Genomic DNA, 58,704 nt, shown 5'->3' with positions numbered 1-58,704 from the left:
TCCAAAAAACAAAATAAAACTTTGGGTATCAAAGTGTTAACTTTAGAATAATTCAAACATAATGTTTTTTTTTGCAAGAATTCAAATATAATGTTAAAAAGGGTATTTACATAGGAATAGGATATAAATTTAAAATGATGAAGATGTGAATCATGGAAGATGCGTTCTGACATGGTGATGAAAACGTTTATATATTTAGTTCTTTTTTTTTGGGTTCCTGAATTTTACTAGACTTTATTGGAAATTAGAAGTTAAAGACAGAAAAAAGTTTGAAGGGTATGTACATAACTACTTACGTCCTTCACAAAAATTATTGGTAAATTAATTCCATATAATTTTAACATATCACGTATCACATTTTTATGGACCCTGTCCTAATACAAGCATGCATTAAATGGTTTTAAAATTTCCAAAGTTTATTAGTCTATATTATTCAAATTTCAAAAACGAAAATCTTATTTGAATTTTGAATATGAGATGCTTAGCCTTATAACCTACATAATTCAAATCTCACGAGTCACGATAGTTGTAGAGTGATTATGAATGTTAATTGGACCAGCATTGCTTTTGATTACAGCCTAATGCTAAATTTACTTGATACTGGGAAGTAAGAACCGAACAATTCCTTATAACATGCACATTTGCTAGGTACACAATATAATTAATATGGAATTTTCAATTATATCAACTAGAATCAACAAAAAAAAAAAAACAAAGGATAAAATTTATATAAGGTTTTGTAGATGCAGTTTTTATTGTTACTCTCACAGATTTTTTTTTTAAAGGACATTTTTTTACACCTAAGGTTTCTTCTGCAGACCAGGATCTATTGCAGTTGAAAAATAACACAATTATGGTTATAGTCATGAAATGGTCAATGACAAAACTACTGCAACTCTTTTTGTCAGATCTAATTCAACAGACAATATAATCTTTCGTAGTTATCCGATTCGAACTCATGAACGCTCCATTGTGTGTGAGTTTCCATGTGTTGCTTACCACTCTATTCCAGTTTCCAGTGATCCAATATATTTTTGCCTACAAGTTGGTTTATGTTTGACTTTTCATTTCCAAGATTACATTTAAATGTCTATAATCGTCTGATAACTACAATTGTTGACAATAATAACACATAATCAAATAAATCAAGCGTCCAGTGATTGACATATCAACTCCTTCCTTGCTAACTATAAGTGTACAAGTTGGCTTCAGACAGAAACTTTTTAGACTAAAATTCAAAAATAAACAGAAGTTGCTTGTATTCCTTTCCTTACTATTGAAAAATCATAGTCACAGAAAATTTACAGCTCCCTTTGGCGTCTGGATTTACGCACAAGGTAAATACGCCCATAAACCCATTGTCTACCAAATCTTGAAGTTGATTGCTGCAAATGATAACATCATGTGTCATGCAAAAGAGAAAAATACTAGCAGCTCTTGATCTATACTGTATGTTTTTATACTCATAATAATATGTGAAATTAATTGGCAGCCTAATGTTATGAACTGCCTTTTGCAAGAAGTAAAACAATACTCCCTCCGTTTCAAAATGAGTGTCGCTTTAGCCAAAAAAAATTGTTTCAAAATGAATGTCACTTTCGGTTTTCAATGCAATAATAACTTTTTCTTTTCAATTGTACCCTTCAATTAATATTATGTTACACTACTTCCAAAGTATTATTTTTTCTTTAATGAACAACAAACCAATAGTTGATTAGGATAATTTGGTAAAATTGCTATGACATTTGACTACTTCATTTCATTCCTTAATCTGTGTGCAATTGGCTAAAGCGACACTCATTTTTAAACGGAGGGAGTATTAGTTATGTTATTACCTCAACTTCGGTGCGAAATTCCAATAAGCATTCACACACATGGCACTTTGCTCTATGGGGTGAGTTATTAGCCTTGTCTGTTCTTACAAATGCAAATACCTGGAAGATAAGGAATCCAACTCACTCAGACAATTTTAATGAAGTTCTTGTGCAAGTGTTTGAAAGAACTTATGAAAAAGTTAATGATATATTCATAAGTTGCTTATAACTTATTGAAGTTCCTCTAGATTGCTAACTGTCATAAATTGTTTTTAGATTATATAAAGTTCACTCTCATTCCTTTTTCAATAAAACAAACAACTGCTATATAAGCTCATAATAAGATAATTGCTTATCGAATAAGTGTTCGGTTAAGATGTGCATCCAAACAAGATCATTAGTCAAAGAAGCCAAAGAAGTTAAGGAGACTATGAAAGACTACAAAGTTTGGGGGCAATGACTAACCTCTTCTCCACAATTTGGACATGAACCCTTTAGTGCTGCCAAGTCATTCCTCCACAAGCCTTGAAGTGTTTTAACTGTCGGAAAAAAGGCACGTAATAACATATGAATATAGAAGCAGTGACATAAAAAGTTAAAATTTGTAAGGCTTAATATGAAAAGTAGCAGCAAAAGGATTTTTACCTGAGGCAGAAGCAACCGGATATCCTATGACAAAACCGAGTGCCATGAAGATAATGGTATTCACCATGAAAAGAGGACTTAGTTGTGATGCTTGGCTACCATATGATAATCCTAAATTAAATGCATTTTGATAAGCCAAGTTGATGCTGTAAAACATTGGCCCAACCATTGCTGAACTACCAAATGCAAAAAATAAGGTCCACGCACTCGCTAATGTAAAAACCATAGACAGATCTTCCTGCCCTACATCCACATCATTCAATATTAAGAAGAAGAAACCAAGAATAGAGAAAAGAGAAGGGAAAAAGGGGTAGGGGAACCTTAACACTCTAACCAGATGAATGTAATATTTATTACAAAACATGTAGAAACTAGAGACATTCAACACAAATAGAACATATCACAAAACATGAACATAATGCCTTTTCGAAAACAAAAACATACAATATTTGTTCGTGAACCTAATTCAACGCCGCAAAACCAATTTTAATAAAACTATTTTCAGGTCTAATCAATGTAGGATTTGAATTTTTCACACAAATAACTTTCTCAGCCACATGAAGATCCAACATCATTCTCCCCAATATGCATTCTTTGCATTATTAAGAGGACACGTTTAAAAAAAAAAAAACAATATTAAGAGCACCATGCAACTAAAACTTAAGTATAAGCAACTGAAATTGGTGAATTTTCATCAATAAGGGTGATAGCCAAGGCAGAGCAAAGAAGAAGTTAATCTAAACTGAAGAAAATCACCTCAGCATCAGCATAGGTTGATTGCCTTCTGATACTGCAACGAGGATACTTCACAACTGACTTGGAACCATACCACTTAAGCTTCAACTGTTACCATAATATGAATAACATAAGATTAAGATCGGTATACATATAAGAAGTTAAGAAGCATATGTGGTGAATTGGGGGAAGAATGATACCTCTACTCTATCAAACATGTCATCAACTATCAAAGGCTCTCCTTTGTAATATGCATCCCTTGCCTATTAGCAAAGATCACCATGCCATGTTTAAAATAATTCTCAATAGAGAAATAAATACATGAAAAGAAGAAAGATAAAAATACTGATTACATAACCAACTTAATTAAGCATAAGCGTTTATAATATAAGTGATTATGCATAAAATCAGAAGCAGTATTATTATCAAGTGAATTTGCGAGAAAAGCTCAATAGAAGTTACCTGAGAATAAAGAGCTTCAAGGGTTTCTTGGGTGGCAGTTTGAAGAGGACCAACATATATACAAGATGGACCATGAGGACGGTCGTCGCAGGTGGCAGAGATCCGAAGAGAGAAGGAAGATGAAACAGAACGGTTGTTTCTGATTTTGGATAGCTGTAACACCGTCCATCCACCTAAAGCGGTGCTGCTGTTGCTCGTGCTTGCCAACATGTTCATATGTGTTTGTTTTTTGTGTCTTTGTTTCTGTTAGATTATTTATTTATGTCGTAAGATGTTAAGATAAGAAATGAACCAAGACAAATGTGCTTTGTGTCAAAACTTCACATTCCTATATTTTTTTTCATGTCTATCTATCTCTTCCTTATTTTCTTGGCTAAATTCAATTTGATTACTTACAAGTTACAATTTTTTTGTGACCCAAATTAATTTTTCACAAAAATAATACTATCTAGATTTATATACAAGGATAAACTAGTCAAAGTTAGTAGATAGAGTAATTTGTTTTATATGTGAAATATGAGAGACCAATTTATGTATTATTTTGTGTGAGAGACCTAGAAGGAAATTGTGAATAATGCAAGTAATGTGAATTTTATTCTTAGGGAAAAAAAATTAATGTGTGGAGAGGTAGTCCTAGTCCTAACTATGCACCTTACTTGGTAGAGGTCCAATGCACATACATAGGATAATTGAACATGTCATAATAATAATTTTAGTCCCAAATAAATTGTCTAACGCATAACACCAATAAATAAATAAAATTGTCTAAAGCAATCGCACTATTGCATATTTAGATCAAATAGTTGATGTTTTGGCTTTGTATTTTTGAATTGTTTTGCAAAAGGAAGCACAACTCTTCTTAATTAAGATTAATTAGACGATTATGCGTGGCTAAGTGAATGGAGGATTATCTTCATTTTACTCAACTTATTACACCTCAATGTTATAAGATTAGATTTAGTATTTTGACCACATTATGAGATTTCTCAAAGAGTGTGTTGCGTACCAAGCAAGATTTGTATTTGCTTATGCAAAAACAGAGTTCACATCAATGTAGAATATACGAACATTTAATAAAATAAGAAATTGATAGCTTGTGCAATCCACGTTGCAATGTGAAGTTTGATTATAAAGATGCAATACCAATCACACATATACAAAAGAGGTACAATATCAACCACAAAAATAAATAAATAAATAAATATAGGGGAAGAACTAAAACCACAGAAATAGATATTTACCTCATTGGTCCTTACCTTTCATATACAGAATATAGACAAAGAACTAGTACTTGTCAAAAAATAAGAAAAAGACAGCGAACTGTTCCTGTAATAAATAATAATAGTAACGTAAAAAATTAATCTTCAGGTAATTTACAAAAAAGCAAAATAAATGCGTTTGCCGGGAGTCGAACCCGGGTCTATTGCTTGGAAGGCAATTATCCTAACCGTTGGACTACAAACGCTTATTTTGTTGAAGTATAGTCGTAGTTTTAATAATTAGAACATAAAAACATTTCTGAAACAAGGGAAACAAGACTCTTCAAAAAACAAAACAAAAAAACAGAATGCAATCGCTTCGTCATAAACACATACGAATCGCGCTGAACTCAACTCGCCGGAGTTAGTTATCGGCCACCGGAAACAGTGAGCAACTCGTTTCAGATTTTCCTTTTTTAATTTAATTAATGCGATTTTCTCTGATGTATGATTGATAATTCATCAAATTAAACTCACTACATTGATTTGATTTGATTTGATTTGATTTGTTCCAATTTCAGATTAAAATGGATTTGAAGCAGAATCAAAAGAAAAACAAATACAGTATAATTGTTCCTACATATAATGAACGACTCAACATTAGCCTCATTCTTTACCTTATTTTCAAACACCTTCCGTAATTTTCTTCTATCTTACCATTTTGCTATGAATCATACATGTGTTAGTGTCATGTCATGTCATGTGTGTTGGACACGCCTTCAATCAGAATTATTTGACATTTTGTTCTAAATAGTGTATTATATAGTAACAATTTGTTCAAATTCCGCTGCACTAGAGCCCTTTAGAGCTGCTATTTAATAACATTGACAATTACTAATACTCTTTTGTATTGCTCAATTTTAGGAATGTTGATTTTGAAGTTATTGTTGTGGATGATGGGAGTCCTGATGGTACTCAAGATGTTGTAAAACAACTGCAACAGGTTTATGGAGAAGATCGGATTGTAAGTAGTCACATTTATATAAATAAGTAATGATTCATTAATAGCCATTTTAGTCATCCAAATTGAAAAATGCCAATCAATTTAGTCATTTTCTCAAATTATGCACCACAGTATTGAAGGTCATATTTTTGTTTTGAAGCAGCAAAATACTACTATGTATGTATGTCTTTTATTAGTTTTGATAAATGTTTGCTAAAGAAATATTTTGATGGAGAAACTAAATTGATTGATATTTTTCAATTTAAGGGACTAACTTGCTATTTTGCAAATTTGAAAGACTAAATTGACTGACCCTTGCAAATTCAGTGACTAAAATGCCTATTTACTCAATCCGTGACCTATTCTATTTTTTGGGATCTATCTAACCCCCTTCGTATTATTTAGAATAACCATGTTTATTCTTGTGGTTACAGTTGTTAAGAGCAAGACCTAGGAAGATGGGTTTAGGTGTGTACTGTCCTGATACTTTTACTAATTAATCTTTGATAAAACTGGCATTTGATGTGGTCAATTTGTAGGTACGGCCTATATTCATGGCATGAAGCATGCGTCCGGAAATTTTGTTGTCATTATGGATGCTGATCTATCGCACCATGTAAGTTATTCTGTTCATTTGTAGACAATAGATTGAAGTCATGAAGAGTGATTAAATTTGAAAAGCAATAGAAAGTTAACAAACAGGACTTGAATAGTTGGATGAACTTTGTTTTAGATTTTTAGTTCAGAGAAGTTTTAGTTGCAGCATTGTATTTTGATTTTCCTGATATGTTTTTGTTGTTCTGCAGCCAAAATATTTGCCAGGCTTCATTAGGTAAGGAAAGCTTTCAAGAATGTCGTTCTTGTTTTATTGTTATTTGCCACAACTTAACTCTTGCCTTTTCTTTTTCAGAAAGCAGTTGGAAACTGGTGCTGATATAGTTACAGGGACTCGGTATGTTAAAGGCGGTGGTGTACATGGATGGAATCTAATGCGCAAACTAACAAGTAGGGGAGCAAATGTTCTTGCACAAACACTTTTATGGCCCGGTGTCTCAGATTTGACAGGGTCTTTTAGGTATAGAGCTTGATAACGGATATTAAACAGTTTGGTGAGTTTTGTTGCTCCCCTGTTGACTGGTTTGAGATTGATGTATTGTCGTTCTTTGTAGACTTTATAGGAAAACAGTGCTTGAAGATATCATTAGTTGCTGTGTTAGTAAAGGATATGTCTTTCAAATGGAGATGATAGTACGAGCATCCAGAAAAGGGTACCATATCAAAGAGGTGCGGTTTCTTAATTCGTGAGGGTTATTATCTTTTACATTAACCTGGTTGTTATGTTGACATCATAGCTCATGAGTTAGATGTGTAGTTAGGATTGATCATCACTATATGTGTTTACCATTTATACATATCTTGTTATATCTAGCATAATTTTCTTTTGTTGATATATAATTTGCACCTTTTATTCATAAAACTTGTAAATTGGATCATGAAACTTGATATGTATGTGCTCTGTCTGTTCAGGCAATCATCATGTATTATTCATGCAGCCATTGCATTCTTTTGAATCGATTCTATGCCATATGTTGAATCTAAGCTGTAGTTATGACATTTCTATCTCACCATTTTTTTCAAATTACCCACTTGGATAGGCTGTTGCATGTTGGTCTTTTGTAGTTCGCTGATGAATTGAGTTTCGTATGACATAATTAATCTGAAAGATGCATTTGATATTAATATTGCCAATTTGAATGACAGTCGTACTCATATTGTCCTGTGCTTTGCAAACTGTCTGAAATATAATTTTCTAAACATGAAAATACTTGTAGAGTAGATGGCTTAAGGATTTGAATGCTTGTTGGTTTAGCTTTTCTTTTTATTGTGTTTGCTACATCTGGCATTTCCTTCTCAAATACTTGTAGAGTAGATGGCTTAAAGTTCTTAATGTAACTACCCTGTTCAAGCTTATCACTCTGTTCATTATTCAGTTCCTAGCTTACCTTAGTTTCATATGTCTACAGGTTCCAATCACATTTGTCGATAGAGTATATGGAAGTTCAAAGCTTGGGGGGTCAGAGATTGTTGAATACCTGAAAGGCCTGGTATATCTTCTGATGACTACATAAAAAGATAAATGATAACAACTCATGTATGCATTCCAGTTTTGCAAAAACTCAAAGGATGTTGCAGTTCAGTAACCTGATTATTGAGGACACAAGTTTGCCTGATAGAATCTGCATAGTTTGTCTTTTAATTTTTGTAGGAAGCACCTACGTTTTTTTTTTTTTTTTTTTTTTTGTGGTGGACACACCTACGTTAAAACTGTTAGCAAATTTTGATGATTAATTGATTTTGGTTTAGCTGAAGTTGTGACTTATGTTGATCCATTTTCTGGTTTTCTGTTTTTGTCACCAACCAACCATTAATATGCGACTCTTCCTAAATGGAAATGCAACTGCTCAGTCTAGGAGATTTCTTGGACAAGATAAATTTTAAACCATAGGTCATTGAGAAGTTGGATTTTGTAAGTACTGAGAAGGTTATTTGAATTGTGACACACACCCAAGAACAAAGCTGCAATAGTTAGGAAAGACCAACAAAGGCATCACCTGTCATGAAAGTGCTAATGTGGCTGTTACAATTATAATCCTACCCTTATTTGTTCCCTTGTTTTCACTTTATATAACGATTAGTATTGTACTTAGCACTTGTTTGGATCCGTGGTGCATCTTTAGAATCTCAGGTCCCGAGGCCCGGTTGTGTGGAAGCTACACTTTCTAGCTTTTGAAAGATGTGATGCACGGTGGTGGTGGCAACCAAACCCTGCTCCCAAGCATGCTCTTGATTTCTTTGACGAGAGCTTGACCATGCGTAAAATCTAAAAAATTGTTTATTTGCACAACATAGTAGTAAAAATATTAGCTGATTGAATGAATGTTCTGTTTTTTTTATTTGATGAGAATGAACGTTTTATAATGTAGAAAATGCCATGAAAGAAAACAGACAAGTGATTTCTTTTTTATTGTTGAGGAAGTAGGATAATTCAAATTGACTCAATTATTTTTGAATCTTTGTTTCCTTTCTCCGAAGCCAAAACATAATACAGCTGGAGAAAGAAAACCGTAGTACTATAAAGAGTGCAAGCCTGCAACTGCAAGGCAACAGCCAACTGCAGAACAATTTAACTTACGTAATACTTATTAATTCAATTAAAAGAGTTTTATGTGATGTTTGCTGCTCTATTATAAACAAATAAAATTGATTTTTTTTTTATTGTTGTCATGTCCTCAGCATGCAACTACATAAGTTAATTTCTTTAACCAGATATGCAATGGACCACAGACTTTCTTTTAATATAAGTCGAGTAATAGATGATAAAATTAGATTTAACATCATTGTATTTTTAGAGTTGGATTCGAATTCAGAACATTTAATTAAGGGAAAAGACATCCCTTAGCAACTTGTTGTTGGGTCATAAATGATTTTTTTATGAAATAATTTTTTTTGACAATTATTAAATGATATTTTTGCTATAAAAAAAATTAGAATATTGGCGTGGTAAGTTAATTAGGTGGCGTAGGAAGGTAAAGAATTCCTCTCAAAACCAAACAGACCCTACAACACAACAATCCTCGTCAACAAACAACGTTAAACACGAGACAAAGACATGCAAATACAAACACAAACAACAAATTCCTAACTTTGTCAGGGTCTTGTTGGATTCTGGCTGGTCAGAAAAAACAATTCTCCACAGACAAAGGAAAAAAAAATTCCTAACTGATTCAAACCCATTTCAAAATCATCTATAATCACGGAGGAAAATTAATTTCAATCATTAATTATCTCAATGTGTTAAAAATCTGAAATCTTTGTTCAAAAGGGTACCAAAAAAAAAAAATCATAATCATGAGTGGAGGGAGGAACCCACATGGTGGCACCACCGTTGAGGTTAAGGTTCATCCTCGCCGTGGGTCTCCGTCTTCGTCGTCGTCGAATCCTCCCGTCACTCGTGATCGTGATTTCAGGCTCTTTAAGCAATGGGTTCCATGGCTTGTTCCAACTTTTGTGTTTGCCAACGTTATTATTTTCATTGTTACAATGTATGTTAATGATTGTCCTGAGAATGCATTTCATGGTACTTGTGTTGCTCCTTTTCTTGGAAGATTCTCCTTTCAACCACTTAAAGAAAACCCTCTCTTTGGTCCTTCTTCCTTTACGTGAGTTTTCTTTTTCTCTTTATCTTTTCATCTTATCATACAATACAATTACAATGTTTTATTTTTTTTTATTTTATTTTAATTACAATTTTACATTAATCAAGTTATGATTGGTTGGTTCTTATGATGCATGTAGTTACATTCAATTATTCTATTTTCTCAAATTATTACATGTGTTGATGTTGTTAAGAGTCTCGCATTAGATGAGATGTAGCTTGAGAATGAGTTTATTAGTGTGGATAGTCGTCATTTTGCAAGCCAGTTTTGTGAATGAGTTAGGCATAATTGAATTTTAAGATGTATCAGAGTTTTTCCAAGATCCATTGAACCGCCTGCTATCTGGCCACCATTACCAGGCCACACGAGTCACACTTTAGATGTCTAAGATTGGGGGTAAGGGTGTGTTAAGAGTCTCACATTGAATGAGATAGACATGAACATGTGTTTATAAATGGGGGGTTGGGTAGTTAAATTGATTCGAGCTAAGGGATAAGAAGTTGGAGGTTCTAAGTTCAAACCCGGACGAAGGAGTAAATATTAATATAACAACTAATTGCTAACACTTGTCATTCAGAAACAAAAACGTGTGTTTGTAAGGATGCATAGGTTCAATATAAAAAACCTAATAGATGTGTGAGGGTTGTGTTTATCTTGTGTCTGTGTCTCTACCGGTGATTCATAGATTACATTCTCTATGGCTATGAAATTTCAGAAATGACTAAAATTTGAGAGTTTTCAACTCAAATTCAGTCCAAATTATGTATTTGCAATAGCTAATGGACAGTACCAATCTTAATTTTAGGCAGATATATCTCTTGGAGATGTTTTTTATGTGCTGACGAAAACTATTTATTACTCGCATTTTCAGATTACAGGAGATGGGTGCTCTAGAAGTAGATAAAGTGGTTCATGAACACGAAGGTTGGCGCCTTGTCTCTTGTATATGGTTGCATGGTGGGGCTATCCATGTACTTGCCAACATGTTGAGTCTTCTTTTTATTGGAATTCGGCTTGAACAAGAATTTGGATTTGGTATGGTTCTGGTAATTATCCTTGCATTGTTCAAGTATATCGTTATATTTCTTCCGACCAACAGTATTCCATTATCTGTATTTATATCATTGTTTTTACATAAATGTTCTGGAAGAAAAGAAACTCAGCTGAGTTTATTTAGCAATGAAATCAATAAAAAAGCTTTGTTGTCGATTGTAATTTCTACCTTTCTTGTCCTTTCGCAGTTAGAATTGGATTTCTCTATGTGATATCTGGTTTTGGAGGGAGTTTGCTGTCTGCGTTATTCATACAAACGGGCATCTCAGTTGGTGCATCTGGTGCATTGTTTGGCTTACTCGGAGGGATGCTCTCAGAGCTCTTCATTAATTGGACGATATATGCCAATAAGGTGAATGAACTAAAAAAATTGTTCAATTCAACAGTGCTTCCTGATAAATAATTTATTGTCTTTGCGGTCTGCGCCTAAACCATTCTATTTCTTTCCATTTTGTCTCATGATGTTTTGCAGATGGCTGCATTGTTGACTCTTATAGTCATTGTTGTAATAAATTTAGCTGTTGGAGTCCTTCCACATGTTGACAATTTCGCTCATCTAGGAGGATTTGGTTCTGGCTTTCTGCTTGGATTTGTCCTTTTGATTCGTCCTCAGTTTAAATGGATAAGCCAACAACAGTCTAAATCTGGATCTCATGCATTTTCTGTTAAACACAATAAGTACTTACCTTATCAATATGTGTTGTGGGTTTTGTCTTTCCTATTACTCATTGCAGGGTAAGTTTGTTTTAGTTTTCTTTTCTTTTTTGTATATTACCTTTAATATTCTTAGGACTTGGATAATCTTTTCACAAATATTTTGTTTGTAGAGATTGAATTTATGTTATTGCTTGTAAAGTAGTATTTAATCTAAAGTTGGATAATTTTGACAGATTCATTACTGGGATGGTTCTACTCTTTCGAGGTGTTAACTTGAATGAACGTTGCTCGTGGTGTCATTATTTAAGTTGTGTTCCTACCTCAAAATGGAGTTGTCAGGAACAAAGCATTTATTGTGAGGTGAGTGCTCATTTCTTGTGTATCTTCCATCAATTCTATTTTCTAGTTCATTGTTTCTGATTCAAACATTTTAGAAGATTGTTACACAATGTTTTTTCTTTTATCTAAATTGGTATTGATACAATATTCTATGCAGACAACGGAATTCGGAAATCAACTTAACATCACATGCATGAGCAATGGTAGAAGTGACATTTATCCTCTGTCGAATACTAGCTCTTCTGATAGACAACAACTTTGTTCGCAACTTTGCCATGGATAGATAGATACACATGCAAAATTTCTTGAAGGGATGTTATTCAACAACTTGTGTATATGATTCATTCTTGGTAGTGCAGAGAAATTCGTTGTTCTCAGTCGGCAATGATGGATGATTGTTATGCCAGCCATCATAAGTTTATTACTATTATTATTATTATATTATATTATTATCAATGCTATTTCTATCTTAGCATGAAATATTTTGCTATTATCAAAAGAGAGCAAAGGAATGGAATGGAAGATATATTTGGTTAAAGAAGCAAAATAATTCTCAAAAAATGTAAATGCTGTCGAATATTATTAGGGATATGTTAAGGTGAATTGCTTCCAAACTTTAAGGCAGTGAAGGTGTAATGAGGGGAAAGTTATTCTCCCCCTACACTTATAAAAAACCACATATTTTTTAGAATGGCAAAAATTGTGCTTGCCTTAGGCTAGGGGTGGAAAAAGAAGTTGATGTAAGTAGAGGTGTATAACTTATCTGCTTGGTGTTGGATGTAGCTTGGCCCCAAATGAAAGGGGAAAAACTATTTGGAAAACCCAACTCATATGTGGCATTGCACGTTCTTTTGAGCAATATTAGCCTCTCGTGTATTTTCCATTTTGATTTGGTAACCCCCTTCTCAATTTCTTCTAAATAAGCCAAATCACTTAAATTGTCCAATTAAGCCTAATCACTTAAATCTTATATAAAAAAGAGAACATTTAGAATTCCAATTACAATTTTTATAGATATAATTTAGTGTCTGTTTGAATGAATGGTGAATCAATGGTGTATCTTTTGCCAATGATTCGCTGTGATTCTCTCAATCTCACGATGATTATACCTCATCCCTCGACCACAATTTATTGATATATCACACATTAAATATTAAAAGGATAAGAACTTAACAAGTTCATATATTTTAGGCAAAATATTACTTTTGGTCCTTTTAGTTTGACATAATTCTCAAGTTAGTCCTTTAAGTTTCAAAAGTTTCAATTAGGTCTTTTTAATTTGACAGAATTCCCAAGTTAGTCCTTTAAGTTTCAAAAGTTTCAAATAGGTCATTTTAGTTTGACAAAATTCCCAAGTTAGTCCTTTAAAGGACTAACTTGGGACCCAAATAGGTCCTTTTAGTTTGAAACTTAAATGACTAACTTGAGAATTTTGTCAAACTAAAAGGACTTATTTGAAACTTAAAGGACTAACTTGTGAATTCTGTCAAACTAAAAGGACCAAATTGAAACTTTCGAAACTTAAAGGACTAATTTGGAAATTCTGTAAAACTAAAAGGACCAAAAGTAGTATTTAACCAATATTTTAACCCTCTCAAAAAAAAATCATATATTTTAATCTTCTCAACAAAAAAAAAAAGTTCATATATTTTAATACTATCCAATATTCTCTTATCATATCAACTCGTATCTTATTCTTTTTCCTACCAAATAAGCCCTAAAATAACTTTAACAACGATTTTCTTGAATTTTATGTTTTTAATTAATTAATTATGCATGTGATTGTGTGAACACCATATACATGAAATAATTATTATGTGAGCTCAACATGAAGACAGGAGCACAGATATACTGGTGTAGGTTAGATGATTAAATAGAGAAAATCTTGTGTGGACCAAGACCAAGAATTTTGGTTTGGTCACACACAAAGAGAGAAGAGAGAGAAGAGAGAAGAGAGAAGAGAGAGAACATGTAGAAGAGAGAAGAGAAGAGAGAGAAGGAGAAAAACTTGTGTGTGTGACCAAACCAAAATTATTGGTCATGGTCTACACAAGTGTTTCTCGATTAAATATGCTACCAGCCCCTACCACAAATACTAGTACTCATCCACCCTTTTATTGGAGTCCAGATTGTGTGGCCCCATTTTATTATCAATTATCAAAAGCACTTAAATATGATGCTGTGGTCGTTGGTACTTCATGTATACTCGAGTATGGTAGTTAGTTAGGAATAAGAAAAAAGACAATAGGTTGCTTGCTCCATAATCTTAGGAACCCAAAAAAGTGAAAAAATAAATAAAGAAAAGGTAAAAACAACATTACATGGTGCGACATCAAAGATTTGTTTAGTTGATAAGAAACTGACTCACCCGTAAAGTTGTAGATTTGACTCTTGTTACCAATATGATCACCTTTTTGATAGATGATATATAAGTATCTCTATAAATATTCAATAAACGTTAGACTTGTCCTAACCCTGTTAAACCGCAAGAACTGAATTCACATAAACTTTTTCTAAGTAAAAAATATATATTACATGATGCCTCCTAAGGCACGAGAACAAGAAAACGGGTGGCAAATGTATATGATTGCAAACTGCTTGCTTAAGAAAACTCATCTTTTCAACGATATTATAGTTATTGTCTGTTGATTTGTGGGCATGCCGAATCCCGGTTCATTGATACAGTAAAATGGTCCAACGTTGAATTATAGGCTACGATAGGATTAATTATGTAGTGTGCAGCATGCATACCCATCTCACTATACATTATCTACTGCATCATATCATTGTGATCATAGCAGCAACAAGTCAACATGTGGTCAGGATGGTAAGAGACTTAGACATCTTAAATGGTTGGGAGTTTGATATCTGAATTTTGCTTATGAATAAAGCTTGATTGTGAAGAGATAATTACATTACCTTGCTTATGAATAATGATCATAGCGCATTTTCAGCATTTCTTGATTAATTTTAAACATAATTACAAATTTACTGTCCATGATATTTTTTTTCTTCAAATCGCATTTTAACAAATATAAGAATATAGTTAACGCAATTTGAATTTATGGTTAATAACTACTATATCAATATGTTGAAATTCATTGACTATAACTTAATTAGCCAAATATTTGCAAGTCATTAACGAAGCACATAATTCAAGATGTAATAATAGATGATTATATCAAAAAAAGTAATAGGAGTAATAGATGATTAATTTGTCCATATGACTGACAATGTTTGTCCCCTCTTTAGTGAAACTGATATTCTGAACTTCTGATCCGTATATGTATGTGTTGTCTACCTCCTGAACCAAAAGAGGTACATTCATTCTCAAGTGCAAGCAAGAATTGGTTTCAGAAGAACATTTTTCTCAGGTAGGGTAAGGTATTGTAACCCAAAGCCAAAACAAGCCCATGATATCGTGTTCTATTCATCTACATATTGTATTTTCCACCCAGACCCTTCCCTTATCTTTTTATTTTACTACGTAATATTTTATATTTATTTTATTTTCATTGGGGGAAAGTGGAAAAGTTCACTCAACTAAAAGCTAAAATTTGGTTTGGATATGGCATTAATTGACGCCAACGGCCAATCTATCCTCTATCTTTCCTTGTTAGAATGAAACAGATATTATCCTTGAGTCACCACACCCTGGCCTCAAATATTGACAAATAATAACAATAGAGTAAATGGTTATTTCAGTCTTTGATTTTGCACCTTGCTCTCACAAAGGTCTTTGACTTTGGATTAAATACAAAGTAGTCATTGAATGTGCACTTCCGTAAATAGTTTAATCTCTGATGTTAAAAACTTCTGTTAATTGATAAGGTGGCGTGCATGAAGTAAAATGAAAGTAAAAAATAGTCACTTTAGTCCCTGAACCAAAAATCAGTATCCCCAAATTAAATCTCAAATTGATAAATCCCGAATTTAATCCGCAAATTCCTAAACCCCTAAATCTCTTATAGTCGGGATTCAAACATTTATTCACATGTTCCGCTCGTTTAAATCTTCTGTTAGACTCAATCTCCGTTGTTAATGACCTTATTTTATTAATTATATATAGAATAATAAAATAAAACGTTGAACATCATTGACAAAGATGGAAATGGATAAAGTTAGAAACCCCATCTTCTCACATGGAAGTGGATAGTAGTTGTGTGTCTAATATCTCTCATCTTACCAGATACCACATGCATTCTTTAGACTATTGGCCTTATAAGCCAAAGTCATTTATATCTGCCTCATCACAAAATGCATGTGCAAATGAAATTGCAATCCGAAACGCATCCACACCACACTACAAGGCAAAAGATCGATAGAGAGGGAATATAATTACAAGAAATGCTTAATCAATCCTGGTCTTAGATTGATTTTTTGTAATCTAATATGGGTCTCTTTGATAACGTCTGTTTTTTTAGTTTATAGCTTATAATTTATATCTTAGAAGCTCATTTAACAAAAAAATATAGGTTTGGTGACGATCACTTTCTTACGAGTTTATATCTTATTTTTACGAGCTATTAGCGGTTTGTGATAAGGTAATTCAAGTAGTTTATAGCTTTTCCTCAACAAAAAAAAAAAGTAGTTTATAGCTTATAATTTTTTATCTCATTTTTATTCCTGCAACCCTAATTGGGAAAAAAAAACATGGGTTTTGCTAACCAATGCCCTTAGGGCAATGGTTTATTCCTGCAACCCTAATTGGGAAAAAAAAACATGGGTTTTGCTAACCAATGCCCTTAGGGCAATGGTTAAGGAATCAAAAAAGGAAATAATTGTGAAATTTCATGTAGAAAAAGTTGTTTTTTACTATTTCAATAAGTTGAATGCACAATTTTCAAGATAAAGTTACTACTTTAAGTTTCTTATCAAGTGCCCTTAGAGCATCTCCAATGGGGGGTCCTTACTTAACAAGGACCACTCCCCGTTAAGGACCCTCCATTGGAGGAAGAAAAATTGAGTCCCCGTTAAGGAACGGACAACTATATAAGGACTCTCTCTCTCCTGAGTAACTAACGGGTCCCACGTTTAAAAAAGTAATAAAATGTGTACTACTTGGTCCCACTTGCATAAAGAAGTAATAAAATGTGTACTACTTGGTCCCACTTGCATAAAAAAGTAATAAAATGTGTACTACTTGGTTCCACTTGTAAAAATGAGTAATAGATAAATTATTTTTGTTTAATATGTAAAGATAGTGAGACATATTTAAATACTTTTCATTGGAGTCCTTATTAGTGTATTGCCATTGGAGTCATTGAGTCCTTAATAGGTACTTTTATTAAAAAATTATAAATAAGTGATGTGTCACGTGGGGTCCATTTAAGAAGTCCTTGTTAGGGAACTACCATTGTGGATGCTCTTAGGGCACTTTTTAGCATTTCCCAAAAAACATTAATTAAATATACATTTTTTTTATGTTGTTTCATATTTATAAGTTACTTCAACCATTAATTTTATCAAACACTACAAATTGAATCAGTTAACTTATCGATTATCAGTTATAAACCAGCTTATAAGCTCATCCAGTATAAACTAGTATTTTATAAGCTAGTATAGTATATGTTAATGTTTACCAAAGAGAACCTATATCTTCATCTATACTCCTTAATGACAAAGAACAAGATGCTTACCTGGAGTCGAGAGTTCTTTGTTGACTAGCTTTTTTCAACGCACATTCAAAAGTCGTAATTTATTTTAGTTAAAGAGAATGCAAATAATTAGAGCCAATTAGATCTTCTCTTTGATTTAAAAGGGGAGACAAGTTGAGTAATGGCATTTGGTCATCAATGAGAATCACCCATTAAATCAAAATTCATGTTTACTCCTCCAACAATCAAGCCTAAATAGGTGGGAGTGGGAACCAAATGCTTCCATTCTCACTCTCAAGTCTTTATTCCGTATTGTACCGTGTGACTTTGTGAGAATTATGTTTTTTTATGCAAAAATTATGGTGGTTGTCTAAAGCAAAAAAATATGTCACCAAAGCTTAAAGTGAATTAATGTAAAGTCAGGAAATGGTTGGTGTGCTTATGCACTCATCTCATTTCCTACCTAATAAGTTGATTAAGTATATTGTTAAAAATTGTGGTTTTGTCTAATGCGCGCAAATTTATTTTTTATCATAGGATCAATAAATCAAATTTGATTCAACTATAAAACGTATTAATCAAATATGTAAAAAAAAAAAAAACTTATACATCATGCAAGATTTATCTCATCTGTGTACCATATAAATTATAATTGACCAAAGATTGTGTTGGTACTACTAATAGAAGTTTAGGCTTTAATCAAAGGGCAGAGCATTTGGGAAGTTGGACTTTGATTTGGGACAGATCAATGAATCAAAATCACAACAGCGGGGGTAGCAGGGTATAGTGATGACTGATGGTCAAACGTCACTATCTGTTTGGTTCTGCATTGGACATTTTTTGGTAACTATAACTTCATGCCTAATGGTATGTATAAATAGTTAGAGTGATGTCATTATTAAATTACTACTATGTACTCCTATAAATGTTTAATGCTTAAAGAGCCATTGCTTAAAACATTGTTCTGTTAATTAATGCAACGGAGGGAGTAAAAATAAAGTTAGAGGCTTGAGGTTCCGTGATTATGTTTCCTTAATTGGGGTCTTAAGAAAATGTTTACTTATGATGTCGTGCATGGTTTATGGAAAATGTAACACTCCTTTTAAGGCATGGTTCACATTATTGTAATTGTTAAAAGAAAGTGTTTCCAATCTGTTTATAAATAATTATTAAACATATAGTTACTACTTACTGCATCTTAGTTATATGTTGAAATAAAGCTACACATGTAATGCATGTGTTTTTATGATTGGGCATGGAATGCAATTTGCCACCAACTCAAACTGAACTTGAATCTTTTCAACTTAGCGTGAGCTTTACTTCAATTTGCTGAGTGTCCCAAATTTCCCTCCTTTTAATGTGATACTATATGTTTACATATTTTGATTTTGGTAAAATGAGAATGTTCTAAAGGGAGGAATCAAACGATGAACAACTAACGAAATATGGAACATAAACAGAAGCTGGTCGTTATCAATCATCTTTTGATACAGTTGGGGCATCCAATGCTACTTACTTCAAAATTTATTTAGTCAATTGCAAAAATACTTATATTTAATTTTGTTTAAATGTAGCTTGCCACTTAAATGAAAAATAATTAGTCTTAAATACACTTTTAGTTCACTTATTTTGATTCATTCACACTTTTAATTTAAATCTTAAAAATTAAATTTCAATTCTACATTATTGTGAAGAACAATAATGTTATATATTTGGAAGGAATTATTATTGTTTGAAGAACAATAATGTTATATATTTTTAAGGAATTATTATTGTGTGGATTATACTACAAATTTATTTTTAGTTAAACTCAAAAGCTTCATCAAATGATGAAAATAATGCTAAAGAAAATATTAAACAACGTTTCTGTCTAGTGATAATAATTTTATTCTGTGGATAAGATATAAAGTTTTTAACCAAACATGGTTAAATATTTCATCAAAGATTCAACCAAAAGAGCAAAAACAAGAGAAAGGGAGAATTGTTTGGTTGTGGAGTATAATGTGTGGCCCCACTTACAAGTTACACTTACAACACCATTGAGATTGGAGCGATAATTAAGGGCATGTGAGAGGACTCGCCACCCACGCTGGATTTTCAATTCCCTCCCTTTTGAGTCGTTACTTTCTTCTTCTAATCTTGTTTTAGGGCTCCTAGTCAATCATTAACTTAACTAGAAATCAAAATTGCATATTACTTCTCATAAAAGGTTGACAAAAGGGCCAACTTTGGCCATTCCATTCAGCTATGTCATGGATCCGACTCCTTTAAAATGAATAAATCATTTACAAATTAAAAATATATATTGTGGATATATCATAATAAATTATGAATTTGTTAAAATAAATCCACAAAATATATTTTTTCGTGGGGTGTGGGGAGGTTTTGTTGGTTGTCTCAAGTGTTCTGCATATATACGTTATCTATTGTATGCTTTCTATTTTGCTTTTTCCGCAAATGTTTTTTTGTACATCTTGCACTCATTCATCGTGAATAATATTTGTTGATTAAAAAAAAAATTTAGCAAGATCAATTTTACAAAATCAATTCATTAAATTTTTTTCTTACCGCATAACCAACCATGCACTATGACTCAAGAGCACTTGGATGATGTTCCTAAAAAATCTCTTTCGACTTATTAGTGGTCATACATTTAAAACAAGCTTTGAAAATTTTGCAGTATTAAATCTTTTAAGAAAGAGTCTTGTCAGACTCGACAAAATAATATTTTTAATTTATCTAAAGATGATATCTGATTTAAGAGATATTCTTCCATAATCTTAAATAGCTACAAGAATTAGGAATGATAGTACTAGAATTACAAAAAACAGATAAAGCTAAACTAGCTTGCACTTTATTAGCAGAAACAGATGAGGCATGGAACTTGTATAATCCATCCTGCTGACTAGCCAAACCAATCATCTTCAGGGATTTGGAGTCCTGTATGATGCATTGGTCAGGTGAGAATTTAAAGAAACAAGACAATGATTCACACACTTTGGCTACAGACATGAGATTGAATCTAAATGAAGAAGAATATAAAACATTAGCAAGATAAAATTGAGGACTGAATTGAATATTGCTAGAGTGAGTGACAGTGGCAACAGATCCATTAGGCAAAGTGACATTTGCAGGAGGAATAGCATGATATGAGCTAAACAAATTCAAATTACAACATATGTACTCATTAGCACCAGAGTCAATTAACCAATATGAGTCAGATAAAAAAAGGAGAAGTGGTATTGATTATACCTGCAGAAGTACTTGAAGAGGGAACAACATAGCTGGAGGAAACTTGGGGAGAGGCACTGATATTGTTGACAGTGCTAGAAGTGGAAGTTGAAGCTGAGGGAAGCAAGTTTGCCTGTTGCAATAAAGCTACAAGTTGATCCACCTTCTCTTGAGACAAACCAGATACACCAGTAGAAGTATTGACTTCAGATACATCACCAGAAGAGGCATTGACCTGTGAATTCTGCTTATTCACATTGGGAAATCCATGCTTCTGATAGCAATAATCAACAGTGTGATTGGTTTTATTGCAGAAAGTACAATGTCTAGGAGGCTTATTGTAACCACCTTTACCACGCCCCTGAGACTTTCTGGCATCAAAAACATTAATAGAGACACTGTTATCATCAAGAGTCACCATAGCAGGAACAGAAGCATGATTGCTCTCTTCTTGAATAACCAATGAAAACTCCTTGTTCAGTGTAGGAAGAGGATCAAGTAAAAGAATTTGAGTCTTAACCACTGAGAATTGTTCATTGAGACCAATGAGAAATTGAATAATCTGGTCTTCAACTCTATAGGTCTTAGGTAACTTCACAGCATCACACTTGCAAGCAAAAGGACAATGACATGTAGGAAGAGGCCTATGTGAGTGCAATTCTTCCCACAAAGCCTTCATCTCTGTGAAATAATCCAATACAAATTTGTTACCTTGCTTCAATGTGTGAAGTGAAGATCTCAATTGAGCAATGCAAATTCTATCAACTTTGGAGAAACGTTCTTTCAAATCTTCTCAAACCTCAAAAGCATTGTCATGAAAGACAAGTGTTTGTGCAATTGAATCTGAAACCGAATTAATAAGCCATGAATGAACGAGATGATTACAACGTTCCCACGCATTACAGTTCAGATCATCAGGATCTAGTTCAGGTAAGGTTCCATTGATGAAAGGAAGCTTGTTTTTAGCTCCTAAAGCGCGTTGCATAGAACGACTCCATGAAAGATAGTTTGATCCATTGAACTTTGGAGAAACAACTACAGAATTTGGTCCTTTGCTTGGATGAATGAAATAGGCTGATTCAGAATCAGAATGTTGCTGTTGATTGTTGTTGCGCACCATAACGAAAACAGAGTATAAGCAATTGAAGGAAGGAGGAAGAAGGTGCAGAAAGGCGAAGATCAAAACGATAACAGAGAAATCAAATTGAGTAAAAATCAACTCAATAACGAAGAAGAACACAAATATTCTTCACAAAAACAGTGAGAAATCAACAAGAATCGCTGCAAATGAAGCAACGAAAATGGCAGAAAACGAAGGAAGAAGATGAAGATTCAACAAACTTCATCCACAAGGCACAACGGAAAACGGTTACAAGGACCGTAACAAACTTTCCCTTGAGGGAAAATCTGATACCATATTAGAGATACATAGTTTAGTTACAAGGAGTACTAGTCATGTTAGTATATATAGGTGTAACCTCCCCATAAGTGGGTTAACTTTCTCACATTGTAATTTTCATTTTCCATCAATAGAAAGAATTTCATAAGCTTTTCTCTCTTTCATCAATGGATGTCATGTTTCATAACATGGTATCAAAGCAAATTTGGTATCCTCCTTGAAGGATTTTCCGCTGCATTTTTCTCGAGAAAATTATTTTCTCAGCTTTGTTCCATTTTCCTTTTCCGTTCTTCCTTTCTTATTCCTTTTTTCTTTTCCTTTCTTTTCTAAATCAGTTTCCTCTGCGTACTGTTCTTGCTTTTTCGTTTTTTTTCCTGCTATTCAGTCCTTCATCCTTCAATCTTCAAATTCGGTTACGATTTCTTGATCGAAATCCTGTTCTCATTCAATTTCATAATTGATCTGTGTTCGTTTTCGTCATTTTCCCCCCAAATCCTAGGGTTTCGAAATTTCTTGATCAATTTCAACTTCGATTTCATGTGCGATTCGTATGTCTTGTTCGAATTCTCCATCGATTGCAATTTCCTGTTTCTGAATATCGCGATTTCGCAATTTGATTTCTCATGTTCTTGCGATCGCGACTCTGTTTACATCGCATTCCATTACAGTTTGTGGTTTTGCTTCAGTTTGCAATTTGGTCTTGATTTTCGATCTGATTGTCCTTGATTCGATTTGAATCTGCTTTCGCACGTGTATGTATGTTGTTTGAAGGATTGCTTTGAATCTGGATTTGCTTCATGCTTCTGTTATTTCTTGCACAAGCTGTTCAGAAGCTGTTTTTTGTGTTCAGAAGCTGTTTGGTTCAGCAGCTGTTTGGTTCAGAAGCTGTTTGGTTCAGAATCTGTTTGGTTCAGAATCTGTTTGGTTCAGAAGTTGCTTTGGTTACCTAGTAAGAATCAATTGCACTTTTCATTGTTTTTCAAACTCAAATTGGTAAACTTTCCCACTTTGAGGGGGACTATTAGTACTCATTCATCATCTTTGGATATTGACTTTGAGACTTTCGATATTGTTTTTTGAGATGGTTCTGAGGCTCACTTTTCAAATTCATTGTTTGAGGGCATTAGAGATTCATAAAACAAGATATTCTGATTCTATACAATTCTTGAGCACATTGTTGAATGCTGCTCTTAGTTGTTGTTTGTTGATTGAATATGATTTAGATGCTTGCTTCTGGCTTTCTTCATCAGTAGTTTTGTGGATGCACAATTGTGCTAGTTTTTGGCAGATTGTCTTTACCACTCGGCTCCCTTCCTTTATGAGCTCTACATGGCACTTTAATGCCATTGGTTTTGTATTTGGTGAGGTTTATGATTTTGGCTCAGTTTTGGATTGTTGGAAGATTATTGGATTGATTACTTTTCCTCGGTTTCTTTGTCCTGGATCGTTATTTGGAGTGCTTCATTATTGGAAGCATTGGTTTGGCCTATGGTTTGAATGCATCAACATGGTTTTGTTTTCTATGATTTGAAGACACATCACATGGCTATGCATCTCTATTGGCTTGCTTTTGGTTTTTCTTGTCTCGGCTTGGCATAGGAGGGCATCACTTTTATCTTTGGAAGCTTGGTCTTGCTGCTTCATGGTACTTTTGGTGTGAAATTTGTTCAACATATGACCTCCTTCCATTGTTGACTATGGCTCTTCCTTGAATTTGGTTTTTCTTGTCTCAGCTCGGCATTGGAAGGGCATCACTTTTATCTTTGGAACCTTGGTCTTGTATATGACCTCCTTCCATTGTAGACTATGACTCTTCCTTGCACTTCTTTTTGGATATCATCATTGTTTTTTGGATATCCTTGTATTTCTTGTCTTGTGCTTCTATCTTGAGTGATTAAACACTCTTGATGGTTAAGCGTTGTGCCTTAATTGGCTTTGTTGATATTGGCTTCTACCGGATGGTGGTTAAGCGTTGCTTTGATGCTCATTCCTTCAATTGGTTCAACCTTGAGTTGTGGTTGCTTCTTGTTGGATGAGCACTTGTTTGATATTTTTCTTAGCCGGTGTATTTTCGACATCTTTCCTTGTATTTTCTCATTTCAAGTTGGATGTGTTTTTGAACACCTTCCAACTTGAGGGGGACTATTAGAGATACATAGTTTAGTTACAAGGAGTACTAGTCCTATTAGTATATATAGGTGTAACCTCCCCATAAGTGGGTTAACTTTTTCACATTGTAATTTTCATTTTCCATCAATAGAAAGAATTTCATAAGCTTTTCTCTCTTTCATCAATGGATGCCATGTTTCATAACACATCTTGCACTCATTCATCGTGAATAATATTTGTTGATTAAAAAAAAAATTCAGCAAGATCAATTTTACAAAATCAATTCATTAAATTTTTTTCGTACGCATAACCAACCATGCACTATGACTCAAGAGCACTAGGATGATGTTCCTAAAAAATATCTTTCGACTTATTAGTGGTCATACTTTTAAAACAAGCTTTGAAAATTTTGCAGTATTAAATCTTTTAAGAAAGAGTCTTGTCGGACTCGACAAAATAATATTTTTAATTTATCTAAAGATGATATCTGATTTAAGAGATATTCTTCCATAATCATAAATATGAATGAATAATATTTAGTCACACACATAAAAAAGCTATTTCTAAAAATACTAAATCATATTATTGTCAATTTCTTTTTCATTATTAGAAAAAATCTTTTAATGTTTGTATGCCCAAACATTATTCTTTTGTATTTGTGACTATAAAAGAACACTACTACAATGATTTAGTGACATAAGATCCGTACAATGTACATACATATTTATATTGTCCCTCTAATAAAAAATACATATTTATATTGTCATTTTTCCTTGTCGTTGACGATTAACTGTCGCACCACTTTATATCATGAATTATTATTTGTTAATTCACCTACTCTAATCACACCCGCATATCACGCCATTTGAAGAAATTCGTATTTTTTATTCACCTACTCAGAATTGTTTAGACAAGTACTCTTAAATATAAAATCTTTCTTTCAAATAAAAAAAGTATTAAATAAAAAAAAATTAAGGAGAAATGTGTTCTAGTTGTTCGAAGTCCATTCTAAAAATAAATAAAGTTCAACAAAAAAAAAGTTTAACAAAAAATTGGGCTCTGATTTTTCTGAAAGTCGCAGAGGTAGCTCATTAACCACACCTAAGCTCAATGGTTACTGATAATACTTCTCTTCCACTAACCACATTTCAAGAGAGTGCAAGGCAAAGCAAAAATTAAACCATGATAATGTAAGAGCCTAGAGTGAATTCACACCATGTGAATGCAATTGGAAAGTGTTAGACACGGGGCTCAACAATGCAGTGCTTTAAATAATTGTATTTTACAATCACACTTATAGCAGCATTTAATATACAAGATAAATAGTTGATTCTCTTGTCAATTCATAATGTTGATCTTAAATATTTTTAATAAATATTAAAAAAAATTATAAAAATTTGATATTTTAAGGGACTAATTTGCATTTGCAGAAAAAATGTTAAAGATTAATTTGAATTTTTTTTTTTTCATAAGGGACTAAATTTGATAACAAAAGAATTGTGTGAAATTCCAAATGTACCCCTTTGTACTGGTACCACTGTAACTAGAGCAAACATTCTCCATAAGTAGCCCCCAACCATTCCCCACTCACTCACTCACTCACCACTCGTTCCACCCATATCTCTTTCTCTCTGTTCCATACCTCTGCTTTTTCTCTATTTTCTTGTCCTCAACTGTCCAATTTTTTTAAACTAAATCTAAGAAGAAGAAAAAAAAAACAGAAATGGGTATGGGGAGTATGGTTTACATTGTGACTCTTATTATGTCACTAACAATGTGGATGGTAAATGCTAGAATCCCAGGTGTTTACAATGGTGGTGCATGGCAAACAGCTCATGCCACTTTTTACGGAGGTTCCGATGCTTCCGGCACCATGGGTACGTCTAGTACTAAAATAAATAACGTTATAACACATTAATATAACATGCTTTTGTTATTAGATTCAGTTTTTGTCGCTTTGATTCGTAAATATAAAAAAAATGAACGATGTTGTGACTGTTCGTCTTTTTTGTGTGTTTAGGAGGAGCATGTGGATATGGAAACTTGTATAGTCAAGGTTATGGAGTTAACACAGCAGCATTAAGCACAGCACTATTCAACAATGGACTAAGTTGTGGTTCTTGTTTTGAATTGAAGTGTGCAAATGACAAGCAGTGGTGTCATTCTGGTAGCCCTTCCATTTTCATCACAGCTACTAACTTTTGTCCTCCTAATTTTGCTCAACCTAGTGACAATGGTGGTTGGTGTAACCCTCCTCGTCCTCACTTTGATCTTGCCATGCCTATGTTCCTTAAAATCGCTGAATATCGCGCCGGAATCGTCCCTGTCGCCTTTCGCCGGTTTGTACCCTACATTTTTGCTTATTTGCTCTATTAAAATTGATTTTGGCATAATAACCGATGACATCAAGTGTTTGTTTGATTTTGTGGTGATAAAAGAATGATTTTGAATGAATTAATTTTACAGAACTTATTTTAGCTTAAATGACTTGAATGTTAAATGGTTTTTGTGATAGATCTCAATGATAAGGAAAAAAAAAAAAAAGTAGAATAAGAAGTATATAGATAATGGGAGAATAAATTGGAAGACCATGTTGGAATAAATAACTAATTTGCAGCTTCACATTTATCATCATAAGTGCTTATACATAAACCCTAATAAAAGTGCTTATATATAATCTATTTTTATAATAAGTGAGAATTAAGTTAAGCTATTTTCCTATAAGTCATAAGATGTTTTCATCAACCACTTCAAAGAAGTTAAGAAAATAAACTTAAAATAGTTTATGAAGGATGTCATAAGCTTTTGTAAATAAATAAATAAATACAATGTCATAACTTATTTGCATAAGTTCTCCTATACACTTCCAAACAAAAATTATGTCAATCCAAACATGCCTTAGATAAGGCTTATTTACTTAGCTAAAGAACACTAGTATAACTAATTCATTTTTATCTCTAGTTTATATCTATTTGTATTTTATTAATTTTGTTATGTTGATTATGCAGGGTGCCATGTAGGAAGCGTGGTGGGATTAGGTTCACAATAAACGGATTCCGTTACTTTAACTTAGTCCTAATCAGCAACGTTGCAGGTGCAGGGGATATAGTGAGGACCTATGTTAAGGGCACTAAAACAGGGTGGATGCCAATGAGCAGAAACTGGGGGCAAAATTGGCAATCAAATTCAGTTTTGGTGGGTCAAGCTTTGTCCTTCAGAGTTACCGGTAGTGACCGTCGCACTTCCACTTCTTGGAACATTGCTCCACATAATTGGCAATTTGGTCAAACTTTCACTGGAAAGAATTTTCGTGTTTGATTGATCAATGGTTACTTGCCACGTAGGTCACTGGTCAAAGTTCACATTGTTTATTTCAATTTTTTAATATATAATGTGACAACAAAAAGTACAATGTTGTTTTGTTTTTTGTTTTCCACCAATTGTGTTTTTGGCGCGCAATTTTACCATAGATTGGTGTTCTTTTTGACTAGGTTGTTTTGAAGACTGTGACATTATAGAAATGTGTGTCAAAGTGGATAATTAAAGGAGTGGAACTTTTGTGAGTTTTGTTTGTTGTGCTTTTTAGATTTGTATGAAAAATGGAAAAGATTAGGGTAGAGGAGTTATTTGGAAAGGATGAAAAAAAGTGTAGGAAATGTTGAAGTGGCTAGGCAAAAAAAGTAGCCCGCAGCTAATTAGTTATACAATTTATATGCAGCTGTTAAATCTGCATTGCTCTATGTATCCATTGAGGTGTGTTGGTTGTTAACCCTATGAAAGTTCAAATTGGAAATTTGTTCTCTTTTTCTTTTATATTCTTCAATTTTACCCTTTGAGTGGGGATGTAGTACAAGCAGTATCATAATGTTTGTTGGAAGAAATGCAAGGTCTTGCTCTAACCAAAGTAATAATCCAACCACTATAACTACAAATAGTAAATGACAAAAAAATTAAAGTTGAAACATCGAGGCACAAATTAACTGGACTCATAAAATGAACCTACCATGTTGAAAGTTAGTTTGGGGTCTTTTTATGTATGATGACTTTTTCATGTGCTCCAACTACGACTACCCACAATTTTATGAATGCAATTCAACAAATAACTATGATTACCTACTTCTATTTTTTTGGAAAATTAAATCAGAAATACTTACAGTCTCACTCGGTGTATTGTACGTAGGGTGCTTGATTATTTTATTTCTACGACTATTTGTAAACTGAGGTATTTCTTTTTTCAAGAATAAGAGTACTTTTTAGGTAATGCATTGTGAATACAGATACTCTTTTTTAAACATATAACCGAACGTTGTTGCGGAGTATGACTTGTTTTCCAAATACTTTTTGACGCAACCATAAATTATTAACTTGAGAAGAGTGGAAATGGATTAGGTCAACCAACCAACAAGAACTTGCGGCCAAGTCTACTTCCAGTCGCGTAAGTCTCTGCCAGATATTTGCATCACTCCCTAACCCACCCATATGGTTCTTTCTTGGTACTATCTGTCAAAGATTTGGACCCCAAAACAAGCCTATGACAGATAACGTGTCAAAGTTGGGCCTTAATTTTTTGATCAAACAAAGTCTAATTTGACATAGCTTATTTCCACCCCTACTAGAGATCACAATAGTGTTCAAGGATTAACTTTACATCGACCGGACAAGAGGCTTGGTTAAAGGGATACATCGTAGGTACTCATAAATCTATAGTAACGCAACATACGAACATCAATTGCAATATTTGAGAAACTATTGGGAAAATGTACAAAAGAAATACTAAATGTCTTAAATCATGGGGAAATGTACATTAGAAATACTAGATGACTAAAATCATGCAAATAAGCAAAATTTAAGATAATTACTGCCACAGAAATTTAGAGAAATAAATCTCTGAAGAACTTTAGAGGATTGAACTGGTATATAGAGCATCAATATATAAATATATAGAACTTCTAGCTAATAGTTATTCTAGGCAACATCAAGCTAATTGTTAAAAAACAGTTCAAACTAACTAAAGACTATATATGCTTTTTTATTGTATGGAAAATGCTTTATTTTTAGGCTCAGGTACGATTTCAAATGAATATAACTTAAATGTTTCAAGACGAAAATTTAAACCAGACTACAACAGGAGACAATTGATACCACCTACTTGTCTCGATTACTTTTCAACATATATTTCAGTAATCAGCAATTTCAAAAAACTTCAACTCGTTTCAAAGTTTTAAACTGAAAGTCATGAGCATTATCTGCTAAAAAAGTGCTCCTACATGATAAGTAATGATATATAACAACCATACAAAGTATATGCCAAAGACTTGCGCCATAAACAAGCTCAGACCTTAAATTTTTTGATCAAACAAGACTTAGATCTTGCCAAGTCTAATTTCGCATAGCTTATTTTCACCCGTACTAGAGATCACACAATAGTGTTCAAGGATTAACTTTACGCCAACTGGACAAGAGGCTTGGCTTAAGGTATACACTGTAGGTACTCATAAATCTAAAGTAACACGAAATATGGACATCAATTGTAATATTTGAGAAATTATTGGGAAATTTATAGAAATATTAGATGTCTAAAATCATGCAAATAAGGAAAACTTAAGATAATGACTGTCACAAAAAATCTCTGAAGTACTTTAGAGGATTGAACTGGTACATAGAGCATCAAGATATAAATATATAAAACTTCCAGCTAATTGTTTTTAAGGCAACATATTGCTAATTGTTATAAAAACAGTTCAAACTAAATCAAGAATATAATGCTTTAGTTTGATGTTACTGCCAAGGAAACTGATGTTTCTAGCCTTGTCAATGCTGTTAATCATGTTGTGATTAACTTGGAAGATCAAGAATTAGATTCAGAATAAATTTCTAAGTAGTTGAGCAGAAGGGTGTCTTAGGAACTGTTGATGCCTCTGATAAAGGGAAGGGCCGAGCCCTTGAACTTCAGAACTTGCAGTGTGCAGGAAACAATGTTGCAGAGGAATCTGTGGTTCTTACTATATCAATAGCTGATCAAAGTATCCGAGGCAAGGAGAATTTATTTGTGGATAGTGCGGAAAACAGATGCAAATCAAATGTTGAGAATTTGATTCAACATAATCTTGTGACTATAGCCAATGAACCAACCACTTCCAATCTATATGGTCATGCTCTGTCTGTAGCGGCTTCTAGCCCTCTGATATCTAAGGAGGGGCTGAATTCTCATAATTTGGTTCCTATAGTTGAGGGTACAGCTCTAGACAAGGTTATGACTCTTGTTGCAATCTCTACGGATGCTGAACACATTGCTGATATTGAAAGAAACAAGGATAGGCCAGATTCTCAGAGAATTGATAATAACACAGCTTTTGAAAACTGTTCAGGAGTCCATTTGGTCTCCACATGCCCAGCTGAGAAAATTACTCTCACCATGGTCCCTAATTCTCAACCAAGCTCCAAAGATGCAAACAGAGCTATCACTGATGCAATGCAGAGAGTAAATATATTAAAAACTGTGTGGGGAGACTTTATTGATGAAGAGCCTGATATGAGTGATGATGAGCAAGAGCAGAACCTCGAAGGAGAATATCATGAGGGAAGTATATTCACTCCTTTTATGTCAAGAAGGCAGAAAAAATATAATCAGAAGAAACATGCTAATAAGCTCGGTGATAAAGGCGTTCAAAACTAGTGAGCATATACAAACACGTCCTAAAAAGGGTGTGATCAAAAGCAATCCCAAATATATGTGACTGTCTTGTTGAAAGTTCCATATCCCAAATATATTTTTAGGTTCAGGTACGATTTCAAATGAATTTAACTTCAAGACAAAAATTTAAACCAGACTAAAAAAGGGAGACAATGGATACCACCTACTCGTCATGATTAATTTTCAACATAAATTTCAATAATCAACAATTTCAAAAAACTTCAACTCGTTTCAAAGTTTTAACCCAAAAGTCATACACATTGAGGACTCCTACATGATAAGTAACTGTATATAACAACCATACGAAGTATCACAAGGCACCAACCATCGGCAATACGATTGAGTTGTACCAAAAGCCTGATAGAGCTAGAATTTCAACTAAATTTCCTGCATATATATCAGTCTAATTCTAAGCTCCTACCGCCCAAATGAAGCCTCAATAAGCTTTCTTTCCCTTGTTTAACTTCCATTGTTTAATTAAATGGGAAACACCTTCCTTCAAGGAAGCCTTCCTTCCTTCTCTAAAATTCCAGAGTTCTGGTATTGGGTACCTACCACTAGGGTTGTACTCATTTAACTCCTTCAGAGCTGTAGCTACTGCATCATGCACCTCATCCCCGAACTCATCCTTCAAACTTTTCAGCTTTTTATCTTCTCCGTCTAAAATTTCCTGTGTGATATATCTAACATATATTAGATCATGGTCCATACAGCTCATAGCAGGGAAACAAACATGCCAAATAAGTGCTAACACCAGCAAATTTCCAGTAAATAGATCACTACCCAATACCAATTACCATGCTTTCTAATTATTAAGAAATGGTGCATTATATGTTTTAGGGGATAAATATATCCAAAGGTGTGTCATAACATAACAGCTGAGAAAAAATATTAATTTTAAGGAACAAACATAATTCGTGAAGTCATTGTACCTTGGAGTTCCCTTCTTTGTCCGTTACAACTTTGAACGGATGCCAGCTTGGATCCTTAACATAGTCATCCCACTTTGAGCACCACTCGATTGCTTTCATTTGCACTTTCTCTGAAAATTCTCTCTTAGTTACTGCTTTCTCATTCATTTCATCAGAAAATTTTCTCTTAGCTGCTTCCACGAATGGCTTGATATCAAGTTCGCCCATCCTTTTCACAGAAATTATGACTCGAGCAGTGTTCTTTGGGCAGCCAATCCACTGTGTACAAGTAAATGTAATTACTTGGACAAAATAAACAATGAAATTATGGCAACAAAGCAACAGGAACAAACTACTTGAACTTATTTTGCTTCAAGTTTAGGTATCAGATACCTTATGATTGAACCAGTATGAAACAATATGACAAATTAACTGAAAATGTAAAAAGAAAATCTGCTCTTTTCATAAACCTGACCCGATTCTACCAATTTCACCTAAAATGTAAAATTTTATGAATTACAATCATCATCTTTGGACACAAACAACTGGATAGCAAATAGACAGTTTAGATAAGCAAGCAAGTTATTCACGTGATAAGATGATAAAGTGAAATTCCTTAAATATAGAAACTGAATTGAAAACACCGAAAATTTGGATTGGCCGTTGTAAATACATGTGAACAAGACACGTCTTCCAAGCAACTTAAATAAGATTTCAACTACATGATTTGAATGTTTGCAAACAGGACACTTTTCTTTTAGTAGTAGTATTATATAAACAGCTGTATGTCAATTAAAAAATATAAATGATCCTACATTTCTGCTTAAGTTTTACAAGGCAATTTATACAAATAAAACAATATATCCTGACTTTGTAAAAGATTAGTTACAGAAGACATTTTAAAGTTGATTTTCAGACCATTAGACATTAAAATTAACATTTATATGCTGAGGAAGATACATACAGCTATTAACTTTTTGCGGGCATCTTGCAATTCGTCATTAGTTTTGCGCTCCTGAACAACCAGAGTTTGTTGAAGATCTTCCACACCCTCTAATTCCTCTTCCTTTTCCTGCAGCTCCATTTTGATTTCCTCCAATTTTTTCTTCTCATCTATATCAGTCTCTCCAATGTGATTCATTACCTGGAAAGCTCCTTTCAGCCTTTCTATCTCCAATTCCAATGCCTGTTTAGCATCAAGTCCTCTCTCCAGGTCATGAATTTTCTTGTGAAGTTTCTCCTTTTCTTTCTGCAACATCCAACCAAGAGTTCTCAAAACATAATTATATACATGCAGCTGAACTAAAAACTGTAGGTAATAGGAAAATGAAAAGTGTGCCTTATGTTCTTCTGCCAAGTACATCATTTTTTCATCAGCCTTTTGTTGCTCTTCTAATGCCATCTCATTCTGTAAACAACAAGATGAAGAACAGATTTAATATGTCATAAGTTATTGAAAAATAAGAGGGATTGGTATACATAATTTGACACAGAAGACCAAATGGTCCATAGAGTAAGGAATGCTAACAACACTTTTTGTGATTGGTCCATTTTTAAAAGAAGCAAATTTAGTTCTCCTGTAAATTGATCACTTTCAAATAAATGTGTTAAAATTTTTAGAAATTGACCTATCACAAAAGTGTGTTCATGAGAAGGTTAAAAGGAGAGAATAATTCATTTAGCATTGCTATCATAAATTAAAAGACCCGAAATATATTACATGTTTCTTCTCAAAATATAGCTTGGCTTTCTCATTGTGATTATCTGCTTCACGCTTCTGCAGATCCTTCTCACGGGAAATAAGTTCGTTCCTCCGAGCTTCCAGTTCCAGCCTGGCTTTTTCATGATCCTTAGATACTTTCTCCTGGTACTCGCGTTCAACCTGCCGCATCTTGCTGATCTCTAATGAAACAATATAAAACAGACTAAGCTACCATGAAATATTAAAAAATCAAATCAACTACAAATCATTCCAAAATGTAACAGACTGTAAGCTACACCAAAATGATAGATATAGTAGTAAAAACCAGAATGTTTCTCCTCTAAATCAAAGAAACAGAACACCAATATCAATTAAAACAATTCAGTTTAACTATCAACATACCCTTATTGAAATGTTCAAGCATCTTTTCCTTTTGATCCATCGCTTTCCTTAGGGACACATTCACCTCATCATACTTGCTTGCTGTCTGTTCCAATTCCTCAGTCTTCAGCTTTAAGGTATTGGCCAAACCAGAGAGAAGCTTCCTCGCTTTCCTATTGTCCTCAGCTTCTTTCCCAGAAACAGTTTTCAAGTCCCCATTTCCCTGAAGGTGTTTGCCAACTATATCTTTGAAATTATAGTCATCACGACGTGCCATCCACCCAAAGAGTCTATCTCCCCGCTCCTGCTCCCGTAAAGCCAAGTAATCCCTCTTACCACAGTGCTCTGCTTGAAAGCTCCTCTCTAACTTCATAGCATTGTGGAAACCATCCCACTCTCTTCCAAACTGAACAACTGCAAAGGGTGTTTGTCCTCTAAAGTTCCAAAGGGCAGTTACTTTCAATGGGTGAAACCCGTTCATGATCAGCTCCTCCTTAATTTTTTTATGATTTTTCCCAACATACTTTCCACTTTTTGGGTCAATATGAGTAACAATATTTTTCAAAATCACCATCCATGGCCATACAAACAACTCATCATCATCATCATTCACATTACCCAAATGACCCTCAGCATCATTCATAATAAGTGACTTCTCATTAGCGATACTCAAATTAACCGACTTATCATTAACAATACTAACACAAGGGGTCTTATCATTATCAATAGTAACAGCAATTAACTTATCACCATAGCTTTCAATATACATTTCCAGAGCTGAATGCTTAGCAACATCTTTAACTGCCTCACCTGAGTCACCCACAATTCTGGATGCATGTCTCAATAGCTCACTCAAAGAGTAGTAATCCTTGTTGTAGCAAAACGGACAGCGATACGTGGAATCAGAGATTTTGAGCGTTTCCTTGTAGTAATCATCCTTCAGGTCTTCATAATATCTACGCTTGTAGTACTCCAAATCAGACTCACGAGCTTGTTCTGATTTTCGGTACATCTGAAAATGAAAATGATAAAATCAATTCAAAATAAGTTGCTAAACAAATAGCTGCTACATACATACAGTGACTAAAATAGAAACTAGATGATACTATTATCATGAATGAGTTTATGAATTAAAGTTATAACATAATGATTATCCTTATGCTTTTTATTCAGTTGCTCAAAGTTATACTAAAATGGAATAAAGAGATTATGAAGCAAATCAGAATATAAATAATCAGTAGAAATTATAAACAAGTATGAGAAACTAACAAAAACTGTAAAAAGAGAATCAGTTGTTTTCATAGATTAAGCCTTTTTGAACAAAAATGTGAAAAATTATGAATGAATTGAAATCATAGAAAGAGTAAGAAAAAATAAGGTGAACTGAAAGTAAAAAGAAGATGATTATTATTAAGGTGAATGTTGTTATACTAGTGATTGTGAAGCAGAGTAGAAATGATTAAGCTGAAGTGGAAAAAAGTGATTATGGTTTTACCTCGTGAGTGTGAGAGAGGAAACCCTAAGAAATGTGTAGAAGAGAGTGTGAAATGAGAATGAAAGTTTTTTCTTGTGTGATTGGTTTGATACTACTTATAGAGAGAGAGAGAGTCGAAATAAGAAAACGGCATCGTTTGGAATGAGAAAAAAGAATGAGAGAGTTTGTTGAAATAGTTTTTTTGTCATTTAGTGTAGTGTAGTAGTACGAATCATGGTGGTGGTGTAATTGCTCTGCGTTTTGTGTGCGCGCGCAGCATCAGCAAAGCAAAGCAGAGAAACGTGATGACCAAGCACTGTTTCTTCGTTTCAAATTCTGTACTATACACTATCTAAACTAACTAACTATTCTACGCTGTTGTTATGGTACTGTGCGTGCAATTCTTCAATCAAAATAGGACATGTGGAAATTATTAATACATTCAAATTAATCATCTCTTTTTATTCTCATTCGACAACTGTATCATTCAACAGAATCACAATGGAATGGAAATGTATCCTTTTTGGATAATTTCTGTGGTACATCTCAAATTTAATAAATCATGTTGTTTTTTTTTTTTTTGTATACCTTTTAATTAAATTTAGGGGCTAACAACAATCAAATAAACCAAAATGTAAAAATTATAACAAGTAAAATGTAGAGGGAGATATATTCTTCAACATTGAATGCGTTTTTGTTTACAAGGCATCATCATCATTTTGGTTTCTATTGATCAGTTTCTAGTAGCTCATGCCATGATTTAGTTCACCTTCAAATTGTTCACGTAATCAATCTCTATCAACCTAATTAAAACCTGAAATTTTACTTTAACTATTAAATTAATTAAGTTGTTCAAATTTGTTTTAAATAAAAGTGTTTATTTTATTTCGTTAAATTTAAAGTCTCAGTTCTCTTAAGTATAGAATATAAAATTTGCATCGTATATATTTCGTCTACGAGTGTGCTTACATATTCATGTTTGTTATAATATTTAAATATTTTGAGTTTTTAAATGATTCAACAACTCTTCCGACATCATCTGTAATGTTCGGGTGAAATACTCGTACACGAGTTTATATCGTGATGATGTCACAAGGTTACATATAATATTATACAATCACATAAAATTTCACACATATTGTTCATATAGAGTCAAGTAATTGAATATGTTTGAACTTAAGCATCAAAATTTCTTTTAAAAAAATTGAATATGTTGAAAAACACAAGAAATGAGAGGTTAAACTGCGTTGACAGTTTTAAAAATCTTTTTCCCATAGGCATATATTTAGTTAAAGTATAGTCTTCTTTAAAATTCATATTCACAAACAACATAGTTTTTTTTTTTTTATCAAATCATTTAACTTCATTTGAAACACTTTAGATAAAAGGTAAACTTAAATAAATAAAAAACCTATAGCAATTAAAGTGAAGAGAGAAATGGTTGAGTAATGACACAATATGTTTATACTGATTAACCAAACGATAGCTAGCCCAATCCACCCCTAACACGATGATTTGTCTTCTTCACGAGAAGGACTTAATACAGTATGTTTAACGATTACCATGATTGTGGTATCTCTTATCCCATGAACTATACTCATATATCAACCTTAAAGATCTTACTCGGCCAAGTCCTTTACTACTCAATCTGATTTGACTTAACTAGTCCACATTTTGACATTACAAGGGATGAGTTTGTATCAAAGTGATACAAAATCAAAGCTTAAGATCGCACTCTCTTCTATAGGATATTATAATACAATCATATATCAAGTCTAGTGCTTCGTGACAACTTGGTTGATTTATAATATGATGATCTAATGACACTCTTTTCACTGGATTTACAATTAATCTCGAGATTAATGTTTATGCCTTTTTCAAATTTTGATTTGAATAAACTTGCCTCTTTCTTGCAACCACCAAACTTAAAAACTAAGAAAACAAGACACAGTTGAGAAACTCCCGACAAAATTAATATTTATAAAAAATTAGACAAAATGTAAATTTTTATAATAAATTGATTTTTAAGACACAACGATTTTGAAAATTTTCATTCATGGGATGAGCTACATGGTAAAGTATGAAATGTGATTTAAACTAGCAGCACTAAGCTTCCAAAATAATAAGAGAATAAGGGAAGGTATTTCTTTGTTGTTTGATGGTTGTGTGGAGACAAATCTCTTTTTTGAGAGGAAAAATTGAAGTGGCTGTAACCAACATATCGCAGTGTTAAAAGGCTCCATCAAATAATAAGATATTATTCAAAGGTTCTTGCTAATGAGTGCTTTAAGGGCACTCTTAAAACAGAGGTGACCCCGAGCATGGTGGGAGGGCCGGCCGTCCAGGGTATAATTTTTTAAGAACAAATCTACTAAACTTGAAACAAACAACCCTTACCATTTTAAACTCTTAAATAATGTCACTAGGACACTCATCATCAGCATTTCCCTTATCTAAATGGCATAGTCAATGAAACTAAAATTCTATCATTTTGCTGGGACAAATAGAAATGTTATTTCTTGTACTTCTATTCCTGATGAAGTTAAATAGATGTTTAAGAATATGATAGATGAAAAGGGAAAGCTATAGAGGAAAATAATGAAGAAGGGGCTGCACAAATAGAGAAAGCTAAAGGAACCAAGTTAGCAAAGCAGAAGACAATGAATGAGGTGTTGAAATTGAGATGCAGTGATTCAAGATATATGCCAATACATCTATGGCAATGCTTTAGCATTCAATTTAGCAAGAAGTCCTTTGTTTATTCAAATTCTTAAATATGATGGTGAATATGGTAAGGGTCTAAAATCTCCTAGCTATCATGAATTTAAAGTATCTTCTTTACAAAAAGCAGTTAATGATGTCAAATCAAGCCTAGAAAAATATAAGGTTCAATGGGGAAAAAGGGGTTGTACTCTGATGTGTGATGGTTGGACTGATGCCAAAGGTAGGTCACTCACTAATTTTTGCTAAATAATCCAAGTGGGACTGTTTTTCTAAAATTAGTTGATACTAGTGATGTGATTAAGGATGCTAAACAAATGTTTGAATTATTGGATTCTGTGGTAAAAGAAATTGGAGATGATAATGTGGTTCAAGTTGTGACTGATGTTAGCGGCTAATCTTGTATCTTAATAGAGGGTGTGATTCATGAGAGTGAAATTGAAGAGATAGTTGGAGATGGAGATGAAGTGGGAGAGAATGAGATACTTGGAAGTTGAGGATGAACTAAGTGATGTTGATCTTGGAGAGGATGAACCAGAAAGTAGTTCGGATTTATGAGTTATGACTTATGTCTTTATTTAAGATTGAAAACATTTGTTTTTTAGGCTATGACTTGAGTTTTGAAGTATTTTAGAATTTGGAGTTATGCTTGATTTTTATTGAATTAAGGATGCTTTATCTTGCGATACACGATTCAAAAAAGTGGTCAAACGATACGCAATATGTATCCCGTTTTGACTAAGAAACACACATAAGCATGCATGCAGAGAGCAAAAGACAACCACATGTACAATAGCCGAAACAAAATACACATAGAAGAACAAAAACGGCAAGGCAAACTGAAACTACAGGAGTCTAAGTGGAAGAGACAAAGACAGTATAAAAAGGTATGAGAAGGAGATGTCAACTTAGAAACTTATACCAATTTAAAAGAAAGGATTCCAATAATTAACTTTTCATTACTTCTCAACAGGTTTCATTACATAAGATTACAACTTCAAGAACTAGAACTAGCATAAGTTGACTTAAAGTCTTCTTAATGCTTCTCTGAAGAGTCCAGTAAGTAAATCAACCCCGTTGTAGACTTCGTTCACACGAAAGTTGAGTTCAACTACTGAATTTTTTTTAAGTAGTTCAATACGAATATACGAATTTCTCCTATAAGTGATGAAGGTCTGGTGAGGGAACAGTTTCCTTCTCAAAGAGAATGGTAGTCGCCACACTAATGTCTAAAGATCTTTCTTGAAGCTAATTGTTAAAAATACAGTTCAAACTAATGATTTCTTATTGTTTGGAAATAATATAATGATGGATAATATAATGATTTATTTCTGGGCCAAGTACGATTTCAAATGAATTTAACTTAAATGTTTCAAGACAAAAATTTAAACCAAACTACAAAGAGAGACAATTGATACCACATGCCTTTGATAATTTTTCAACGTATGTGTAACCAATAGACAATTTCAAATTTCCACTCGTTTCTAAGTTTGAACCCAAAAGTACTCCTACATGATATTAGTAATTATTCAGAACAACAATTCGAAGTATTAACACCAACCATTGGCATTGTGATTGGATTGTACCAAAGTCAGTTACAGCTAGAATTAAAATTAAAATTCCTGCATTTAAGTCTAATTCTATGTTCTTACCACCCAAATGAAGCCTCAATAAGTTTTCTTTCCCTTATTTGATTTCCATTGCCTAATTAAATGGGAAACACCCTCCTTCAACGAGGCTTTCCTTCCTTCCCTAAAATTCCAGAGTTCCGGTACTGGGTACCTACCACTAGGGTTGTACTCGTTTAACTCCTTCAGAGCTGTAGCTACTGCATCATGCACCTCATCCCCGAACTCATCCTTCAAACTTTTTAGCTTTTCATCTTCTCCGTCTAAAATTTCCTGCGTGATATATGTAACATATATTAGATCACGGTCCATGCAGTTCATATCAGGGAAACAAACATGCCAAATAAGTGCTAGCAGCGACAAGTTTCAGGCAAATAGATCACTACACAATACCAATAGCATCCCATGCTTTGTAATTATTATGAAATATGTTTACGAGTGTCTTAATAGAACTGTTGAAAAAAAATATTAACTTTAACAATATTAATTCTGGAGTTATTGTACCATGGATTTCCCGTCTTTATCAGTCACAACTTTGAACGGATGCCAGCTGGGATCTTTAAGACAGTCATCCCACTTTGAGCACCACTCGATTGCTTTCAATTGCCATTTTTCGCGAAGTTGTGCTTTAGTTGCTTTTTTCTCATTCACTTCATCAGAAAACTTTCTCTTGGCTGCTTCCAAAAATGGCTTAATCTCAAGTTCACCCATCCTTTTCACAGAAATTATGGCTCGAGGAGCCTTCTTTGGGCATCCAATCCACTGCGAACAAGGAAAAGAATTACTGGAACAAACCAAACAATGAAATCATGGCCGCAAGGCAACAGCAACAAACTACCTGAACTTATTTTGCTTGAAGTTTGGGTATCAAATACACTATGATTGAACCAGTATGAAGCAATATGACAAATTAATTAATAATGCAAAAAGAAAATCTTTTGTTGTCATAGACCTGACTCTACCAAATTTTCAACTAAAATGTGAAACATTATGAATTAAAATCATCACTTTTGGACACAAACAACTGGATAGCAAACAGACAGTTGAAAACATAATGAATTAAAACCATCACCTTTGGACACAGACAACGGGATAGCAAACAGACAGTTGAAACAAGCAACCACATGATTCACATAATAGGATGATAGGTTGAAAAATTGTAATTCCTTGGATATAGAAACTAAGGTTAAAACACCGTATATTTTGAATTGGCCGTTGTAAATTCACGTGAACAAAAACAAAACACCGTCTTCCAAGCAAGATAAATAAGATTTCAACAACATGATTTGAATGTTTGCAAAACAGGACACATTTCTATTAGTATTATATAAACAGATGTATGTCAATTAAAAAATATAAATTAACTTACATTTCTGCTTAAGTTTTACAAGGTACACACATTTAACAACCTATCCTGACTTTGTAAAAGATTAGTTATGGAAGACATTTTAAAGTTCATTTTCAGACCATTAGATGAGTTGATAGCCAAAAGACATTAATATTAACATCAGAACATTGACATTTGTATGCTGAGAAAGATACATACACTTATCAATTTTTTGCGGGCATCTTGCAACTCGTCATTAGTTTTTCGCTCTTGAACAACCAGTGTCTGTTGAAGATCTTCCACGCCTTCCAACTCCTCTTCTTTTTCCTGCAGCTCCATTTTGATTTCCTCCAGTTTTTTCTTCTCTTCTAGATCAGTCTCTCCAATGTGATTCATTACCTGGAAAGCTCCTTTCAGCCGTTCTATCTCCAATTCCAATGCTTGTTTTGCATCAAGTCCTCTCTCCAGGTCATGAATTTTCTTGTGAAGTTTCTCCTTTTCTTTCTGCAACATTCAACCGAAAAAGTTCTCAAAACTGAAGTATATACATGTTACTGAATTAAAAACTGTAGATAAAAGGAAAATGAAATACATGCCTTATGTTCTTCAGCCAAAGACATCATTTTTTCATCAGCCTTTTGTTGCTCTTCTATTGCCATCTCATTCTGTAAACAACAAGATGAAGAACAGATTTAATCCGTCATAAGTTATTAAAAAATAAGATGGATTGGTTTACGTAATTTGACACAAAAGACCAAATGGTCCATAGAGTAAGGAATGCTAACAACACTTTTTGTGATTGGTCCATTTTTAAAGAAGCAAATTTAGTTCTCTGTAAATTGATCACTTTCAAAGAAATGTGTTAAATTTTTAAGAAATAGACCTATCAGAAAAAGTGTGTTCAAGAGAGGGTTAAAAGGAGAGAATTATTCATTTAGCATTGCTACCATAAATTCACAGAGCCAAAATACATTACATTTTTCTTCTCAAGATATAGCTTGTTTCTCTCATTGAGATTATCTGCTTGACGCTTCTGCAGATCCTTTTCACGGGACTTGAGTTCATTCCTCCGAGCTTCCAGTTCCCGCCTAGCTATTTCATGATCCTTCGATACTTTCTCCTGATACTCGCGTTCAACCTGCCGCATCTTGCTGATTTCTAATGGAACAATGTGAAACAGACTCAGCTACCATGAAATATCAAAAATTAAAAAATCACATCGACTACAACAACTCATTCCAAAATGCAACAGAATGATAAGCTATACCGAGAAGATAGATATATTAATAAAAACCAGAATGTTTCGGCTCTAAATCCATGAAACAGAATACCAATATTAATTAGAACAGTTCACTTTAACTATCAACATACCCTCGTTAAAAGCTTCAAGCATCTTCTCTTTTTGATCCATCACTTTCCTTAGGAATGCATTAGCCTCATCATATTTGCTTGCTGTCTGTTCCAATTCATCAGTCTTCTGCTTTAAGGTATTGGCCAAACCAAAGACAAGCGTCTTCGCTTTCCTTGTGTCCTCAGCTTCTTTTCCAGAAACTGTTTTCAAATCCACATTTTCCTTCAGGTGTTTGCCAACTATATCCTTTAAATTATAGTCATCATGACGTGCCATCCAGCCAAATAGTCTATCTCCTCGCTCCTGCTCCCTTAAACCTAAGTAATCCCTCTTACCACAGTGCTCTGCCTGAAAGCTCCTCTCTAACTTCATAGCATTGTCGAAACCATCCCACTCTTTTCCAAATTCAACAATGGCAAAGGGTGTTTGTCCTCTAGGGTTCCACAGCGTTGTAACTCTAATCGGCTGAAACCCTTTCATGTTCAGCTCCTCCTTAATTTTCTTATGATTCTTCCCAACATACTTTCCGCTTTTCGGGTCAAAATTAGTAACATTGTTAGCCAATATGACCATCCATGGCCAGACAAACAACTCATCATCAACGATGTTCTTGTTAGCTAACTGACCCTTATCGACATTCATAATACGTGACTTCTCATTAGCGATACTCAAATTAACAGTCTTATCACTAGCATTACTAACACCAGGTACCTTATCACTAGCAATTCTATCACCAGATAACCTAATTCTATCAACTTTAACATCTAGATACCTTTCAATATACATTTTCAAAGCAGAGTGTTTAGCAATTTCTTTATCCGTCTCACGCGAGTCACCCAAAATTCTGGAAGCATGTCTCAATAACTCGCTCAAAGAGTAGTAATCCTTGTTGTAGCAAAACGGACAGCGATACCTGGAATCAGAGATTTTGAGCTTGTCCTTGTAGTAATCATCCTTCAAGTCTTCGTAATATCTACTCTCGTAGTATTCATAATCCGAATCATGAGTATGTTTTGATCTTTTGGACATCTGAAAATGAGAATCATACAATCAACTCCAAAGAAAGAGCTACACAAACAAAGAGATACAAACAGTAACTGAAAATAAACCATGGAAAATACAGTAAAAACTCTATGATTATTAAGCTTGAAGTTATACTAAGAAATAAGCGATTATGAAACAGATAAAAGAGCATAAATACACAATAAACAGTAGAGTAGAAATTATTAAACAAAGAGCTACATTCAGTGATTAAATCGAGGCAATGAAAAAGTATAGAAAAAACTAGATGATTCGATTATTAAGCTCAGCGTGAACATTTTGATTGAATAGAAGTTATGGTAAAAAGGGGAAAAAGCGATTATGAAGAAATAAGAATACAAAAGCGATTAACCAGTAGAAATTATGGTGTTACCTTGTGCGGGAAGATTACTCAATGAAACGAAGATGAAGAGATTTGAACGCGGAATCAACGGCGAATACCAGAGGAGAAAAAACGAGAGAATGTGTGAGAAGATGAAGAATACGAAACCCTAAGGAAATTTTCTGGAAATGGAAATGAAAATGAAAATGAATGTGTGAAAAGAAAATTTTCTGGTTTTGGTAATAAATAAAAACTCTGACACTAGAAAATGATGAAACGGTGTCGTTTGCGTGATGAATTAGAAAAGAGAGAGATAATAGGGTTTTTGAATTTGGTGAAGGATTTGTTTTTTTTTTTGAAGAATTGGTGAAGGATTTGTTGTTGAGTTTTCAGGTAAACGAGAAATTCTGCGCAACGCAGAGAAAATAAACGTGACCTGGGTGGGTACTTCTTCACTAAGGATACACAAATATTCATTCATATTCTATATGCAGTTCTTATCGTATTTGTACATACTATTCACTAATTATCATATGACACGTGGAAATTCAACATTGAAACTAATTATCTCTCTTCATTTCTCTTATTCTAATTGGACAACTGTAAAAGTTGAAAAGTGTTAATTAAGAATCCAATATATCCTCTTTTATCTAAAGTTTTCTTTTTCCTTATTTTGGGAAAAATCCTAGAGATAGATTTTTGTGTGTAAAGCACGCAATATGTAATTTAAATCTATTTTTTACTATATAGATTCTTCTTTTTATTGATAAAATGTTCACTATATATAGCTTAGATTAATTACGTTACAAAAAAAAAAAAAAAACTTAGATTAGTTAATTAATTGACAATTGGATCATATTATTCATATGTTGCTTTCGTATTTGAGGTGGTATAGGAGATAGAATTATTTTGGGGGTGACAATGGGTCAATGGATATGATCTGAAAAAGGTACTATGGCGTATGTCCCATGACTGACCTTTATATCAAGATTTTTTTTTTTAATAATGGTCTTTATATCAAGATATAATACTCTGATTATTACAAATTGATACAATGCAACTATAATTCATTTTTAATCCAAAAAAAAAAGTACAATTCAATTTTACATTGACTTAAGAATTAAACAATTGCTCTTTAGCCACCTAATAAAAGTTAAACTATAGTTAATTATCATTCGATACTTAAGAATTTTACAATTGCTCTTTAGACAACAGCAAAATTGAACCTAAAATAATTTCATTATTATAACACTTTAATAGAATGGATAATTTATATATTTTGTATCAATATCATAGTAACAAAAAAAATAATAAATCACCTTAGTTTTTTGAGAGGGTAATTAAACATTAATTTTTTGAGAAGGATCATTCACAATTATAACACTTTAGTATGCAATTTCAATGTAAAGTTATTTTACATATTCCCTCATTTCCAAAATGCAAGCAAAAAAAATTCACTTTCTTTGTTCTAAAATGTAAGCAAAAAAGACAAACTTTTATTCTAGTTAATCTTGTTTTTTAAAAAAATCATATTTTCTAAGAAAAACTTTTGATTATTCTCATGACATTAAATACAAATTACATTCAATTTTCTCTCTCTTCCATTTTCTCCATAACCAATAGTCAATGAAAATTATTTTTACATCTTCCCATTAAACTTATTCCAAAGAAAACACAAAAAACTATACTCCAAATTCTTATGTTTTAGTTTTCTTAATAAGTGTGATTTGGGTTTTTTTTTTACAAATTGAGACAAAGGAGCCAACAATGTTTTAAAATATATTGTTATAATTTAATAAAATAAACAAAATTGTTAATTCAATATTAAGTTTAAGATGGTCATAGTATAAAACATGATTATCTTCAAAGAGTTACAAATCATAAATATTGCATATCCCTCAAAGTAGTATGCAAACAAAAATGTACAAAATATTACACATTATGCTCACAAAAAGCTTAGCAAAATATCATCATTAATAGCTTAAAAATTTGCTTCATATCTCCACATGTAAATAAAAAAAAAGAATCAAGTCATTATAATAAATATTTAGATGAATAAACATTTGTGTGGGTACGAATATTACTGAAAGAACCATTATGGTAAGCCCTTGTGTTTTTGGGGCAGATTGAGAAATTATCATAAAGAATAAGTAAACAAATATTTATACCAGATAACAAAAAAAATATATACATAAAAGATAAAACCTTGTAATCCCCCGTGCTCTTGAGGAATAGAAAACTTTAGATTCAATTATAGCAACCATTCATTCAATGACATTAACAAAATTGATACATGTATGATATCTGTTGTTCGTGTTTAATACTCTAGTCCTTTTGTAATATAATTGAACAAAAATATATTAAACCTACTTTTGAAAGGTTGTGCTTTTGTAGGAAAAAAAATCAGAGAGTAGAAAAATATAGGCTTAATTGCATGTTTGGTCCCTTATGTTTGTTTTAGTTTTCAAGTTGGTCCCTTACGTTTTGAAAGTTTCAAGTTAGTCCCATACGTTTATTTTAGTTTTCAAGTTGGTCCCTTACGTTTTGAAAGTTTCAAGTTAGTCCCATACGTTTATTTTAGTTTTCAAGTTGGTCCCTTACGTTTTGAAAGTTTCAAGTTAGTCCCTATGTTTATTTTAGTTTTCAAGTTGGTCTCTTATGTTTATTTTAGTTTTCAAGTTGGTCCCTTATGTTTATTTTAGTTTTCAAGTTGGTCCCTTATGTTTTGGACCGACTTGAAAACTAAAATAAACATAAGGGACCAACTTGAAAACTAAAATAAACATAAGGGACCAACTTGAAACTTTCAAAACGTAAGGGACCAACTTGAAAACTTTTAAAACGTAAGGGACCAACTTGAAACTTTCAAAACGTAAGGGACCAACTTGAAAACTAAAATAAACATAAGGGACCAAACATGCAATTAAGCCAAAAATATATTAAACTTACTTGATGCTCATTTTCTTTTTGTTGGAAACAATACTATGGAGAGTTCTTTGAAAGAAATCCAACAGTCACGTGAACTTCCATAGTCAATATGCTTTGTAAATTGTAAGGTATGAACGGAAGAATATCAAATGGCTTGCGAGTTACCAAAGCATGCAAAGTAGTACCATTTTTGCCTCATTAATTGTAGTCACTTCTTCTACACGACTACATCGGTATTTTTAATCAATCACACTCATTCATATAGATTAAAAGAAATAATTTTCATAAAATACCTAAAATTGGATCCCACATGACACTCAGGAATTGAGCTAGTAATAATAATTTAAAGAACAATATTGATTTACAAAAATTATAAGTCATCCATCAAATATATACCAATAAAAAAATGCAACCTTGTCTTGTGCTGAGTGTAACTAAAAATTAAAACCATGACAATGGATCGGAAAAACAAAAATTCCTTCAAGTTGCACATCATCAGTTCGAGCTAATTGCACAGCTCCATTACCACCAACTTTTGCACACTACAGGAAAACATTTATAGTTTAGCTTGCAATTTATTTGTCATAGGTTCGATAACGTATATATTTTTTTGCCCCAAATCAGCTATTGAAAAATGCAGGTGATAATGAATTCAAAAACACCGAAACCATGTCATTCATATATTCTAGATCGAGCAGCCCGACCACCCGAATAGACTTGATAGCTGCACATAAACATAAATACTACTTATGAACTAAAAGATAATATGAATGAGAAGGAGATAAAAACTAGAAAAGAATATTTCACATGAGCATTACATTTCATACTGCATTGGAGGCTCATAAACTAATGTGAAATAATAAACAATCAACACCAAAACTTAATTGGTATAGTTATATGGGAAGCAAAATAAATGATTAGTTTTGCACATATAAAAAGCCAAGAGGTTATAACTAAATAAAGACAACTATGATAAGGAAAAGACCTCAATATTACAAACTTTGACGTGCTGCCTTGACATCTAGTAAAATAAGTCAACAAACATGTGTCCAGTGAGTAAAATGAAATATGGTCATGAATGCACCAATCAGTGAACCCTCCATGAAGTACTTTTTTTGACATTCTTTAAAATATTTTCATTTATAGAATGTAGAAGTTAAATCATCTCAATCATTGACAAATTGAAAGAGTTGACAACATGACATTCTTGTTCAATGTTTCCAGTTGATATAACCATATTATACTGCATAACTCAAGCAACATTTTAAAAGAAAACAATATTGCAAGATTGAAAAAACAAAGCTAAAAAACTTATTCCAAAGAAAATTATTCTCATGAATTAGATGCAAATTACATTCAATTTTCTCTCTCTTCCATTTTCTCCATAACCAATAGTCAATGAAAATTATTTTTACATCTTCCCATGAAACTTATTCCAAAGAAAACACAAAAAACTATACTCTAAATTCTTATGTTTTAGTTTTCTTAATAAGTGTGATTTGAGTTTTTTTGTTTAGAAATTGAGACAGAGGAAGTATGTATCAAATGATATGTTGACACATCAATTAATGAATATCAACCCATGTTTTTAAATAGGTTTTAATACACGTGTAAGATAATTTTATACTCACAATGCATATTAATTAATTAAACTCTCTTCAAAATATATTGAACCCTTATGTAACATATGAAACCTATCAATTCCGTCTTAAGCCATGTTCATCTTTGTAAATTGAAACCTTTTTGATAGAAAATTCGTTTATGTGTCTTAAGCCATGTAAAATTTTGTTATACCGGGTTGAGTCAATTTGGGAGCAGAAGTATTGTTTTCTAGACAGCTACTATTACAATGTAGTTTACAGTAAAATAACTTCTCTATTTTTGTTTTTGACATTGTAGGTTCTATTATATCTGAAATGCTTATTTCGACTCTAGATTCTTGTTTTGATACATTTATGCCTCAAGTGTTTGAAAGAACTGTCATGTGTATGAAAAGTTACTAGTATACATAAAGTTATAAGGACAACAATGAACATTGGCCATTGCTGCAAAACAATTTTATCATGTTTTTCACCTCAATTAGTATGTCTAATTGTCTATCTAATTGCCTGTTTCTATTAACTATTGTTCAAAAAAATAACTATTGAGTTTAAAGATCTTTCCATGCCATATTTGTCTTAGAAATTAGTTAATTTGTTCTTTAACTAATTTCTAAGACAAATATGGCGAATATGTCCAAACCATGATACTTTGTGCTTTAGAACTTCAGATATTGAGAATGAATGACTTTCTGTTTTAGAGGCTTAGAAATTAGTTAATTTGTTCTTTAACTAATTTCTAAGACAAATATGGCGAATATGTCCAAACCATGATACTTTGTGCTTTAGAACTTCAGATATTGAGAATGAATGACTTTCTGTTTTAGAGGTTTAGATATTGAGAATGTGTTTGCGTTTGCAATAATCAATTAATTATGATGTCTTTGTAATGTCTTTGTAAATATTGCAAGATTCAAGCGCGTGCAAGTTTAGTGGCAAGAGCTCAACGTTGTAGAATTATCTTTTTTTTTTGTTTTGGTGGTGGTCAGAATTCGAACCCCGGACCTTGCATATATTATGCATTGTCCATACCAACTGAGCTAAGCTCATTAGGACGTAGAATTATCTAGATAGGGGTGTTCAAATCCAAACCGATCCAAAATAAAACCGCAAACCGATCCAAAAAAACCGAAAACCGCAAAAAACCGAATATATTTGGATGCGTTTGGATGTTGTTTTGTAAAAACCGCTAAGATCGGATCGGATTTCGGATAACTTTTTCAAAACCGAACCAAACCGAACCGAACCGCAAAAATAAATATTAATACTTATTTATTCTTTTATTAGTATTATAGATTGCATTATTATGTTGTTTGTTAAATTTTAATCTTATACATTGCACTAATTTAATCTATATTATTATGACTTCATATGTTTCAAAAATAATCGATAATTTTCATACTATAATTTTATTTTTTTAATATATTTTGCATCAAACCTATTATTTTACCGTGTTTGTGTAATATTAATATTAATAAAAAAATTATATTCTTCAAAAAAGAGTAAATAAAAAAATATATTTTGCATTTTGGACATCCAAAAACCGATCCAAATTAAACCGCATATATTTGGATCGGTTCGGTTCGGATTTTTTTAGAATACTCATCCAAACCGAACCGAACCGCATGTGATTTTTATTTTGGATCGGTTGACATTTTGCCTCAAAACCGATCCAAACCGCACCGCGAACACCCCTATATCTAGACATGATGTATATAATGCATTCTCTCCAATAATAGTTCGGATCATGATTAAACTATTTGATCCACACGTTTTTCCTCTGAAACTGATAAATATTCTTTTTGTATCCTGTTACTCTGCCATTATTTTTAAGTTAATGCTGATAAAGAATTGTTTTTCTTTATGGCAGAGATACCTGCTTTCTTGATATTTATTTTTCTTGAGGTTGAGATAATTGAATTGCTTTCATGTTTAAGAACTTTGGTCACATTGTCGTTTGGCACACCTGGAACCTTAGATGAACACATTTCAACTGTTCAATTCTTGGATGCTGCTAATGTAGACTGGGCAATCGTAGTTACCACTCCGCAACAAGTTTCTCTCATTGATGTGAAAAAATAAGTGAATTTTTGCGAGAAAGTTGGAGTGAAAATTCTTAGGGTGCGTTTGGATTGAGGGTTTAGGAGGGGAAGGGAGGGGGTCGTTTTTAAATTACGGACTATATAACATTTTATGTGTCCGTAATTTAAAAATGAAAAGTAAACCCTCCCCTCTCTTCCCCTCCTAAACCCTCCATCCAATATGAGCGGCCTGTCTAAGCCCTTCACAGATCTCAAGTTTATGAAGGTTATAGTGAGATGAAAGATGTTACAGAGTGGATAGCGGAATACATGAAAGAAAAAGAGCCTGAAATGCTGAATTTAATTGCTTGCAGTGAAGTGTTTGATAGTCGAAAGCTACAAAATTGTATGCATTCATATTTACTGTCAAATAAATTACACAGAAGAACAAAAACTGTACAAGAGTCTAGGTGGAAGAGACGAAGACAGAAGATAAAAAGGCATGAGAAGGAGATTTCAACTTAGAAAACTGATACCAATCTAAAAGAAAGGATTTCAGAAATGAACTTTTCATTACTTCTCAACAGGTTTCATTACATGAGAAGAGATTACTTAAGATTACAACTTCAAGAACTAGAACTACCATAAGTTGACTTAGTCTTCTTAATGCTTCTGTGAAGAGTCCAGTAAGTAAATCAACTGCTGATTTTTTTTATCTTAAGTAGTTCACTACCAATTTCTTCTATAATGTGACGAAGGTCTAGTGAGGGAACAATTCTTTTCTCAAAGAGAATGGAAGTCATACGCATTATATGCTAGTAATTATATATAACAATAGTATCACCACCAGCCATTGGCAATATGATTGAGTTGTACCAAAGTCTGTTGGAGCTAGAATTTAAATTAAATTTCCTTCATATATATAGATAAGCCTGATTCTATGTTCTTACCGCCCAAATGAAGCCTCAATAAACTTTCTATCCCTTTCTTGCTTTCCATTTATTAATTAAATGCAAAACACCTTCCTTCAACAAAGCCTTCCTTCCTTCCTGAAAATTCCAGAGTTCCGGTATTGGATACCTACCACTAGGATTGTACTCATTTAACTCCTTCAGAGCCGTAGCTACTGCATCATGCGCCTCTTCCCCGACCTCATCCTTCAAACTTTTCAGCTTTTCATCTTCTCCGTCTAAAATTTCCTGCGTGATATATGTAACATATATTAGATCACGGTCCATGCAGTTCATATCAGGGAAACAAAGATGCCAAGTAAGTGCTAGCAGTGGCAAGTTTCAGGCAAATAGATCACTACACAATACCAATAGCATCCCATGCTTTGTAATTATTATGAAATATGTTTACGAGTGTCTTAATAGAACTGTTGAAAAAAGATATTAACTTTAACAATATTAATTCTGGAGTCATTGTACCATGGATTTCCCGTCTTTATCAGTCACAACTTTGAACGGATGCCAGCTGGGATCTTTAAGACAGTCATCCCACTTTGAGCGCCGCTCGATTGCTTTCAATTGCCATTTTTCGCGAAGTTGTGCCTTAGTTGCTTTTTTCTCATTCACTTCATCAGAAAACTTTCTCTTGGCTGCTTCCAAAAATGGCTTAATCTCAAGTTCGCCCATCCTTTTCACAGAAATTATGGCTCGAGGAGCCTTCTTTGGGCATCCAATCCACTGCGAACAAGGAAAAGAATTACTGAACAACCCAAACAATGAAATCAAGGCCGCAAGGCAACAGCAACAAACTACATGAGATAGATACATACACTGATTAATTTTTTGCGGGCATCTTGCAACTCATCATTAGTTTTGCGCTCTTGAACAATCAGTGTTTGTTGAAGATCTTCCACGACCTCCAATTCCTCTTCCTTTTCCTGCAGCTCCATTCTGATTGCTTCCAATTTTTTCTTATCATCTAGATCAGTCTCTCCAATGTGATTCATTACCTGGAAAGCTCCTCTTATCCGTTCAATTTCCAACTCCAATGCTTGTTTTGCATCAAGTCCTCTCTCCAGGTCATGAATTTTTTTGTGAAGTTTCTCCTTTTCTTTCTGCAACATACAACCAAAATAGTCCTCAAAACTTGAGTGGACACATGTAACTGAATTAAAAACTCTAGATAAAAGGAAAACAAAATGTGTGCCTTATGCTCTTCAGCCAAATGCATCATTTTTTCATCGGCTCGTTGTTGCTCTGCTATTGCCATCATTCTGTAAACAACAGGATGAAGAACAGAAAGAACAGATTTAATCCTTCCAAAGTTATTAAAATAAGAGGGATTGGTGTGCGTAATTTGACACAAAAGCCTGAATGGTCTATAGATTAGGGAATGCTAACAATGTTAAATGGACTTGGATCTCATCTCAAAAGTTAGCTAAAAGAATGAGGGTGTCCAAGCAGATTTATACACACAACATCCCGAGAACCTGAGCAATGTGGGACTCCTAAGAAACTCCAAACAACACTTTTTGTGATTGGTCCACTTTTAAAGAAGCCGATTTAGTTCTGTAAATTGATGACTTTCAAAAATGTGTTACGATTTTAAGAAATAGACCTATCAGAAAAAGTGTTAAAAAGAGATAATTACTCATTTAGCATTGCTACCATAAATCCAAAGAGCTAAAAGAAATTACATGGCTCGTCTGAAAATATTGCTTATTTCTCTCGATGTAATTATCTTCTTGACCCTTCTGCAGATCCTTTTCACGTGACATAAGTTGCTTCCTCCGAGCTTCTAGTTGAAGCATGGCTTTTTCATAATTCTTCGACATGCTCTCCAGATAATCGCGTTCAACCTGTTGCATCTTGCTGATTTCTAAGGGAACAATGTGAAACAGACTTAGCTACCATGAAATATAAAAAAGTAAGAAATCACATAAACTACAAAAAAAAACATTAAAAAATGCAACAAAATGTAATCTACACCGAAAGAATATATGTAATAATAAAAACCAGAATGTTTCGCCTCTAAATCAATGAAAAGGAATACCAATATCAATTATATATATAACAATTCACTTTAAGTATCAACATACCCTTAATAAACTGTTCAAGCATCTCCTCTTTTTGATCCATCACTTTCTTTAGAAACACATTAGCCTCGTTATATTTGCTTATTGTATGTTCCAATTCCATGGTCTTCAGCTTTAAGGTATGAGCAAAACTAAAGAAATCAAAAATAAATATCATAAAATCAACTCAAAAGAAATTGCTACACGAATAGCTAGCTACATACAAGGACTAAAATGAAGCCATGAAAGATGATGTGATTATTATGAATGTACTAAGCTCAATCGAAGTTATGATAGAACTGATTAAGAAGCGTGAAGCAGAGGTTTACCTTGTGCTAGAAGATTGGCTTTCACAGCGAAGTTGATGGGGTTTTGACACAGTTCAATTCCAGAGGTGAGAATGGATTGAATGTGGAAGATGAAGAGAAGAAGAAACGCTTTCAAAACAAAGCCTGTCCTTTATTCTTCCTTTTCAATGCGAATGTAATACAAAAATTATCTGCAGTTGTTGTAGTAATGTATGTGCAATTCACTAATTAGAATAAGACACGTATACAAATATGTATTTTAATTAGTGAATAAGAAGGTATCTTTCTATATTCCCCCATTAATAAAACCATGGAAATATGTATTTGACTGACTTTTTTTAGAATGTATTTGTATGATTGTTGCAAATTTATTAAATTTTATTTTTGTGCATAAAATTTGGGTCATGCTAACTAGCTAAGGGGTTAAGATCCTCTCCATTTGCGATTTGTTCCATTTGTTGCAATTTTGAGAGGGATAGACAAAAAAAAATTAGAGAAATGATATTTTGACTACCACTTTTTGACAACTTTTGGATAACTTTCTCTCTCATACTCACATGATGTTGTTATCCCTCTTTTCCTTTTTCTCTCTCCATTGTTTTTGACCAATAAGAAGTGAGAAAAACAAGGTTGTCAACAAAGTTGTCATCAAATGGATGTCAAAATATCATTACTCAAAAAATTAATGATGGTGGGATCCATTTAGTGATAGGACCCATCACTTACTTTTTTGTGTCTATCTCTCTCCAAATTGCAACAAATGGAACAAATTACAAATGGAGAGGATCATTACCCCTAGTTAAGGAAGTTAAAAGATAAAGTTTTAAATTCAAAATAATATTTTTTTATACTTTTGAGACATTGATCGACAATTTTTAATGTAATACTAGCATATTTGGCTTCTTTAATCAGTGTCTCAGGGCGTTAGTTAGCATTTCCTTAAAAATTGGGAAAGAAAAACATTCTAAAATAATATGGTTTTAGTGGGTATAATTCAGTTGGTTTGGACAATGCATTATTATATGTAGCGGCCAAAGGTATTTGAATAAGAAATTTTGCGTATAAAGCTAGTCACAAACTTACCATGGTGATCATGAATCTAACCACCACAAGTTGAGCTTACATTACTGGTAAAATGCGTTCCATCTACATTGAGTTTGAATGGCCTAAGAAGAGGATGGACCCAATTATGCTTCTGATGTGCATGATTAATTCCTTTGTATGTCTTAGGCAGTAGCAATTCAGTTATAATATCATGAACGTGATTGTTAATCGAATTCCACGGTCTATCCTCCATATATGATCGATGGGAAAATATGAATATGTTCCGGTCCTTCCAAAGAGGCCACGTTATAACTCCAAATAATATAGACCAATCCCAAGATATATTATCAATCTCCTTACACGTCAAGTTCCATTCAATAAAAAAAAAAAAAAAGGTCGAGCCTGACGAACTTACTCCAATGTTCTTCTTCTATGACCCTGGACCAAAGCTCCTTTATATCTTCACAATCTCTGAGAATATGTAAAATTGATTAAGGGGTTTCCATACATATGTGGTATAAGATTATTCCTACACGTCATATAACTATGTACACGTGAGTATATATAGGATCGTTTCCACAGGGAGTTACGTTTAATCATAAGCATTTACACAATCGTTCACATTAAGGGTTTGGATATAATTTGTTTGTTTGTAACACTATATCCATATTTGACACTAAAGTAAAAACGAGAGGGGATCGAACTATTTCGCTTGCGGTATAAGATAACGAGCAAGCATAACAGCAGCAATCTCTCGATCGATTAACAGACTCTAGCTTTATAACCAATATTATCACAATCATTTCTACAATATCCTTCGTGTCCAAAGCGACATCGTTATTTCCAAGTTAGCGTTTAAACATTCGTGTCCAAATTCCTTAAACGATAACAAAGTCGATCGGATAACTTAATCGACCGTGTCCAGCCTGATTAAGTATCCGAAAGCATTAAAATCTTGATTAAAAGTAATTATCAAAGGTTTACAAACTTGTCAAGAGTGATATAACATAAGATAGATTGTTATTCTAGTTCTAGATTCAAGAGTTTGTGTCCAAATCATCTTGAATCTCTTTGAAAGCATTAAAAGCAAGAATAACAACAATATTGAATCATATAGCTAGAACCATATATATTAAAAGATCAAAAGATTACATAATAGCTTGATTGTTACCTCAATACTACAAAGAAGGTTAGTTACATATAGACATGTAAACTAATGCAAGGAATGAAGGAAAGATGAAGATTCCATGCCAAGATCCTTGATGTCTCAATGAATCTAGGGTTGAATCTACTCCTTAATCACTTGCTTTGTGTTTCTCTCTATGAAATAGCTCTAACCTCTCTCTAGAATTGTGTAAAATGTTTTAATGGAATAGTGAATAGTCCTAGAGAGAGGGAAAACTTGTATTTAAATGGGCTGAAAACGTGCAATCTCGCTTAAGCGAGCTGCATCTCGCGCAAGCGAGATGCCTAAATATCTAACAATAACCAATGAAGTCTTGCCACGTAGCCCTGCTCCTTGATGAAGTTGTATCTCGCGTAAGCGAGTTAGACCTCGCGCAAGCGAAGTTGCTTCAAACATAAACCGCCTTAGAATCCTGCTTGAGCGACATGGAAGCGAGATGGAAAGCGAGATGCTCATCAGTTCCCTGGAGAAATCTCGCGTAAGCGAGATGATCTCGCGTAAGCGAGATGATCTCGCGTAAGCGAGATGCCAAAATCCACAAGCGACCCTGGAAGCGAGATGCAAGCGAAGGTTGAGCTTCTCCCTGGAGGAATCTCGCTTAAGCGAGATGACCTCGCGTAAGCGAGATTTGCTTGGTTCACACAACTTGAGTTTTGGTCCTTGCTTGTCATTTCCTGCATAAATTGGGTAGAATTAGGCATATAAAGCATAAATGGTATAATTACAACAATTGATTGCTTTTCCGTAGATAACTTGCATAACAAGTCACTAAAAATGCCTCTTTTAACACATGAAATATATTACTTTTGAGCACTTATCAAACTCTCCCCAACTTAGCTTTTTGTTTGTCCTCAAACAAAAGAATCAAAAGGAAACTCACAAGGCTTTGGACAAGCTTTCTAGCACAATACCAAACAATTCAAATCAAATAAAAATTTTCAAGTGGTGATTCAAATGTGAAAGCGCCGGCAAGCATGAAGTTCTCCATTATTCCTAGCACAGCTATAAATGTGAAACAAGTCCTAAGCACAAAATACACATCATAAACTTCAAAGTATAAACATATCTATCTATGAACCACACCTAACACACTTCTTTGAAAGTATATGCAATATAATGATAACAATGAATGAGGTAATGAACACACATCCAACAATCATGCTAACATCCTATTTAAGTTAGGTGTCCATCCAAATATCGTCTCAAAAAGCATAAAAGCATGGATCAAAAGGTCTTGCAAGGGTTATAACTTGGCCGGGCTACAAAAGAAATGTCATATGTGGGGCAATTGATCAGAAAGCCTATCAAAGAGGAACATTTTTTTGTATCACAAATTGAAATCCAATACTTCCCTACCAAGAATTAAAACCTTTGGTGATTAACAATCAAACTTATAACCTTGACAACTTATTCTATTTTTGATTTTTCTCTTTCTTTTTCTTTTCTTTTCTTTTCTTTTTCAAATGTACAATTTTTTTCTTTGATTCAATGTTGTCAGGTTATTTTACAACTTCACCATAACTTAACATATAATGCCTCCTTTTTTCTCCCCAACTTGAATACAACAAAACTCTAATTGAATGTTCCCCTATCCTAAGGCAAGGGACAAAGTACAAAAAGGTTAAGGGTTCAACAAAGTAAAATTATCAAAGTCCTATAAGATTCAACCATGAACTGGATTTTTGAAAAATTTCAGGCAAATTCAACAAGCATTGTGCTTATGAATATTGACAGTTCATGTTTGAGGACTTGATTCATTTGGCTCAGATTGGGGTATCAGATACTCGCTCTTCTCACAGGTAGGCTTTATGTGGTCAAGTAGGTTACTCTCAATTCAAAAAGTGCCTTGATCCTTTCCATGCTTTCAAACAATTCAAAATAGTTATCAGATTTAACATAACTAAAACAAGTTAGACGATGATTATCGGTCTCCAGCATATATACAACAGATTGAAGCTACCTCACATTTAGGTTAAGTACTAAGTGGTTCAAAGATATTCATGTTTATGAAAAGACTTAAATGATCTATATTTTGTGCACAGTACAAATTTCAAATTCATAGCAACACCTAGAATAACAGGAAACCAATACCTTGGCAATGCGCTTTCTCACAATTCATATCATTATCACTCACCTGCTTTTGCTCAATAATTGGCTCCATAGAGCACTTTAAACTTTGATGTTCATGAGCATTATTTTTCTTTTGACTAAACACAAGCAAGATTAATCAAAAATTTCATCCAAAGCAATAAGTTAAAAACCAAACAACAAGCTAAGCTATTTAACCCAAAACGAAATTAAAATTAAACCAAAGTATTGAACACCCAAAACCGTGCTCAAAAAGTATAAGTTCAAAAGCGATAAAATTGTTCCAGCATAAAAATAAAAACATAAACTAAAAAAAATCAAAGCAGAAGTCAAAGTAAACTAAGCATCAAAGAATGCGGTCAGTGTGCCGCATCATCATCCATATCATCCTGCTGAGATAAATGGACACTGGCTGTCCTCTCTGGATCATCATCGACACCATGCACACTAGCTGTCCCATGCACACTAGCTGTCCCATGTACACTAGCTGTCCT

At 33.2% G+C, this 58,704-nt stretch overlaps 8 protein-coding genes across 9 annotated transcripts; 3 read left to right on the top strand and 5 right to left on the bottom strand.

The window, feature by feature from the left end:
• Positions 1–1,031: 1,031 nt before the first annotated feature.
• LOC146950962 (PGR5-like A protein) lies at positions 1,032–3,880 on the bottom strand. Its single transcript, XM_085746918.1, has 7 exons — positions 3,657–3,880; positions 3,395–3,457; positions 3,216–3,302; positions 2,460–2,697; positions 2,280–2,353; positions 1,836–1,934; positions 1,032–1,385 (listed from the first exon to the last, which is right to left on the bottom strand). Exons 1-7 carry the CDS (start codon positions 3,870–3,872, stop codon positions 1,302–1,304), a joined length of 861 nt encoding a protein of 286 aa, XP_085603044.1. The 5' UTR covers positions 3,873–3,880; the 3' UTR covers positions 1,032–1,301.
• Positions 3,881–5,048: 1,168 nt separating this feature from the next.
• On the top strand, positions 5,049–8,227 carry LOC146950961 (dolichol-phosphate mannosyltransferase subunit 1-like). Of its 2 annotated transcripts, none has more exons than XM_085746917.1 (9): positions 5,049–5,131; positions 5,442–5,552; positions 5,780–5,879; positions 6,293–6,326; positions 6,398–6,474; positions 6,665–6,690; positions 6,769–6,933; positions 7,028–7,142; positions 7,883–8,227. In XM_085746917.1, exons 1-9 carry the CDS (start codon positions 5,049–5,051, stop codon positions 7,985–7,987), a joined length of 816 nt encoding a protein of 271 aa, XP_085603043.1. In that variant the 3' UTR covers positions 7,988–8,227. The 2 variants fall into 2 exon arrangements, with proteins under 2 accessions (XP_085603043.1, XP_085603042.1); XM_085746916.1 differs by lacking the exon at positions 5,049–5,131 and adding an exon at positions 5,147–5,302 and having other exon boundaries at positions 5,437–5,552.
• A 152-nt stretch (positions 8,228–8,379) lies between these two features.
• LOC146950960 (RHOMBOID-like protein 1) lies at positions 8,380–12,983 on the top strand. The gene is made up of 6 exons (XM_085746915.1): positions 8,380–10,078; positions 10,947–11,110; positions 11,317–11,480; positions 11,601–11,863; positions 12,019–12,145; positions 12,282–12,983. The coding sequence occupies exons 1-6, from the start codon at positions 9,768–9,770 to the stop codon at positions 12,405–12,407; spliced, it is 1,155 nt and encodes a 384-aa protein (XP_085603041.1). The 5' UTR covers positions 8,380–9,767; the 3' UTR covers positions 12,408–12,983.
• Positions 12,984–20,478: 7,495 nt separating this feature from the next.
• On the bottom strand, positions 20,479–22,072 carry LOC146950959 (uncharacterized). The gene is made up of 3 exons (XM_085748693.1): positions 21,856–22,072; positions 20,974–21,741; positions 20,479–20,723 (listed from the first exon to the last, which is right to left on the bottom strand). The coding sequence occupies exons 1-3, from the start codon at positions 22,070–22,072 to the stop codon at positions 20,479–20,481; spliced, it is 1,230 nt and encodes a 409-aa protein (XP_085604819.1).
• A 3,985-nt stretch (positions 22,073–26,057) lies between these two features.
• LOC146950958 (expansin-A6) lies at positions 26,058–28,273 on the top strand. The gene is made up of 3 exons (XM_085746914.1): positions 26,058–26,337; positions 26,481–26,799; positions 27,469–28,273. The coding sequence occupies exons 1-3, from the start codon at positions 26,184–26,186 to the stop codon at positions 27,776–27,778; spliced, it is 783 nt and encodes a 260-aa protein (XP_085603040.1). The 5' UTR covers positions 26,058–26,183; the 3' UTR covers positions 27,779–28,273.
• Positions 28,274–31,334: 3,061 nt separating this feature from the next.
• LOC146950957 (factor of DNA methylation 4-like) lies at positions 31,335–35,947 on the bottom strand. The gene is made up of 7 exons (XM_085746913.1): positions 35,644–35,947; positions 34,170–35,160; positions 33,786–33,967; positions 33,405–33,473; positions 33,030–33,314; positions 32,087–32,344; positions 31,335–31,824 (listed from the first exon to the last, which is right to left on the bottom strand). The coding sequence occupies exons 2-7, from the start codon at positions 35,158–35,160 to the stop codon at positions 31,591–31,593; spliced, it is 2,019 nt and encodes a 672-aa protein (XP_085603039.1). The 5' UTR covers positions 35,644–35,947; the 3' UTR covers positions 31,335–31,590.
• A 3,807-nt stretch (positions 35,948–39,754) lies between these two features.
• On the bottom strand, positions 39,755–44,469 carry LOC146950956 (factor of DNA methylation 4-like). Its single transcript, XM_085746912.1, has 7 exons — positions 44,064–44,469; positions 42,670–43,678; positions 42,275–42,456; positions 41,895–41,963; positions 41,518–41,802; positions 40,476–40,733; positions 39,755–40,244 (listed from the first exon to the last, which is right to left on the bottom strand). Exons 2-7 carry the CDS (start codon positions 43,676–43,678, stop codon positions 40,011–40,013), a joined length of 2,037 nt encoding a protein of 678 aa, XP_085603038.1. The 5' UTR covers positions 44,064–44,469; the 3' UTR covers positions 39,755–40,010.
• Positions 44,470–51,394: 6,925 nt separating this feature from the next.
• On the bottom strand, positions 51,395–54,091 carry LOC146950955 (factor of DNA methylation 4-like). Its single transcript, XM_085748692.1, has 7 exons — positions 53,914–54,091; positions 53,609–53,736; positions 53,178–53,388; positions 52,717–52,825; positions 52,340–52,624; positions 51,990–52,247; positions 51,395–51,758 (listed from the first exon to the last, which is right to left on the bottom strand). Exons 2-7 carry the CDS (start codon positions 53,706–53,708, stop codon positions 51,537–51,539), a joined length of 1,185 nt encoding a protein of 394 aa, XP_085604818.1. The 5' UTR covers positions 53,709–53,736; positions 53,914–54,091; the 3' UTR covers positions 51,395–51,536.
• Between the last annotated feature and the right edge of the window lie 4,613 nt (positions 54,092–58,704).

Source organism: Medicago sativa, chromosome 2 (genome assembly GCF_051527215.1).
Source record: "Medicago sativa cultivar Bolivia chromosome 2, Bolivia_mono, whole genome shotgun sequence".
Taxonomy (NCBI): domain Eukaryota; kingdom Viridiplantae; phylum Streptophyta; class Magnoliopsida; order Fabales; family Fabaceae; genus Medicago; species Medicago sativa.
Note: the sequence above shows the minus strand (reverse complement) of the source record. Positions and strands in the feature narration are given on the sequence as shown.

What these genes read in the sequence shown, in the direction of transcription:
- LOC146950962 (XM_085746918.1), bottom strand. Translation starts at nt 3,872, where the DNA reads ATGAACATGTTGGCAAGCACGAGCAACAGCAGCACCGCTTTAGGTGGA. An exon ending in CAACCTATGCTGATGCTGAG is followed by an intron (nt 2,698 to 3,215) that starts GTGATTTTCTTC and finishes GATGTAGGGCAG; the next exon opens with GAAGATCTGTCTATGGTTTT. An exon ending in TCCGGTTGCTTCTGCCTCAG is followed by an intron (nt 2,354 to 2,459) that starts GTAAAAATCCTT and finishes TTTTTCCGACAG; the next exon opens with TTAAAACACTTCAAGGCTTG.
- LOC146950961 (XM_085746917.1), top strand. Translation starts at nt 5,049, where the DNA reads ATGCGTTTGCCGGGAGTCGAACCCGGGTCTATTGCTTGGAAGGCAATT. An exon ending in TTTATGGAGAAGATCGGATT is followed by an intron (nt 5,880 to 6,292) that starts GTAAGTAGTCAC and finishes TTGTGGTTACAG; the next exon opens with TTGTTAAGAGCAAGACCTAG. An exon ending in ACCTAGGAAGATGGGTTTAG is followed by an intron (nt 6,327 to 6,397) that starts GTGTGTACTGTC and finishes GTCAATTTGTAG; the next exon opens with GTACGGCCTATATTCATGGC.
- LOC146950960 (XM_085746915.1), top strand. Translation starts at nt 9,768, where the DNA reads ATGAGTGGAGGGAGGAACCCACATGGTGGCACCACCGTTGAGGTTAAG. An exon ending in TTTGGTCCTTCTTCCTTTAC is followed by an intron (nt 10,079 to 10,946) that starts GTGAGTTTTCTT and finishes TCGCATTTTCAG; the next exon opens with ATTACAGGAGATGGGTGCTC. An exon ending in AACAAAGCATTTATTGTGAG is followed by an intron (nt 12,146 to 12,281) that starts GTGAGTGCTCAT and finishes TATTCTATGCAG; the next exon opens with ACAACGGAATTCGGAAATCA.
- LOC146950959 (XM_085748693.1), bottom strand. Translation starts at nt 22,072, where the DNA reads ATGGTGCGCAACAACAATCAACAGCAACATTCTGATTCTGAATCAGCC. An exon ending in AGATCCTGATGATCTGAACT is followed by an intron (nt 21,742 to 21,855) that starts GTAATGCGTGGG and finishes AGGTTTGAGAAG; the next exon opens with ATTTGAAAGAACGTTTCTCC. An exon ending in CTCTTCAAGTACTTCTGCAG is followed by an intron (nt 20,724 to 20,973) that starts GTATAATCAATA and finishes TCATGTCTGTAG; the next exon opens with CCAAAGTGTGTGAATCATTG.
- LOC146950958 (XM_085746914.1), top strand. Translation starts at nt 26,184, where the DNA reads ATGGGTATGGGGAGTATGGTTTACATTGTGACTCTTATTATGTCACTA. An exon ending in CGATGCTTCCGGCACCATGG is followed by an intron (nt 26,338 to 26,480) that starts GTACGTCTAGTA and finishes TTGTGTGTTTAG; the next exon opens with GAGGAGCATGTGGATATGGA. An exon ending in GTCCCTGTCGCCTTTCGCCG is followed by an intron (nt 26,800 to 27,468) that starts GTTTGTACCCTA and finishes TTGATTATGCAG; the next exon opens with GGTGCCATGTAGGAAGCGTG.
- LOC146950957 (XM_085746913.1), bottom strand. Translation starts at nt 35,160, where the DNA reads ATGTACCGAAAATCAGAACAAGCTCGTGAGTCTGATTTGGAGTACTAC. An exon ending in GCTTGAACATTTCAATAAGG is followed by an intron (nt 33,968 to 34,169) that starts GTATGTTGATAG and finishes TTGTTTCATTAG; the next exon opens with AGATCAGCAAGATGCGGCAG. An exon ending in TATATTTTGAGAAGAAACAT is followed by an intron (nt 33,474 to 33,785) that starts GTAATATATTTC and finishes TGTTGTTTACAG; the next exon opens with AATGAGATGGCATTAGAAGA.
- LOC146950956 (XM_085746912.1), bottom strand. Translation starts at nt 43,678, where the DNA reads ATGTCCAAAAGATCAAAACATACTCATGATTCGGATTATGAATACTAC. An exon ending in CTTTGGCTGAAGAACATAAG is followed by an intron (nt 41,803 to 41,894) that starts GCATGTATTTCA and finishes TGAATGTTGCAG; the next exon opens with AAAGAAAAGGAGAAACTTCA. An exon ending in CCCGCAAAAAATTGATAAGT is followed by an intron (nt 40,734 to 41,517) that starts GTATGTATCTTT and finishes CCTTGTTCGCAG; the next exon opens with TGGATTGGATGCCCAAAGAA.
- LOC146950955 (XM_085748692.1), bottom strand. Translation starts at nt 53,708, where the DNA reads ATGGAATTGGAACATACAATAAGCAAATATAACGAGGCTAATGTGTTT. An exon ending in GCTTGAACAGTTTATTAAGG is followed by an intron (nt 53,389 to 53,608) that starts GTATGTTGATAC and finishes TTGTTCCCTTAG; the next exon opens with AAATCAGCAAGATGCAACAG. An exon ending in ATAAAGACGGGAAATCCATG is followed by an intron (nt 51,759 to 51,989) that starts GTACAATGACTC and finishes TATATCACGCAG; the next exon opens with GAAATTTTAGACGGAGAAGA.